Genomic DNA, 72,089 nt, shown 5'->3' with positions numbered 1-72,089 from the left:
TAAGGCACCTCTGATTCAGAGGGGTTGGGTTCAATGCGGAAGACACATTTCAGTTGAAGACATTCAGTTGCAGCTGACTAGGTCTCTCCTTTCACTTATTATTCTGGACATTTTATGAGTGTTAATGTTTACTGTACATTTTTTGTTTATTTATTTTATAATTGTTTTTATTTCAACCTTTATTTCACTAGGCAAGTCAGTTAAGAACAAATTATTATTTACAATGACGACCTACCCCGGCCAAACCCTAACCCCGACGTCGCTGGGCCAATTGTGCACCGCCCTAAGGGACTCCCAATCATGTCCGGTTGTGATACAGCCTGTAATCGAACTAGGGTCTATAGTGACACCTCTAGCACTGAGATGCAGTGTCTTAGACCTCAGGAGCAGGGTCTATAGTGACGCCTCTAGCACCGAGATGCAGTGTCTTAGACCTCAGGAGCAGACCAGATGCTATTTCATTTTTGTTTATTATTTATTTCACTTGCTTTGACAATGTAAACATATGTTTCCCACACCAATAAAACCCTTTGAATTTAATTGAATTGAAATTGAGAGAAAGAGAGAGAGAGAGAGAGAGAGAGAGAGAGAGAGAGAGAGAGAGAGAGAGAGACAGAGAGCGAGACACACACACAGAGAGAGAGAGAGAGGGAGAGAGAGAGAGAGAGAGCGAGAGAGAGAGAAAGAGAGAAAGAGAGAGACAGAGACAGAGAGAAAGAGAGAAAGAGAGAGACAGAGACAGAGAAAGAGAAAGAGAGAGAGAGAGACAGGTCCAGTTCCCAGCCAGGTGTATTACAGCATATTTTAACCTACTAACTGTATCCTACTAATTGCAGTCTACTAACTGTATCCTACTAACTGTAGTCTACTAACTGTATCCTACTAACTGTAGTCTACTAACTGTAGTCTACTAACTGTAGTCTACTAACTGTAGTCTACTAACTGTATCCTACTAACTGTAGTCTACTAACTGTAGTCTACTAACTGTAGTCTACTAACTGTAGTCTACTTAAATGTAAACATACGTTTCCCACACCAATAAAACCCTTTGAATTTAATTTAATTGAAATTGAGAGAAAGAGAGAGAGAGAGAGAGAGAGAGAGAGAGAGAGAGAGAGAGAGAGAGAGAGACAGAGAGCGAGACACACACACAGAGAGAGAGAGAGAGGGAGAGAGAGAGAGAGAGAGCGAGAGAGAAAGAGAGAAAGAGAGAGACAGAGACAGAGAGAAAGAGAGAAAGAGAGAGACAGAGACAGAGAAAGAGAAAGAGAGAGAGAGAGACAGGTCCAGTTCCCAGCCAGGTGTATTACAGCATATTTTAACCTACTAACTGTATCCTACTAATTGCAGTCTACTAACTGTATCCTACTAACTGTAGTCTACTAACTGTATCCTACTAACTGTAGTCTACTAACTGTAGTCTACTAACTGTAGTCTACTAACTGTAGTCTACTAACTGTATCCTACTAACTGTAGTCTACTAACTGTAGTCTACTAACTGTAGTCTACTAACTGTAGTCTACTAACTGTATCCTACTAACTGTAGTCTACTAACTGTAGTCTACTAACTGTAGTCTACTAACTGTAGTCTACTAACTGTATCTTACTAACTGTATCCTACTAACTGTATCCTACTAACTGTAGTCTACTAACTGTAGTCTACTAACTGTAGTCTACTAACTGTATCCTACTAACTGTATCTTATTAAATGTATCCTACTAACTGTAGTCTACTAACTGTATCTTATTAAATGTATCCTACTAACTGTATCCTACTAACTGTATCCTACTAACTGTATCCTACTAACTGTAACCTACTAACTGTAGTCTACTAACTGTAGTCTACTAACTGTAGTCTACTAACTGTATCTTATTAAATGTATCCTACTAACTGTATCCTACTAACTGTATCCTACTAACTGTATCCTACTAACTGTATCCTACTAACTGTAACCTACTAACTGTATCCTACTAACTGTAGTCTACTAACTGTAGTCTACTAACTGTATCCTACTAACTGTATCCTACTAACTGTATCCTACTAACTGTAACCTACTAACTGTATCCTACTAACTGTATCCTACTAACTGTAACCTACTAACTGTATCCTACTAACTGTAGTCTACTAACTGTAGTCTACTAACTGTATCCTACTAACTGTATCCTATTAACTGTAACCTACTAACTGTATCCTACTAACTGTATCCTACTAACTGTATCCTACTAACTGTAACCTACTAACTGTATCCTACTAACTGTAACCTACTAACTGTAACCTACTAACTGTATCCTACTAACTGTAGTCTACTAACTGTAGTCTACTAACTGTATCCTACTAACTGTATCCTACTAACTGTATCCTACTAACTGTAGTCTACTAACTGTAGTCTACTAACTGTATCCTACTAACTGTATCCTACTAACTGTATCCTACTAACTGTAACCTACTAACTGTATCCTACTAACTGTAACCTACTAACTGTAACCTACTAACTGTATCCTACTAACTGTAGTCTACTAACTGTAGCCTACAAACAAATGTGTATTTTACAATGACGGCCTACTGGGGAACAGTGGGTTAACTGGTCTAGGAACAGTGGGTTAACTGGTCTAGGAACAGTAGGTTAACTGGTCTAGGAACAGTGGGTTAACTGGTCTAGGAACAGTAGGTTAACTGGTCTAGGAACAGTGGGTTAACTGGTCTAGGAACAGTAGGTTAACTGGTCTAGGAACAGTGGGTTAACTGCCTTGTTCAGGGGCAGAACAACAGATTTTTACTTTGTCAGCTCAGGGATTCGATCCAGCAACCTTTCAGTTACTGGCACAACGCTCCAACCACTAGGCTACCTGCTCCAACCACTAGGCTACCTGCTCTAACCACTAGACTACCTGCTCTAACCACTAGGCTACCTGCTCTAACCACTAGGCTACCTGCTCTAACCACTAGGCTACCTGCTCTAACCACTAGGCTACCTGCTCTAACCACTAGGCTACCTGCTCTAACCACTAGGCTACCTGCTCTAACCACTAGACTACCTGCTCTAACCACTAGGCTACCTGCTCTAACCACTAGGCTACCTGCTCTAACCACTAGGCTACCTGCTCTAACCACTAGGCTACCTGCTCTAACCACTAGACTACCTGCTCTAACCACTAGGCTACCTGCTCTAACCACTAGGCTACCTGCTCTAACCACTAGGCTACCTGCTCTAACCACTAGGCTACCTGCTCTAACCACTAGGCTACCTGCTCTAACCACTAGGCTACCTGCTCTAACCACTAGGCTACCTGCTCTAACCACTAGGCTACCTGCTCTAACCACTAGGCTACCTGCTCTAACCACTAGGCTACCTGCTCTAACCACTAGGCTACCTGCTCTAACCACTAGACTACCTGCCGCCCCAAAACTAGACAGGATATGCGTCAGCATCTACAGTAATACTCACTCTTAATGATGTACTAACTGTGTGGTTAATGTGGGTTATCAGCTTTGACAGCCTGGTTGAACCTTTATTGACTTACGAGGAATACAAACATCCCTGTATCAAATACCCACTGCAATAACCTGCCCCAGTTTTCTCTAGAATAGAGTAGAATGGAATGGAATAGCATTGTGAAGTGAGCTGAATGTGTTAGTTTCAAAAGCTCTATCTTGTAGGTGAAGCCCCTTCTGTTGGGTGGGAGGGTGGGAGTGGGGTGTTCTGCCCTCCGGTCCAGACTGGCTTCCAGACTGAGTTATAGCTACAGAAACAGATACAGGACAGGACAGGACAGGACAGGACAGGACAGGACAGGACAGGACAGGACAGGAGAGGAGAGGAGAGGAGAGGAGAGGAGAGGAGAGGAGAGGAGAGGAGAGGAGAGGAGAGGAGAGGAGAGTGAGTGAGAGGAGATGAGGAGAGGAGAATGAAAGGAGAGGAGAGGAGGAGAATGATAGGAGAGGAGAGAGGAGAAGAAGAGAATGATAGGAGAGGAGAGGAGAGGAGAGGAGAGGAGAGGAGAGGAGAGGAGAGGAGAGGAGAAATACAGTGTTACACAGTCAGATGAGTGGGACCAGGCTCTGGGGAGCAGAACACAACAGCTACAGATACAGACAGTGATAGAGACTATAGTCAGAGTGGAAAGATGGGCTTGGCTGGGCAGGAGGGAACATGTCACTCACTGACTGACTGACTGACCAGCAGAACCCAGGATAGACATACTACGACAGGGTTATTCAAGTCTGACCCTACGAGGTCCAGATTAATGTTGGTTTTCTGTTCTACCTGATAATTCATTAATAATTAGATAATTCAGTTAAATAAAAGATTACAACCACCTGGTGTCCCAGGTCTCAGTGCCTTAGACCGCTGTACCACCCGGGAGCCCAAAGGTTGGCCAGTACATTGGGCGTATATAACCTGAAGCAGTACTAGTACTGTAGTAGTCTGATTCTTGTTGGATCCCCAGTATCCTATCTGTCTGGTTGGTTGGAGCCATCAGACCAGATGTTGCATCTAAAAAGGACATTTCTGACAGATAAAACCCTCTTCCTAAATGTCTTTCTGGGAGACCATTTCTGACAGATAAAACCCTCTTCCTAAATGTCTTTCTGGGAGACCATTTCTGACAGATAAAACCCTCTTCCTAAATGTCTTTCTGGGAGACCATTTCTGACAGATAAAACCCTCTTCATAAATGTCTTTCTGGGAGACCATTTCTGACAGATAAAACCCTCTTCATAAATGTCTTTCTGGGAGACCATTTCTGACAGATAAAACCCTCTTCCTAAATGTCTTTCTGGGAGACCATTTCTGACAGAAATGTATTCCCATATGATTTATAATATTACATGTTTAATACACTAATAATGGTTTATATTCTGCATTATGAAATGGTGAATCTACCACAATACAATATTAGTAACCCTCTCTATGCTCTCTACAATAAGACTATGAAGTCAACATTTTACTCAACATCTGGCACCAAATCAAATTATTCTGAGTTGTGTTTGTTTGTTTGTTTAATCCTGTTGTACGTCCTGAAGTGTTGAATCAGACAGTTCTCCTGAGGTGGTGGATGACTAGGAGACTACAGACTAGGTCAGAGGATTGATGATGCTCTACATGCCCTAAGACAACCCTCCTACCTCTCACTTCCTACCACAGATCCCCTATGCCCTAACCCCGGGGCCCTAACACAGCTCCAGCCTCGGCTCTGATGCTTGGGGCGCTTTCATCTCTGTCTAGATGCATCCAATCAGAGAAGCATTGACATTTACCTCTGGCACTAACACAACACACATTTGGTTCAATTTGGGGGATTTTCTCTTCCGTGGGTAAAGGTGACTTGAGGGCCGACCAGATTTGAAAGCAGCGAAGAGAGATAAGGCTGACATCTTGAGATGTTTTCCCTCTCAGGTATGTAACAATGAAACAAAATCATAGAACATAATAGAATAGAAAATAATATAACATTAAATAATATAACATAATAGAACAGGAAATAATAGAAAATAATAGAACAGAAAATAATATAATATTTTTTAATTTTTTAAATATTAGAATATAAAATAATAGAATAGAATGTAAAATAAATAAAATAATAGAATATAATTTTTTAATTTTTTATATTAGAATAGAAAATAATAGAATAGAAAATAAAATAAATAAAATAATAGAATAGAATATAAAACAATAGAATAGAATGTAAAATAATATAAAAGAAATAGAATAGAAAATAATAGAATAGAAAATAATAGAATAGAAAATAATAGAATAGAAAATAATAGAATAGAAAATAATAGAATAGAAAATAATAGAATAGAAAATAATAGAATAGAAAATAATAGAATAGAAAATAATAGAATAGAAAATAATAGAATAGCATAGAAAATAATTTAAATAAAATAATATAAATAATATAATACAAAATAATAGAATAGAAATTAATAGAAAATAATAGAATAGAAATGAATAGAAAATAATAGAATAGAACATACACAGTATGGAACCTAACACCCACCACACACGAAGGAGTCGTAGCAGAATGTTTGTGACCTCCATTCCCTTCCCACGACCCCCCACGATGCCCCTGGTGCTCATTCCCATCCTGATCTAAGGGCTGATAGCGGAAGGGGCGCTGGTTAAGAGGTCTCATGTTGCAGGATGAAGGGAGATGTTATTGCAAACCAGCTGGGTTGGCCACTGCTTTGGTGTAGAAGACCAGCAAGTTTCAAGTTTCACGTTATATTAGTCGTATGTAAGGGATACACATGGTATACACCGTCCAACTAAATGATTACTTGCAGGTTCCTTCTGGACAAGGCAACAACAATAAGAAATAATAAAATATAAGAATATGAACATAAAGTAAATGACAGCCCAAGGTCAATAAATAATAATACATAATAATTAAGCAGTAAAGTGGGACAGGGTAGACGGTCATCAGGCCAAACCTGACCAGGACTTCCCTCTACATGCACAGACTGTCATCCCTGCCCTCCCCCCAAAATCATCCAGATCACGGCCTTCCATCCTTCCCCATCTCCATCTCCTCCATCCCCATCTATTCCCTACTCCTTCTCCCTTCCTCCTCTCCTCCTTTCCCCTCTCCTCCCTCTCCTTCTCCTCCCTCCCCTTCTCCTCCTTCTCCCTCTCCTCCTTCCCCATCTATTCCCTACTCCTTCTCCCTTCCTCCTCTCCTCCTTCCTCCTCTCCTCCCTCCCCTTCTCCTCCTTCCCCCTCTCCTCCCTCCCCTTCTCCTCCTACCCCCTCTCCTCCTTCCACATCTATTCCCTCCTCCTTCCACCTCTCCTCCTTCCCCCTCTCCTCTTCTCCTCCTTCCCCCTCTCCTCCTTCCCCATCTATTCCCTCCTCCTTCCCCTTCCTCTTTTCCTCCCTCCCCCTCTCCTCCCTCTCTTCCTTCCCTATCTCCTCCCTCCCTACCTCTTCCCTCCCTCCTCCTCTCTTCCTTCCCCCTCTCCTCCCTCCTTCTCTTCCTTCCCCCTCTCCTCCCTCCTCCTCTCTTCCTTCCCCCTCTCCTCCCTCCCTCTCTTCCTTCCCCCTTTCCTCCCTCCTCCTCTCTTCCTTCCCCCTCTCCTCCCTCCCTCTCTTCCTTCCCCCTCTCCTCCCTCCCTCTCTTCCTTCCCCATTTCCTCCCTCCTCCTCTCCTCCTTCCCCCTTCCTTCTCTCATCCTTCCCCCTCTCCTCCCTCCCTCCCTCTCTTCCTTCCCCATTTCCTCCCTCCTCCTCTCTTCCTTCCCCATCTCTTCCCATCTCTCCTCCTTGCCTCCCTCCTCCGCTTCTCCTTCCCCCTCTCCTCCCACCTCCTCTCCTCCCTCCCTTTCTCCTCCCTCCCACTCTCCTCCTTCCCTCTCTCTTCCTTCCCTCTCTCTTCCTTCCCTCTCTCCTCCCTCCCTCTCCTCCCTCTCTTCCCTTCCCCTCTCCTCCTTCCCTCTCTCTTCCTTCCCTCTGTAATCACTCCTCCTCTCCTCCCTTCCTCTCTCTCTCTCTCCTCCCTCCCTCTCCTCCCTCCCTCTCTCCTCCTCCTCTCTCTCTTCCTTCCCTCTGTAATCCCTCCTCCTCTCCTCTCCTCCCTTCCCCTCTCCTTCCCTCGCTCTTCCTTCCCCCTCTCCTCCCTCCTCCTCTCCTCCTCTCCCTAAAGCCTCAGCAGCAGAAGCAGGGCATATAGCATGTGAGATTTAGCTCTGCCACACCATTAGCTTGGTATTGTTCCTATCACACAGACAGGCCAGAGGAGAAGATTAAAGCTACAACAATAAACGTCTGCAGAACTACCATGCTTAAAACACCACAATCCATCGGTTCCTCTAGCATGAACACACACATTGTTAATTGAATATAAAATGTTTATTTTGAATAATTGGGAATTGGGGGTTGAGGAATACATTGGGGGTTTACCTACTTGATGCGTAGTTTAAGGGGGTCAGTTTAATTACGGATGAAATTTGTTTGTGGGGCCGTTAGCATCTCCCCAAGTCAATCCACATGATAGAATAATTATCTTATCTGTCACTTATACCAAGTGAGCATGTTAATTAAAATGTCATTTAAACGCTGTCAGGATATGACACAGATTACAGACCAGACCCTACTGCTATTGTTAATCTGATATACTGTCATAACTAGAGTCAGATAAACACAATGTGACAGGATGTTGTTAATCTGATATACTGTCATAACTAGGGTCAGATTAACACAATGTGACAGGATGTTGTTAATCTGATATACTGTCATAACTAGGGTCAGATTAACACAATGTGACAGGATGTTGTTAATCTGATATACTGTCATAACTAGGGTCAGATTAACACAATGTGACAGGATATGACACAGATTACAGACCAGACCATACTGCTATTGTTAATCTGATATACTGTCATAACTAGGGTCAGATTAACACAATGTGACAGGATGTTGTTAATCTGATATACTGTCATAACTAGGGTCAGATTAACACAATGTGGCAGGATATGACACAGATTACAGACCAGACCATCCTGCTATTGTTAATCTGATATACTGTCATAACTAGGGTCAGATTAACACAACAGGACAGCATATTGTTAATCTGATATACTGTCACAAATAGGGTCAGATTAACACAATGTGACAGGATATTGTTAATCTGATATACTGTCATAACTAGAGTCAGATAAACACAATGTGACAGGATGTTGTTAATCTGATATACTGTCATAACTAGAGTCAGATAAACACAATGTGACAGGATGTTGTTAATCTGATATACTGTCATAACTAGAGTCAGATAAACACAATGTGACAGGATATTGTTAATCTGATATACTGTCATAACTAGAGTCAGATAAACACAATGTGACAGGATGTTGTTAATCTGATATACTGTCATAACTAGAGTCAGATAAACACAATGTGACAGGATGTTGTTAATCTGATATACTGTCATAACTAGAGTCAGATAAACACAATGTGACAGGATGTTGTTAATCTGATATACTGTCATAACTAGAGTCAGATTAACACAATGTGTCAGCATGCTTGTGGAGCATTTCATGATACAACCGTCAGTTACTGTACTTGTTTTGCATGTCTATACACGGTTTACATTACAATGTCATTGTATTACTAAAGTACTGTAATTCAGGTTCACAACAAATGTTGTTGATCTAATATAGAAAAATGCTGATTTTAAATAACAACACAACAACCTGTAATGAGCTAAATATATCCTGCACACAGTTCATCCTGCCAGAACCCAGAACCCAGAACCCAGAACCCAGAGCCCAGAACCCAGAACCCAGAACCCAGAACCCAGAACCCAGAACCCAGAACTCCCATTCTCTGTGAGGGCTGGCTGTTGTGTGAAGTGAGGATGTGGGTTTTTACGACTGTGACTAAGGTCGGACCCACCACAGTCTCAGACACACGCACGCACGCACGCACGCACGCACACACACGCGAAACTGGGGCCTTTGGCATTAGGAGCAGAATGTGTGTGTGTGGATGATTTGTGAGGCATAGATGAGTGTCACAGTAAAAAATGCCCTCCAGAACAGCCCTTTAAGTTGTTAACAAGAGGAGCCGTGGTCCATGTGTCTGCTGTTAACCATGCAGTCAGACTGTACACCACAGACCTAATGATCTTATGGCTTCCAGCCAATCTGTTCTATGTCCCAGTTATTTACTGCTTAACCCAGATGAGCTCCATGCTGACTTCATGAAGCATGTTGCACAACACCGCGTTTTATTGTACTCTGTCTCTCGGCAGATGCTTGTCACAATTAACATCAAGTCAGACATGGTAGACCTTTAATCACTTTCCTAATGTCTCCTTCACTTTAAAAGTCACCGTGGATCTACTGTACCATGAACGGAGAGAGGAGAGAAAATGAGAAGAATTCTGTGAGCATTAGTGCTGGGAGAGAAGTAACAGGCTCTGGGACTGTTCTCTCTGTCAGATGAGAGGGAGAAGTAACAGACTCTGGGACTGTTCTCTCTGTCAGATGAGAGGGAGAAGTAACAGGCTCTGGGACTGTTCTCTCTGTCAGATGAGAGGGAGAAGTAACATGCTCTGGGACTGTTCTCTCTGTCAGATGAGAGGGAGAAGTAACAGGCTCTGGGACTGTTCTCTCTGTCAGATGAGAGGGAGAAGTAACAGGCTCTGGGACTGTTCTCTCTGTCAGATGAGAGGGAGAAGTAACAGGCTCTGAGACTGTTCTCTCTGTCAGATGAGAGGGAGAAGTAACAGGCTCTGGGACTGTTCTCTCTGTCAGATGAGAGGGAGAAGTAACAGGCTCTGGGACTGTTCTCTCTGTCAGATGAGAGGGAGAAGTAACAGGCTCTGGGACTGTTCTCTCTGTCAGATGAGAGGGAGAAGTAACAGACTGGGATTGTTCTCTCTGTCAGATGAGAGGGAGAAGTAACAGACTCTGGGACTGGGGCTGTTCTCTCTCTTTGCAGCATGCCTTTGCTCCACCATAGTCTGGATGTCTTCCACAGCCCCGACCGGGATGGGATGGCCCAGCACAGAGCAGCAGCCTGGAAACCACCCCCAGATGACGGTACATGGATACAGCATGTCAGCCTCCTCCAATGCAACACAGCCTCCCTCCCTCCAACCCAGCCAGCCTAGCACACTGGGAGGTCGGGGCAGGGGGAAGTGGAGGAAGTGGGGCCTGTGTCTGTCTGCAATGATCCAGGGGGTGGGTTCAACCAGGATCCTGTCCTTTTGATCCTCATAAGTGGTCTCAGAGTTACAGGTCTCCTCTCATAGCTGTAAGTCTCCTCTCAGAACTGTAAGTCTCCTCTCAGAGCTACAGGTCTCCTCTCAGAGCTACATGTCTCCTCTCAGAGCTACAGGTCTCCTCTCAGAGCTACAGGTCTCCTCTCAGAGCTACAGGTCTCCTCTCATAGCTGTAAGTCTCTTCTCAGAGCTGTAAGTCTCCTCTCAGAGCTACAGGTCTCCTCTCAGAGCTGTAAGTCTCCTCTCAGAGCTGTAAGTCTCCTCTCAGAGCTACAGGTGTCCTCTCAGAGCTGTAAGTCTCCTCTCAGAGCTACAGGTGTCCTCTCAGAGCTACAGGTCTCCTCTCAGAGCTGTAAGTCTCCTCTCAGAGCTACAGGTGTCCTCTCAGAGCTACAGGTCTCCTCTCAGAGCTGTAAGTCTCCTCTCCGAGCTACAGGTGTCCTCTCAGAGCTACATGTCTCCTCTCAGAGCTACAGGTCTCCTCTCAGAGCTACATGTCTCCTCTCAGAGCTGTAAGTCTCATCTCAGAGCTAGGGAAAAAAGGGTTATTCGGCTGTCCCCATGGGAGAACCCTTTGAACAACACCTTTTGGTTCCAGGTAGAACCCATTTGGTTCCATGTAGAAAAAAAGGGTTCTACCTGGCTGGAACTGTCACGGTTGTGTGTAGAGACGGACCAAGGCGCAGCTCTGAGTTCCACATCTTTATTTTCTTGTGAAACTTCTTGTGAAACTTACAAAACAAAAAGGAAACAGCAACGAACCTGTAACATAAGAGGTGCTACATGCACTAACTCAAAACAACATCCCACAAAAATGGCTGCCTAAATATGATCCCCAATCAGAGACAACGATACACAGCTGCCTCTGATTGGGAACCATACCAGGCCAACATAGACATAAAACAACCTAGATAACCCACCTTAGTCACACCCTGACCTAACCAACATAGAGAATAAAAGGCTCTCTATGGTCAGGGCGTGACAGGAGCCTAAAAGTGTTCTCCTATGGGGACAGCCGCAGAACCCTTTTTTCTAAGGGTGTAGTAACACTACATACATACATTTGTACCAGGCAACAGCAGCAGCCATAGAGCCATAGAGACATGGAGACATGGAGACATAGAGACATAGAGACATGGAGACATGGAGACATAGAGACATAGAGACATGGAGACATAGAGACATAGAGACATAGAGACATGGAGACATGGAGACATAGAGACATGGAGACATGGAGACATGGAGACATGGAGACATGGAGACACGGAGACACGGAGACACGGAGACACGGAGACACGGAGACACGGAGACATAGAGACATGGAGACATGGAGAAATGGAGACATAGAGCCATGGAGACATGGAGCCATAGAGCCATAGAGCCATAGAGACATGGAGACATGGAGACACGGAGACATGGAGACATAGAGCCATAGAAACATGGAGACATGGAGACATGGAGACATAGAGACATGGAGACATAGAGCCATAGAGCCATGGAGACATGGAGCCATAGAGACATGGAGACATGGAGACATAGCAGAGGGAAGTAGGAGTACTGAGGGTGCTGAAGCACCCCCCAATAAATCAATAATCGACAAAATAATTCTCAGCACTCCCATCCCCAAACTACTTAACTATTCATAGAGTCAGAGATAAAGCTATTACATCTCCCTGGCAGCAGGTAGGGACTGGGCTCTGAGGAAAGGAAATGTCACTTCACTCTATCTCTCCGCTCTCTCTCTCTCACTCTCTCCTTCCTTCCTTCCTCTCTCTCTCACTCTCTCCTTCCTTCCTTCCTCTCTCTCCCTCCACTCTCTCTCACTCTCTCTCCTTCCTCTCTCTCACTCTCTCCTTCCTCTCTCTCGCTCTCTCCCTCCACTCTCTCCTTCCTCTCTCGCTCTCTCTCTCTCCTTCTTTCCTCTCTCTCTCTCCTCTCTCTCACTCTCTCCTTCCTTCCTCTCTCTCGCTCTCTCCCTCTGCTCTCTCCTCTCCCTCTCTCCTTCCTCTCTGTCTACAGGAGTCTGAGCCTCCATAAAACCAATCATGCTGTACAGATGCAGACATCCAGCCTGTCAGCCAGCTATATAACAGCAGCAGTATGGCAGGAATGTCTTTGATGCAGAGCTTTATGAAGAAGGCCTTTGATGATTTCTGCTAACATGTTGAGGACTTTTAAAAGTCAGGAGTTTTAATCAAAACAATGGGTTTTTCTGACACTTTGCACACTGCAATTGCAGGTACATTAATGCCTTTGTTTGATCAGTTTATGCACACTGTATATTTATCATATTTATGGGGCACTGAACTGTTCCCCTAAAAACGCTGTAGGATGGGAAATTAAGATTCCTTGTGATTCTCTGGGACATGAGCTTCTAAATGAGTTTTCTCCATCTCCCTCTCTCCCCCGCTCTCCCTCTCCCTCTCCCCCTCTCTCTCCCCCGCACCCTCTCTCTCTCTCTCTCTCTCTCTCTCTCCTCAATGTGATAACATCTTTATAAACCTCTGCCATTCATCATGAAAATATTCATTTCAGATGCTGTCAGAAATCACCAGTCGCCAGTCCCATGCCATCTGAGTGATGGACTCGCCCATCCTCCCATCACCCCCCCCCCCCCTCCCCCCTAACCCAACCCTCCATTACAAAGTCCTTTTACAGATGTTTTCTCAGTCTGACATAGACCCTCCACATTCATATAGAAATCAGATCTGGCTCCACGACTGAAACTGATGATCTCAATACCAGTTTATTTATGGTTTAAATAATAGAAGCATATTTCTGTGTTTTCAACTTCAGGTCAGAAAGGTTTTCACAAAGATTATTGAGAATATAATTCATGGAGCAGACTACCTTTGTGAAAAGACCTCATAAAGACCGATATAATAAGATATATACAAGCCATCTAGAACCCAGACACTATTTCTAGAATGAACTTATTTCATATCCCAGTTCCACTCTGCTGACCATCTGTTAGAGAAACATAGTGAATCAAGAATGAAGGTAAAACCCCTTGTATTCGTCTAACAACCTACAGTACATACAGTAGTCCTGTCAGTCGGCTGTTCCCCCCCTAAATAACATGGTAGCATGACTAATAAAGAGCTTGGAGAGGTAGTCCACACTGAGTGACTCATCATGAGGTCAATGAGCATGACGTTATAGTTACTGTACACACTGTCTGTATTAACCCTACACTGTCTGTATTAAGGCACGAGGGGGTGTGGTGTATTGGCCAAAGGGCTGTTCTTATGCACGATGCGAATATACCATATACCACAAGCCCCCAAAGTACATCATTGCTATTATAAACTGGTCACCAACATAAGTAGAACAGTAAACAAGTATTTCTGCGTCATACCAGCAGTATATTGTCTGATGTACACACAGCTGAATGGCTGTTTTAGCCAATCAGCATCCAGGACCCAAACTACCAGGTTTATAATACCTCTCATCCTCATCCTTATACAATGGGCTGAATATAGAATTTAAAGGTAATTAATGTCATTTTACAAAGAGGTGTATGTAACACGTGTACTGAATTGTATTGACTACTGGAGGTTGAACAGGTCAATGACTTGTCTCTGTTTCAGATTCTCTGATGAAGTGCTCCCCTCCTTCCTCTGCACTGTAAACATTCAGCGTAGAGGTTCTAATAGTTATTTATGCAATCCCATATCCACTGTGTTGTGTTCTGACCCTATATCCACTGTGTTGTGTTCTGACCCCATATCCACTGTGTTGTGTTCTGACCCTATATCCACTGTGTTGTGTTCTGACCCCATATCCACTGTGTTGTGTTCTCACCCCATATCCACTGTGTTGTGTTCTGACCCCATATCCACTGTGTTGTGTTCTGACCCCATATCCACTGTGTTGTGTTCTGACCCCATATCCACTGTGTTGTGGTCTGACCCCATATCCTCTGTGTTGTGGTCTGACCCCATATCCACTGTGTTGTGTTCTCACCCTATATCCACTGTGTTGTGTTCTGACCCCATATCCACTGTGTTGTGTTCTGACCCTATATCCACTGTGTTGTGTTCTGACCCTATATCCACTGTGTTGTGTTCTGACCCCATATCCACTGTGTTGTGTTCTCACCCCATATCCACTGTGTTGTGGTCTGACCCCATATCCACTGTGTTGTGGTCTGACCCCATATCCACTGTGTTGTGTTCTCACCCTATATCCACTGTGTTGTGTTCTGACCCCATATCCACTGTGTTGTGTTCTGACCCTATATCCACTGTGTTGTGTTCTGACCCTATATCCACTGTGTTGTGTTCTGACCCCATATCCACTGTGTTGTGTTCTGACCCTATATCCACTGTGTTGTGTTCTGACCCTATATCCACTGTGTTGTGTTCTGACCCTATATCCACTGTGTTGTGTTCTGACCCTATATCCACTGTGTTGTGTTCTGACCCTATATCCACTGTGTTGTGTTCTGACCCTATATCCACTGTGTTGTGTTCTGACCCTATATCCACTGTGTTGTGTTCTGACCCTATATCCACTGTGTTGTGTTCTGACCCCATATCCACTGTGTTGTGTTCTGACCCTATATCCACTGTGTTGTGTTCTGACTCTATATCCACTGTGTTGTGTTCTGACCCCATATCCCTGTGTTGTGTTCTGACCCTACATCCACTGTGCTGTGTTCTGACCCCATATCCACTGTGTTGTGTTCTGACCCTATATCCACTGTGTTGTGTTCTGACCCTATATCCACTGTGTTGTGTTCTGACCCTATATCCACTGTGTTGTGTTCTGACCCCATATCCACTGTGTTGTGTTCTGACCCTACATCCACTGTGTTGTGTTCTGACCCCATATCCACTGTGTTGTGTTCTGACCCTACATCCACTGTGTTGTGTTCTGACCCCATATCCACTGTGTTGTGTTCTGACCCTATATCCACTGTGTTGTGGTCTGACCCCATATCCACTGTGTTGTGTTCTGACCCTATATCCACTGTGTTGTGTTCTGACCCCATATCCACTGTGTTGTGTTCTGACCCTATATCCACTGTGTTGTGTTCTGACCCTATATCCACTGTGTTGTGTTCTGACCCTATATCCACTGTGTTGTGTTCTGACCCCATATCCACTGTGTTGTGTTATGACCCTATATCCACTGTGTTGTGTTCTGACCCTATATCCACTGTGTTGTGTTCTGACCCCATATCCACTGTGTTGTGTTCTGACCCCATATCCACTGTGTTGTGTTCTGACCCTATATCCACTGTGTTGTGTTCTGACCCCATATCCACTGTGTTGTGTTCTGACCCTATATCCACTGTGTTGTGTTCTGACCCTATATCCACTGTGTTGTGTTCTGACCCTATATCCACTGTGTTGTGTTCTGACCCCATATCCACTGTGTTGTGTTCTGACCCTATATCCACTGTGTTGTGTTCTGACCCCATATCCACTGTGTTGTGTTCTGACCCCATATCCACTGTGTTGTGTTCTGACCCTATATCCACTGTGTTGTGTTCTGACCCTATATCCACTGTGTTGTGTTCTGACCCTATATCCACTGTGTTGTGTTCTGATCCTATATCCACTGTGTTGTGTTCTGACCCTATATCCACTGTGCTGTGTTCTGACCCTATATCCACTGTGTTGTGTTCTGACCCCATATCCACTGTGTTGTGTTCTGGTCCTTGGTAATGTACCTGTTGTTTTACCATGAGCTCTCCCTATGCTGGAGCTTCTGCTGCCTCTGGCTGTGAATCCCTAGCAGTGGGAGTCACATTCTTGTCTGACCACATTTACAGTGAGGACTGGCCACATTTACAGTGAGGTCTGGCCACATTTACAGTGAGGTCTGGCCACATTTACAGTGAGGTCTGGCCACATTTACAGTGAGATCTGGCCACATTTACAGTGAGATCTGGCCACATTTACAGTGAGATCCGGCCACATTTAGGAGGAGTTAAACACAGACCTTTTTTCCTCCGCTTGGAGTCCCTGCTTGCGTCGCTCTGATGCTCTGACTCCATTTAAATGCATTGCTCTGATTCCAGGTCACATCCATTTGAATCATCACTCTGACTCCGGGTCACATCCATTTGAATCATCACTCTGACTCCGGGTCAGGTCCATTTGAATCATCACTCTGACTCCAGGTCAGGTCCATTTGAATCATCACTCTGACTCCGGGTCAGGTCCATTTGAATCATCACTCTGACTCCGGGTCACATCCATTTGAATCATCACTCTGACTCCGGGTCAGGTCCATTTGAATCATCACTCTGACTCCAGGTCAGGTCCATTTGAATCATCACTCTGACTCCGGGTCAGGTCCATTTGAATCATCACTCTGACTCCGGGTCAAGTCCATTTGAATCATCACTCTGACTCCAGGTCAGGTCCATTTGAATCATCACTCTGACTCCAGGTCAGGTCCATTTGAATCATCACTCTGACTCCAGGTCAGGTCCATTTGAATCATCACTCTGACTCCGGGTCAAGTCCATTTGAATCATCACTCTGACTCCGGGTCAGGTCCATTTGAATCATCACTCTGACTCCAGGTCAGGTCCATTTGAATCATCACTCTGACTCCAGGTCAGGTCCATTTGAATCATCACTCTGACTCCAGGTCAGGTCCATTTGAATCATCACTCTGACTCCGGGTCACAACCATTTGAATCATCACTCTGACTCCAGGTCAGGTCCATTTGAATCATCACTCTGACTCCAGGTCAGGTCCATTTGAATCATCACTCTGACTCCGGGTCACATCCATTTGAATCATCACTCTGACTCCGGGTCACAACCATTTGAATCATCACTCTGACTCCAGGTCAGGTCCATTTGAAGCATTGCTCTGATTCCGAGTCACGTCCATTTGAATCATCACTCTGACTCTGGGTCAGGTCCATTTGAAGCATTGCTCTGACTCCGAGTCACGTCCATTTGAAGCTTCACTCTGATTCCGGGTCAAGTCCATTTGAAGCATTGCTCTGACTCCGAGTCACGTCCATTTGAATCATCACTCTGACTCTGGGTCGGGTCCATTTGAAGCATTGCTCTGACTCCGGGTCACATCCATTTGAAGCTTCACTCTGACTCTGGGTCGGGTCCATTTAAAGCAGCGCTTAAATGGAGATTGCTTTCTTTGCTCTGCAAACAGTGGACTGGAGTCCTGTGTGCTGCATGACCCCTTATACCAGTAGTCATGTTTGTAAGATGCCTCTCAGCACACACTGGACTGTGCAGAAACTGTCTGAAAACCTTTCCAGTTATTATGAGTTGTTTGGGAAGAAATGTAGACAAACAGAATGCATTTTACACTCAATTATGCCTAAATCACCATGACAACATGTATTCAGACCACATCACAGGCATGATTTATAATATGACTATACAGTATTACTGCCACATCGATGAATAAGACAATTTGGAAATTCTGAAACTTAGTACAGATTTTAGTTCATTTACATTTTTGGGGTTAAAATGGCAATTATCTTTAATCAACTGCTCATTTAAAATCAGTCCAGTGCATCGATGTAAGAAAACAGGGTCAAACAAACGTTAATGAATCTTCACCCAGAATAAGTAAATGGATAAAGTGTCTCCATCCATTATTTGCCGCCTCTTGTTTCCCCCCAAACACACTGCTGCTACCCTGGGTAAGGGCCCTAACATACCTCTGGGTAAGGGCCCTAACATACCTCTGGGTAAGGGCCCTAACATACCCCTGGGTAAGGGCCCTAACATACCTCTGGGTAAGGGCCCTAACATACCTCTGGGTAAGGGCCCTAACATACCTCTGGGTAAGGGCCCTAACATACCTCTGGGTAAGGGCCCTAACATACCCCTGGGTAAGGGCCCTAACATACCTCTGGGTAAGGGCCCGAACATACCTCTGGGTAAGGGCCCTAACATACCTCTGGGTAAGGGCCTGAACATACCTCTGGGTAAGGGCCCTAACATACCTCTGGGTAAGGGCCCTAACATACCTCTGGGTAAGGGCCCTAACATACCTCTGGGTAAGGGCCCTAACATACCTCTGGGTAAGGGCCCTAACATACCTCTGGGTAAGGGCCCTAACATACCTCTGGGTAAGGGCCCGAACATACCTCTGGATAAGGGCCCTAACATACCTCTGGGTAAGGGCCCTAACATACCTCTGGGTAAGGGCCCTAACATACCCCTGGGTAAGGGCCCTAACATACCCCTGGGTAAGGGCCCTAACATACCTCTGGGTAAGTGCCCTAACAGGGCTCCACGCCCCCGTAACCCAGGGGCGATCTGGGACCAGAAATTGGCCTTGGCATTTCTAACGCCTATTTTCTCACTTGAGGACCCATTACTAGCCAGATAATGAGAACCCACTGGAATAAAAATGGACCAGCCCAGCTGGCATTTGCCCGAAATGCCAAATGGCCAGTCCTCCCCTGCCGTAACCCCACTTGGTCCCAATTCCTTGCAACATTTACAGCAGGCGAAAGCATCATATTTCAGTCATATTTCTCCCCCTTTCTTTGGATTGATGCTCTGAACAGAGCTTGGTAATGGAGCTATCTGTCAGTTCCACACGATCACACACAGAACGCTTCACACACAGACAGGTCTAAACTATCACTCAGAGGCAGAAGGCTTCCCTGCCTACCACTGTCTGGCCCAGAGGAAGCAATCCATCACCAGCATGCAGCTCCACCACAGACTTTCTAGAGATATTATACAGTCCTCCACCACCACGCCTCTATACAGGGACAGACTGTCTAGAGATATTCTACAGTCCTCCACCACCACACCTCTATACAGGGACAGACTGTCTGGAGATATTCTACAGTCCTCCACCACCACACCTCTATACAGGGACAGACTGTCTGGAGATATTATACAGTCCTCCACCACCACACCTCTATACAGGGACAGACTGTCTGGAGATATTCTACAGTCCTCCACCACCACACCTCTATACAGGGACAGACTGTCTGGAGATATTATACAGTCCTCCACCACCACACCTCTATACAGGGACAGACTGTCTGGAGATATTATACAGTCCTCCACCACCACACCTCTATACAGGGACAGACTGTCTGGAGATATTATACAGTCCTCCACCACCACACCTCTATACAGGGACAGACTGTCTGGAGATATTATACAGTCCTCCACCACCACACCTCTATACAGGGACAGACTGTCTGGAGATATTATACAGTCCTCCACCACCACACCTCTATACAGGGACAGACTGTCTGGAGATATTATACAGTCCTCCACCACCACACCTCTATACAGGGACAGACTGTCTGGAGATATTCTACAGTCCTCCACCACCACACCTCTATACAGGGACAGACTGTCTGGAGATATTATACAGTCCTCCACCACCACACCTCTATACAGGGACAGACTGTCTGGAGATATTCTACAGTCCTCCACCACCACACCTCTATACAGGGACAGACTGTCTGGAGATATTATACAGTCCTCCACCACCACACCTCCATACAGGGACAGACTGTCTAGAGATATTCTACAGTCCTCCACCACCACACCTCCATACAGGGACAGACTGTCTGGAGATATTCTACAGTCCTCCACCACCACACAACATCTCTATCTTATTTGATTGCATTACCAAGCACTTCAAATCCTTGGCATTCATCCACCATATAGAACAGGTGCAGATACTGTAGCATAAATAGTCTGGCTTGGAATGGTCGGAGTGTGTAAGACTGTATCCCAAATGCACCCTATTTACGGACCAGGACCAAAACCAGGACCAGGACCAGGACCAAACCTGGGGAGAGATAAGGACCATACCAGAACCAGGACCAAAACCAGGACCAGAACCAGGACCAAAACCAGGAACTGAACCAGGACCAGAACCAGGACCAAAACTGGGGAGAGATGAGGACCATACCAGAACCAGGACCAGAACCAGGGACAAAACCAGGACCAGAACCCGGACCAGACAAGAATCAAGGACTGAACAAGGACCAGAACCAGAACCAGACCAGGAACAGGACCAAAACTGGGGAGAGACCAGGACCAGACAAGAACCAGGACCAGAACCAGGAACAAAACCAGGGGAATGACAGGACAGGCACCATCATATGCTGCTCAGTTGGCTTTTTGACATGGCCGGCTCATCAAGACTCTACTGCTCTGCATGGGCACCAGACCATGATAACTCACAGCAATGTGCCATGAGACTCTACTGCTCTGCATGGGCACAAGACCATGATAACTCACAGCAATGTGCCATCAAGGCTCTACTGCTCTGCATGGGCACCAGACCATGATAACTCACAGCAATGTGCCATGACACTATGTTACCCACAACTTAGCTTGCATGACTTGATCCTATAGGATGATACATGTACCAAAAGAGAGGTGTACTACTGCCACCTGCAGTGACTAGAAATGTGACGTTATACTAGAGCTGTGGAGGTCATTACATTCTGTCAACCAGTGACTAGAAATGTGACGTTATACTAGAGCTGTGGTGGTCATTACATTCTGTCAACCAGTGACTAGAAATGTGACGTTATACTAGAGCTGTGGTGGTCATTACATTCTGTCAACCAGTGACTAGTAATGTGACGTTATACTAGAGCTGTGGTGGTCATTACATTCTGTCAACCAGTGACTAGAAATGTGACGTTATACTAGAGCTGTGGTGGTCATTAAATTCTGTCAACCAGTGACTAGAAATGTGACGTTATACTATACTATATTATCCATATAATATAGCCTACACCATCACAATAAATCCATGTAATATAGCCTACACCATCACAATAAATCCATGTAATATAGCCTACACCATCACAATAAATCCATATAATATAGCCTACACCATCACAATAAATCCATGTAATATAGCCTACACCATCACAATAAATCCATATAATATAGCCTACACCATCACAATAAATCCATATAATATAGCCTACACCATCACAATAAATCCATGTAATATAGCCTACACCATCACAATAAATCCATATAATATAGCCTACACCATCACAATAAATCCATGTAATATAGCCTACACCATCACAATAAATCCATGTAATATAGCCTACACCATCACAATAAATCCATGTAATATAGCCTACACCATCACAATAAATCCATGTAATATAGCCTACACCATCACAATAAATCCATGTAATATAGCCTACACCATCACAATAAATCCATATAATATAGCCTACACCATCACAATAAATCCATATAATATAGCCTACACCATCACAATAAATCCATATAATATAGCCTACACCATCACAATAAATCCATGTAATATAGCCTACACCATCACAATAAATCCATGTAATATAGCCTACACCATCACAATAAATCCACATAATATAGCCTACACCATCACAATAAATCCATGTAATATAGCCTACACCATCACAATAAATCCATATAATATAGCCTACACCATCACAATAAATCCACATAATATAGCCTACACCATCACAATAAATCCATATAATATAGCCTACACCATCACAATAAATCCATGTAATATAGCCTACACCATCACAATAAATCCATGTAATATAGCCTACACCATCACAATAAATCCATGTAATATAGCCTACACCATCACAATAAATCCACATAATATAGCCTACACCATCACAATAAATCCATATAATATAGCCTACACCATCACAATAAATCCATGTAATATAGCCTACACCATCACAATAAATCCATGTAATATAGCCTACACCATCACAATAAATCCATGTAATATAGCCTACACCATCACAATAAATCCATATAATATAGCCTCCACCATCACAATAAATCCATGTAATATAGCCTACACCATCACAATAAATCCATGTAATATAGCCTACACCATCACAATAAATCCATATAATATAGCCTCCACCATCACAATAAATCCATGTAATATAGCCTACACCATCACAATAAATCCATGTAATATAGCCTACACCATCACAATAAATCCATGTAATATAGCCTACACCATCACAATAAATCCATATAATATAGCCTCCACCATCACAATAAATCCATGTAATATAGCCTACACCATCACAATAAATCCATGTAATATAGCCTACACCATCACAATAAATCCATATAATATAGCCTACACCATCACAATAAATCCATGTAATATAGCCTACACCATCACAATAAATCCATGTAATATAGCCTACACCATCACAATAAATCCATATAATATAGCCTCCACCATCACAATAAATCCATGTAATATAGCCTACACCATCACAATAAATCCATGTAATATAGCCTCCACCATCACAATAAATCCATGTAATATAGCCTACACCATCACAATAAATCCATGTAATATAGCCTACACCATCACAATAAATCCATGTAATATAGCCTACACCATCACAATAAATCCATATAATATAGCCTACACCATCACAATAAATCCATGTAATATAGCCTACACCATCACAATAAATCCATGTAATATAGCCTACACCATCACAATAAATCCATATAATATAGCCTACACCATCACAATAAATCCATGTAATATAGCCTACACCATCACAATAAATCCATGTAATATAGCCTACACCATCACAATAAATCCATATAATATAGCCTACACCATCACAATAAATCCATGTAATATAGCCTACACCATCACAATAAATCCATGTAATATAGCCTACACCATCACAATAAATCCACATAATATAGCCTACACCATCACAATAAATCCATGTAATATAGCCTACACCATCACAATAAATCCATATAATATAGCCTACACCATCACAATAAATCCACATAATATAGCCTACACCATCACAATAAATCCATATAATATAGCCTACACCATCACAATAAATCCATGTAATATAGCCTACACCATCACAATAAATCCATGTAATATAGCCTACACCATCACAATAAATCCATGTAATATAGCCTACACCATCACAATAAATCCACATAATATAGCCTACACCATCACAATAAATCCATATAATATAGCCTACACCATCACAATAAATCCATGTAATATAGCCTACACCATCACAATAAATCCATGTAATATAGCCTACACCATCACAATAAATCCATGTAATATAGCCTACACCATCACAATAAATCCATATAATATAGCCTCCACCATCACAATAAATCCATGTAATATAGCCTACACCATCACAATAAATCCATGTAATATAGCCTACACCATCACAATAAATCCATATAATATAGCCTCCACCATCACAATAAATCCATGTAATATAGCCTACACCATCACAATAAATCCATGTAATATAGCCTACACCATCACAATAAATCCATGTAATATAGCCTACACCATCACAATAAATCCATATAATATAGCCTCCACCATCACAATAAATCCATGTAATATAGCCTACACCATCACAATAAATCCATGTAATATAGCCTACACCATCACAATAAATCCATATAATATAGCCTACACCATCACAATAAATCCATGTAATATAGCCTACACCATCACAATAAATCCATGTAATATAGCCTACACCATCACAATAAATCCATATAATATAGCCTCCACCATCACAATAAATCCATGTAATATAGCCTACACCATCACAATAAATCCATGTAATATAGCCTCCACCATCACAATAAATCCATGTAATATAGCCTACACCATCACAATAAATCCATGTAATATAGCCTACACCATCACAATAAATCCATGTAATATAGCCTACACCATCACAATAAATCCATGTAATATAGCCTACACCATCACAATAAATCCATGTAATATAGCCTACACCATCACAATAAATCCATGTAATATAGCCTACACCATCACAATAAATCCATATAATATAGCCTACACCATCACAATAAATCCATGTAATATAGCCTACACCATCACAATAAATCCATGTAATATAGCCTACACCATCACAATAAATCCATGTAATATAGCCTCCACCATCACAATAAATCCATGTAATATAGCCTACACCATCACAATAAATCCATGTAATATAGCCTACACCATCACAATAAATCCATGTAATATAGCCTACACCATCACAATAAATCCATATAATATAGCCTACACCATCACAATAAATCCATGTAATATAGCCTACACCATCACAATAAATCCATGTAATATAGCCTACACCATCACAATAAATCCATATAATATAGCCTACACCATCACAATAAATCCATGTAATATAGCCTACACCATCACAATAAATCCATGTAATATAGCCTACACCATCACAATAAATCCATGTAATATAGCCTACACCATCACAATAAATCCATGTAATATAGCCTACACCATCACAATAAATCCATGTAATATAGCCTACACCATCACAATAAATCCATGTAATATAGCCTACACCATCACAAAAAATCCATGTAATATAGCCTACACCATCACAATAAATCCATGTAATATAGCCTACACCATCACAATAAATCCATGTAATATAGCCTACACCATCACAATAAATCCATATAATATAGCCTACACCATCACAATAAATCCATGTAATATAGCCTACACCATCACAATAAATCCATGTAATATAGCCTACACCATCACAATAAATCCATATAATATAGCCTACACCATCACAATAAATCCATGTAATATAGCCTACACCATCACAATAAATCCATATAATATAGCCTACACCATCACAATAAATCCATGTAATATAGCCTCCACCATCACAATAAATCCATGTAATATAGCCTACACCATCACAATAAATCCATGTAATATAGCCTACACCATCACAATAAATCCATATAATATAGCCTACACCATCACAATAAATCCATGTAATATAGCCTCCACCATCACAATAAATCCATATAATATAGCCTACACCATCACAATAAATCCATATAATATAGCCTACACCATCACAATAAATCCATATAATATAGCCTACACCATCACAATAAATCCATGTAATATAGCCTACACCATCACAATAAATCCATGTAATATAGCCTACACCATCACAATAAATCCATGTAATATAGCCTACACCATCACAAAAAATCCATATAATATAGCCTACACCATCACAATAAATCCATGTAATATAGCCTACACCATCACAATAAATCCATATAATATAGCCTACACCATCACAATAAATCCATGTAATATAGCCTACACCATCACAATAAATCCATGTAATATAGCCTACACCATCACAATAAATCCATATAATATAGCCTACACCATCACAATAAATCCATATAATATAGCCTACACCATCACAATAAATCCATGTAATATAGCCTACACCATCACAATAAATCCATGTAATATAGCCTACACCATCACAATAAATCCCTATAATATAGCCTACACCATCACAATAAATCCATGTAATATAGCCTACACCATCACAATAAATCCATGTAATATAGCCTACACCATCACAATAAATCCATATAATATAGCCTACACCATCACAATAAATCCATATAATATAGCCTACACCATCACAATAAATCCATATAATATAGCCTACACCATCACAATAAATCCATATAATATAGCCTCCACCATCACAATAAATCCATATAATATAGCCTACACCATCACAATAAATCCATGTAATATAGCCTACACCATCACAATAAATCCATGTAATATAGCCTACACCATCACAATAAATCCATGTAATATAGCCTACACCATCACAATAAATCCATGTAATATAGCCTACACCATCACAATAAATCCATGTAATATAGCCTACACCATCACAATAAATCCATGTAATATAGCCTACACCATCACAATAAATCCTTGTAATATAGCCTACACCATCACAATAAATCCATGATTTATCTTAGACAGGTCTAAAGAAACATGATATTTCAGAAGAACAGAATAGCAGACTCTGAGTTGTCCTTATGTTAGGCCCTGATCTGGCTATGCCATATGGCTGTGGGCTACACTGGTTCCTTTAGCAGACAAAATGCTCTTAGAATTCTGTGGCATTATTTTATAGTATGAAGAATACAATTGAACAAATATGAATGTTTTCGCCAAACAGTTTCTGAGGGAGTGTGCATGCTGTGTTGAGAGGTTAACAAAGACTTTTAATACATTCTTAAGGCTGCATGACACGACTCTAATGAGGATTTGAAAACAGTCACATGAAAGGCTTGAGCTCCACTTGGTTTCTTGCGCAAGCTGTACACACTTCATCAGTCTCTCATTCACAATTTGACAAGCACTTGATAATGCCTTGAATCTCCCGGCGGCTTCCCCCTTGCGTGGTGGGAATGCCCCCCCTAAAAGAAAGAATCCTTGCCTTCTGCGGCCAGTGACCATTGTGCCCCTGAATATAATCATTATAATTCCCTTCACCAGGCTGCGTGCTACAAAGTGTGCTCCCTCAGATGGCTCTCTCAGAGAGATTCTTATGAGCCAATTAGCATCAAGTGATCAGATCCTTCTCACAGGTATCTCAGCTACAAGTGCAGACAGACACATCGGCGACGCAACTGCGTTCATATTGAAGATGCTAGAAGAACTGTCCACATGTACTTTCATCGGCCAACCAGACGAGTAGGCCTAACCAACAGAAAAAACACTAGCTTCTGTCAATCTACTATCCCCCATAGTACAAACGTTATAATTGGTCCACTTGTCCTTTTTGAGGGAGAAATAAAGATTCCAAACATAGTCATGGACCTTGGTGGGAATGCCAAAGATCCCAAATGAACCACACTGTACCAGACACGGTTGTGTAGAGAACATTGCCTACAGATTAAAATTATACAAATACTGACCTGAAATATATCTATTAATCAACAGCAGTAATAATGAGGATTGCTGGGTCAAGCATCTGCTATTTGAATGACTTCAGAGGTATTAGTTATGAGCTTGTCTTCTTAATTAAGGGACGGGTTCAATTGGGAATGTATTAAAATCACCACTAGCAACATGTTTAAAGAACAGCTGCCAAAAACAAATGAAACTGCTGTGTAAGGGAAAAACATTGTACCAAGAACAAAGCTTGGTGTAGAATGACAAAACACGTTACTGTGTTCCTAGACTTTAGCCTGGCTGCCTAGCCTGCCCATTAAATCATCATTGGGTGAACCCCTGTGTGGAAGAAGATGCCATTTGTGTATGAAAGCAAATCATAGTTGATCTTATATGACAGGGGTAGGCAACTAGATTCAGCAGCGGGACCATTTCGGGTCAGAGCGGATGGTCGGAACATAATTGAAATAATTTGCACACTGCTAATTGACTACAACTAAGCCCAGAAAGAGGTTGTACATGAAAATAATAAACATTTTGTCCGCCTTGTGTTGACCCGTTCCATAACGTGCTCTGATACCAGATGACCACAAAATGAAAACAAGCATGAAAGAAATGTCCAAAGGGACAGAGATCTGGCCTGTTGCATGAGAGGAGAACCACACAAAATCACGAGGTTGGGATGGGATATATTGGCCTTGATGACATAGTTAATCATGAGGTTGGGATGGGAGATATTGGCCATGATGACATAGTTAATCATGAGGTTGGGATGGGAGATATTGGCCTTGATGACATAGTTAATCATGAGGTTGGATGGGAGATATTGGCCATGATGACATAGTTAATCATGAGGTTGGGATGGGATATATTGGCCTTGATGACATAGTTAATCATGAGGTTGGGATGGGATATATTGGCCTTGATGACATAGTTAATCATGAGGTTGGGATGGGAGATATTGGCCATGATGACATAGTTAATCATGAGGTTGGGATGGGAGATATTGGCCATGATGACATAGTTAATCATGAGGTTGGGATGGGAGATATTGGCCATGATGACATAGTTAATCATGAGGTTGGGATGGGAGATATTGGCCATGATGACATAGTTAATCATGAGGTTGGGATGGGAGATATTGGCCATGATGACATAGTTAATCATGAGGTTGGGATGGGAGATATTGGCCATGATGACATAGTTAATCATGAGGTTGGGATGGGAGATATTGGCCATGATGACATAGTTAATCATGAGGTTGGGATGGGAGATATTGGCCATGATGACATAGTTAATCATGAGGTTGGGATGGGAGATATTGGCCATGATGACATAGTTAATCATGAGGTTGGGATGGGAGATATTGGCCATGATGACATAGTTAATCATGAGGTTGGGATTGAAGATATTGGCCATGATGACATAGTTAATCATGAGGTTGGGATGGGAGATATTGGCCATGATGACATAGTTAATCATGAGGTTGGGATGGGAGATATTGGCCATGATGACATAGTTAATCATGAGGTTGGGATGGGAGATATTGGCCATGATGACATACTGTAAAGTGCATTCGGAAAGTATTCATACCCCTTGACTTTTTCCACATTTTGCTACATTAAAGGTTTATTATAAAATTTATTTTTTCATCAAAATTGACATTTTCATCATCAATCTACACACAACAACCCACAATGACACTGCAAAAACAGGTTTTTAGAAATGTTCTCACATTTCTATATAAAAAAAAATATATATATTTTATTCACATAAGTATTCAGACCCTTTGCTATGAGACTTGAAATTGAGCTCAGGTTCATCCTGTTTCCACTGATCATCCTTGAGATGTTTTTACAACTTGACTGGAGTCCACCTGTGGTAAATTCAATTGGTTGGACATGATTTGGAAAGTCACACACCTGTCTATATAAGGTCCCACAGTTGGCAGTGCATGTCAGAGCAAAAACCAAGCCTTGAGGTCGAAGGAATTGTCCGTAGAGCTCAGAGACAGGATTGTGTCGAGGCACAGATCTGGGGAAGGGTACCAAAACATTTCTGCAGCATTGAAGGTCCCCAAGAACACAGTGGCCTCCATCTAGAGCTGGTCGCCCGGCCAAATGGAGCAATTGGGGGAGAAAGGCCTTTGGTCAGGAAGGTGACCAAAAAAAATGATGGTCACCCTGAAAGTGCTCCAGAGTTCCTCTGTGGAGATGAGAGAACCTTTCAGAAGGACAAGCATCTCTGTAGAGTGGCCACTCCTCAGTAAAAGGCACATCGCAGCCCGCTTGGAGTTTGCCAAAAGGCACCTAAAGGACTCTCAGACCATGAGAAACAAGATTGAACACTTTGGCCTGAATGCCAAGTGTCATGTCTGGAGGAGACCTGGCACCATTCCTACTGTGAAGCATGGTGGTGGCAGCATCATGCTGTGGGGATGCTTTTCAGCGGCAGGGACTGGGAGACTAGTCAGGATCCAAGGAAAGATGAACGGAGCAAAGTACAGAGAGATCCTTTATGAAAACCTGCTCCAGAAAGCTCAGGATCTCAGACTGGGGCAAAAGTTCACCTTCCAACAGGACAACGACCCAAAGCAAACAGACAAGACAACGCAGGAGTTGCTTCGGGACAAGTCTCTGAATGTGTATGCCAAGCTTGTAGCGTCATACCCAAAAAGGCTATAATCGCTGCCAAAGGTGTTTCAACAAAGTACTGAGTAAAGGGTCTGAATACTTATTTAAATGGGTATTTCTACAAACTAGTTTTTGCTTTGTCATTATGGGGTATTGTGTGTAGATTGACGATAAAAAAAAAAAAAATATGAATACATTTTAGAATAAGGCTGTAACGTAACAAAATATGGAAAAAGTCAAGGGGTCTGAATACTTTCCGAATGCACTGTGCATAGTTATGAGATTGGGACGAAAGATATTAGCCTTGATGACATACAGTACCAGTCAAAAGTTTGGACACACCTACTCATTCAAGGATTTTTACTATTTTCTACATTGTAGAATAATAGTGAATACATCAACACTATGAAAAAACACATATGAAATCATGTAGTAACCAAAAGAAAGTGTAAAACAAATCAACATATATTTTATATTCTTCAAAGCAGCCACCCTTTCCTTGATGACAGCTTGGCACATTCTTGGCATTCTCTCAACCAGCTTCACCTGGAATGCTTGTCCAACAGTCTTGAAGGAGTTCCCACATATGCTGAGCACTTGTTGGCTGCTTTTCCTTCACTCTGCGGTCCCATTCATCCCAAACTAATTAAACTCCATTGAGATCGGGTGATTGTGGAGGCCAGGTCATCTGATGCAGCAATCCATCACTCTCCTTCTTGTTCAAATAGCCCTTACACAGCCTGGAGATGTGTTGGGCTATTGCCTTACTGAAAAATAAAATAAAATGATAGTCCCAATAAGTGAAAACCAGATGGGATGGCGTATCGCTGCAGAATGCTGAGGTAGCCATGCCGGTTAAGTGTGCCATGAATTCTAAATACATCACTGACAGTGTCATCAGCCAAAGCACCCCCACCCGTCACACCTTCACACTTCACAGTGGGAACCACACATGCGGAGATCATCCGTTCACCTTCTCTGCATCTCAGAAAGACACAGCGGTTGGAACCAAAAATCTCACATTTGGACTCATCAGACCAAACGACAGATTTCCAAGGTCTAATGTCCATTGCTCATATTTCTTGGCCCAAGCAAGTCTCTTCTTCTTATTGTTGTCCTTTAGTAGTGGTTTCTTTGCAGCAATTCTTCCATGAAGGCCTGATTCACGCAGTCTCCTCTGAACAGTTGATGTTGAGATGTGTTTCTTACTTGAAGTCTGTGAAGCATTTATTTGGGCTGCAATCTGAGGTGCAGTTACTGTAACTAATGACCTTAACCTCTACAGTAGACTCTCCTGTGGCGGTCTTCATGAGAGCCAGTTTCATCATAGCTCTTGATGGTTTTTGCAGCTGAACTTTCAAAGTTCTTACATTTTCCAGATTGACTGACCTTCATGTCTTAAAGTAATGATGGACTGTCGTTCCTATTTGCTTATTTGAGCTGTTCTTGCCATAATATGGACTTGGTATTGTACCAAATAGGGCTATCTTCTGTATACCACCACTACTTTGTCACAACACAACTGATTGGCTCAAACGCATTACGAAGGACAGAAATTCCACAAATTAACTTTTAACAAGGCACACCTGTTAATTGAAATGCATTCTAGATGACTACCTCATGAAGCTGGTTGAGAGAATGCCAAGAATGTGCAAAGCTGTCGTCAAGGTAATAAACATTTTTAAAAAAAAAAGTTTTATTTCACCTTTATTTAACCAGGTAGACTATTTGAGAACAAGTTCTCATTTACAACAGCGACCTGGCGGGTGGGTACTTTGAAGAAACGCAAATATAAAATATATTTTGATTTGTTTAACACTTTTTTGGTTACTACATTATTCCATATGTGTTATTTCATAGTTTTGATGTCTTCACTATTACTCTACAATGTAGAAAAAAGGCATGTCCAAACTTTTGACTGGTACTGTACTTAGTCAATCATGGTTGGGACAGGAGATATTGGCCTTGATGACACAGTTCATTTGTCCCATGCATGATCTCAGCTGAGGTGGCGGCTTACAGCCCCAAATAAATACACAGGTGGATCGACAGTCAGGACACAGAAATAATTTATTTAATGGAACAAATTGTGTATATTCGGTACAACAGCAACCTCTAGTGTTGACTCATTAACATGTAGTTTCTAGTCTATTATAACTAGTTATGCCCTCATGGCTAGCTTGACACAAAACAGCATCCTTGTTGAGACACAGCAAATAACACAAACTCAATTCTATTTAGTTGTCACAGAAATCTCTTGAAAACATCTCACAGTGCTATCAATATATACCGCGCAAAAAAAGCTCTTCGTGCACTAGCTGCTATTGCAGAACAGTAAAATGATCCACATTCTGACCACCACTACAAGAAGTCCTCTTTATCCGGTTGATCCATTCGATCCTTCACCCACTCAGTAAAGAGATGACTGGAAACAGAGGGACCGATGACCCGGACACCGAGCTCCTTCTGCACGTACAGAACGTCTTCATAAAGGGTGCTCGCCTCGGCACAGATCTGCAGCAGCCTCTGTCTCTCACGCAGGTCCTGCCTTCTGTAGTCTATCGTGTGGATTCTCAGGGTTGACTGCCACACAGCGACCAAATCAGTCAGCTCTGATATGGTCAGTTGGACTTCAGAGAGACCCTTGCTGTCGCGGCGCCCTCTCAGCGATATCAGAGTCAGGTCGGCCACGTCATTGTCACCGAACACAGCTGACACACCGTGGTTCCTAAAACATTGGTCAAACTGGTCTTTAGAAAATCTCTTAATGTAAAGAAATATGTTTGTGTCCACCCACGTGGACTCCTCTTCCATGTCAACATCACCACCTGAGCTGACCTTGGAAGTTCCTGCTGCCACTGGGCTTGACAGAGATTGATCATGGCTTGATGGAGTGATGTACTTCTCTAATGTGTGACTGCTGCTGAGGACCTTGGATTCCCCACTCCCTGATGCCATGGAGCTCAGAGAATCAGAGCTTGATGGAGCGATGTACTTCTCTAATGTGTGACTGCTGCTGAGGACCTTGGATTCCCCACTCCCTGATGCCATGGAGCTCAGAGATTGATCAGAGCTTGACAGAGCGATGTACTTCTCTAATGTGTGACTGCTGCTGAGGACCTTGGATTCCCCACTCCCTGGTGCCATGGAGCTCAGAGATTGATCAGAGCTTGATGGAGTGATGTACTTCTCTAATGTGTGACTGCTGCTGAGGACCTTGGATTCCCCACTCCCTGATGCCATGGAGCTTAGAGATTGATCAGAGCTTGATGGAGCGATGTACTTCTCTAATGTGTGACTGCTGCTGATGACCTTGGATTCCCCACTCCCTGGTGCCATGGAGCTCAGAGATTGATCAGAGCTTGATGGAGCGATGTACTTCTCTAATGTGTGACTGCTGCCGAGGACCTTGGATTCCCCACTCCCTGATGCCATGGAGCTCAGAGAATCAGAGCTTGATGGAGTGATGTACTTCTCTAATGTGTGACTGCTGCTGAGGACCTTGGATTCCCCACTCCCTGATGCCATGGAGCTCAGAGATTGATCAGAGCTTGATGGAGCGATGTACTTCTCTAATGTGTGACTGCTGCTGATGACCTTGGATTCCCCACTCCCTGATGCCATGGAGCTCAGAGATTGATCAGCGCTTGGAGCTGCACTGCAGTGCTTTTCCAAGGATTGATTTATTGTAGAAGCCCCACTCCCTCCTGCCACAGAACTTGACAGAGATTGATCAGCGCTTGATGGAGCTGCCCTGTTCTTCTTCTCCCAGGTGTAACGGCTGACCCGGAAGTCCACCTCAGCACCATCCCCAGATCTGACCCTGGAAGACCTACTCTCTGCTACCACAGAGCTCAGGGAATGATCATGGCTTGATGGAGATGGAGCTCTGTGCTTTTCCCAGGCATGACTGCTGCTGACCTGGGATACGCCATTCCCTGCTGCCACTGAGGTCAGGGAGTAACCAGAGCTCGATGGAGCCCTGTGCTTCTCCCCTGGGTGACTGATGCTGACCTGGGATACCCCATTCCCTGCTGCCACTGAGGTCAGGGAGTAACCAGAGCTCGATGGAGCCCCGTGCTTCTCCCCTGGGTGACTGCTGCTGGCAGTGGCCTGCTGGAGCAGGTCCTCTCTCAGGTCCCTGATGGCAGAGAAGGGTCCCTCCACTGAAGCGTTACCCTCCTGGCTGGGTAGAAGGCAGATCCTCACTGATCTGTGAGCAGACTGCAAGCTTTGGATCACGGTCTCCTGCTGTTCCTCGTCACCGAAGATTGACAGGTCCACTTTAGCGTTCACGTAGAACAACACCTATGACATGATGAATATAGGATCAGTCAGTATGTGTACTGGACTGTGTGCTACTGTTCCTTCCATGCTGGAATAGAAACATTTACTGTATTGATTTACTGTTGATTGATCTGATTGCTTGACTGTACTCACGTCTTGGGTGAATTTGAAGACAGTGATAGGGTAGTCTTGAGGGAACTCCTTGTCACACATTATCTGCTTCTTTCTGATTACCATTTCAGCATCTGTTACAATAACATTTTTTTGTTATGATCTATAGGCATATATGTAACAAAACTACATCCCAGCTAAGAACACTTTTGTTACAGTATTTCTGTTACCTCTGGTGTTTTCAAATGTAACAAAAGCCACCCCCTTGAAGCTGGTCGGGTACTTGATGTTTTCTACATCTCCTCCGTGGCTTCTGGAGCTCTGGAAGTGAATAACCAGTTTGTCTGCCATGCGGCTGCTGGACAGTGTGTCTGGTACACCAGAGACCACGACCGTCCTGTTCTCCTCTGAGAGGTTCATCACCTAGAATGAATGGTATGCAAATAAACCATGGTCATGTGGAGGTTTAGCCTATCTATGACTATGTCCTCTAGGTGTTCATAAATTCACTCTGGAGTGTCTGATTGGCTTCTAGGTGTTCATAAATTCACTCTGGAGTGTCTGATTGGCCTCTGGGTGTTCATAAATTCACTCTGGAGTGTCTGATTGGCCTCTGGGTGTTCATAAATTCACTCTGGAGTGTCTGAGTGGCCTCTGGGCGTTCGTAAATTCAAAGCGTTTCGCTCTATGCGCATTTAGAGCCACACTGGACGCTCTGGTCAGGAGTGGGGTTGATCCGAGCGTTATGACCACACAACGGCAGTCACGCACCCAAGCTAACTGGCTAAAGTTAGCTAGCTTGCTAGCTACGTCCAGACAAGAATTAGGGAACGCCTCACTCTGACCATTTTACTCAATTTAGCAGAGCTGGTTAGGCGGTTGTCATGTTATCTAGAGCATTGGTGACTGTAACTAACTGTGCTGCTGGCAAAACATGTTTTGTTTTGACGTTGACGGACACGGTCATATTTAACCGGTGTTGACCGTTCGTTCTGGCACTCAGATGAGAGTGCTCTGAAATCGGAGTAGATAGCCAGAGTGAATTTACGAACGCACCCTAAATCATGCCATAACTTAGTAGAAAACTGGATCTATCATGCATGAAGTAGAACTTACCCGTTTCAGTTTAAACAACACTAATTTCAACTCAGAGCGAGATGTAGTATATGTCGACTGCCATTGACAATATGAAAACCAAAAGCAAATTACCTTGTTTCCGTTTCGATGTGTGAATCGGAGTAGAATGCCTGATCTAAGGTCAGTTTAGCATTTCTGCTTTATGGATTTCAGGTGGATACGCGGATGCTAGACCTGCGTCTACTCAATAATTATAGACATACTGATGCCGAGTTCAAAACAACTGGGATCTCTAAAAATACCAGGTCAAATCATGAGGTCAGTGATCTTGTTTAAAACTCACTGAAGTCCCAGTTCCCAGTTGTTTTGATCGCTGCATAACAAGATAATTACAGGTCTCTCCGCCCAACGCGCCACCGCCGGCTGTCTAGCTCCCGCCTATCCGTTCTGTGGATTGGTGGATACGTAAACGCCTCCGAGACAACTACGGCTACACACAGTCACCACCTCCGCACCAAGAATGTTTATTCCGTTGCGTTTGTTTAAGCTGTTTATCCCGCTTATACCACAGTTTTCAAAGAAAACAATACTAAGCACATATTTACCGGTAGAAAAAAATAATCGTTTATATTTTCATTTATATAAGCGAATTCATACTTTCTCATATGTTGTTTGCTAGAGACGCGACCCAGTCGTTCGTCCTTATGCTCCGTTGCCATAACGTTACTATCTCTTGTTTGCCAGCCAGCTACGACGAACACAATCACGACCTAGTCTGCAGACAGAATAACAGCAAAGTAACTTGTTAGCTGTTCAACTCATTAAGATACATCCATAACAATGAGCTGATGATGCCCGACTTTGCCTGACATAGTTATAAACGTTTTCCTTCTCGTCAGGACACTCGTGAACACTGACTGTTACGAGGAGATCGCATTGCATATAAAAACACTACGCTAGAAGCTATCAAACCTGCCAATATGTCAACTGAATAAATACATAAATACTTGTTACTGAAAACCGCTGGTCATACTAGAAACATGTGGGACGATTTGACAGAACAGTACAGCGACCAGAGAAGTTCATGTTCATCACTCACCACGTTAGGTCATCAGATGCTCCAAAAAAATGTCTCTTAGCCAGCCAAGTTTTTTTTCTCGTTGAACCTGCGTTTACAATGTATCCAATTTCAGTTTGTGTAGTTGTTGGTTTAGCGTTCTGTAACTTTGTAGCAAGTATGGTCAACATGTGTAAACGCACATCTCCATACAAATTATAGTTTGCTTGATGCGCAAAACAATGAACATACGCCACCTACTGGAGAAAGACAGATTTTCCACCGAGTTGAGCATCTGGGGTAGTGAAAAAGCAATAACAACAAGTCCACCAGTGGGCACTGTCGATCCAATCTTGAAATTCGGTTCATACTATCGGTACAAGAAACAAAAATATATCACATTCTCCTTGTAGGATGACAACCACAATATTGAAGGTAGCGTTTCTCTGGAGCTTTTATATGTTACGTTGGATGATGATATATGGAGAACAAACCATGTTAAATTCAATGTTTATACAAGAACACGATTACTGTAGCTAATATGATAAATTATACAGGTAACTGCCAAAATAATGAAAACACTTAAGTAAATGAGGGATACAAAGTATATTGAAAGCTGGTGCTTCCACACAGGTGTGGTTTAATTAACATCCCATCATGCTAAAGTGTATAAAAAATGCTGGGCAGGTCATTATTTTGGTAACCATGGCTATGCCTCCTTAGGATGACAATGTCCCCATGCACAAGTGGTCACGGAAAGGTTTGATGAGCATGAAAAACGATCTAAACCATATGCCATGGCAGTCTGTCACCAGATAGCGACCAAATTGAACACTTATGGGAGATTCTGGAGAAGTGAATGAAACAGCATTTTCAACCATCAACAAAACACCAAATGTTGGAATAATGGTGTTGCATCCCTCTGACAGAGTTCGACACTTGTATAATCTATGCCGAGGTGCATTGAAACAGTTCTGGCTCATGGTGGGCCAACACCCTATGAAGACACTATGTTGGCAGTTACCTGTATGGTGGTAATGAAGCAAGCAGAAAGAATCTCATATTTTGTCAAACGGCAGGAGCGTTGTTGGAATGACAAAGCACATGGTTTTGGTGTAAACATTTATTGGTTTCAAACAGAAATAAAAACATCTTGCACCAGCAGACTGGACATCTCTCCTGAATCCACCACCAACAACCATCTTAAATAGACACTTGTTTGGGTGTGATGGGGGTTGTGTTGTGAATAATGCACACTTTTCCAGTGACCCTTCTGATAGGATACGAACGGTAAAACGAACTAAACATGAAAGGAATTTGGCCTGGCCACCCTATATAGTGCACTACTTTTGACCAGGGCCCATAGGGAATGCCATTTGACACATAAGCAGGGAATGGGTGGACTGAACAGAGAGGGTTGGAGGAGGTTGGTGAGAAGGACATTCATTTTAGAATAGCTCAAATAGAATAAACCATCAATGAGATGCACCAAGGTTCTTCTCCTCTTTTCCTTAAAAACGATAAACCACTATCAAAACAAACATTTCTCCCTTGTGCCAGTGCAAAGATACCATTTACTGTGTAGAAAAGTGAGAATAATTTAGCTACCATATCAGTGATGATTCATTGTGAAAGAAATCAGTGGGTCAGAGTTTATACAAATGGAATTGGATGGGGTGTCTTGTCTTTAGGGGTGTTGGGGAGAGGGATGGATAGTGGCACCCGAGCCCAGTTAGAAGGCACCATTCTGTTGGGCTATGTTCCAAATGGAACCCTATTCGCTAGATAGTGCACTACTTTAGACCAGGTCCCATAGGGCTCATAAGACCACAGCCCTATGGGACCTAAGTAGTGCACTATATAGGGAAATAGGGTGCCGTTTGGGACACAACCTTGTTCTAGAAGACTCATCTTCTGTTGTAGCAGCACACCAACTGGCTAACGGGAGACTGACTCTACGGGCCGAATCCTAACTTGATATTATACGCCGGCACAACTCAGGCTTTCGTGTAAATCAACGGGACATTTTAAACTGAAATCTGGAGTTATCCGTTGCAGATCTCAAAATCAGAATCCGGCCCAAAGAGACACACTCTTGTCCAATGAGAGACACTTGGTATATTATCCTCTTGTAATGAATGAGTACAACCCTGCTTTGGGTGTTCTGACTGCAGCTTTTAACAAACATAAAACTAAACTAAATAAAACATGCTGCTTCCTTTACCACGTTCTGTCTGCAAATAAAATATGACACTTTTGGAACTTCCTGTTTTTCTGTCTGTGTCTTTGTGTTTCAACATTGGTGTGTTGTCCGATCCTTTTTTACACATTTTCATCTCAAAAAGTAGAGAACGTTCCCAAAGGCATTAACACATTCCCAGAAAGCCTCTACAACTCAAGTGAAGAAGCTGTTAGATAATGCCAACCGAGTGATACTCCATCAGTCTGAGTGTCAGTCAGTCCGGTGGGGAGTGGAGACTAGTGAGTGATGCTTGCAGAAGAGGGGTGTCTGATTGGTTGGCCGATAGCAGCAGTGGAGGTGGTGGTGGGGTGGAGGGGCCATGGCGAGGGCCCGTGACCGGCAGCCCCTCATAGCAGGCCGTGGGAGCCCCTAGAACAACCTCTCAGGGGCCCTAGTAACATATCACCCCACCCTGCTATTGAGAGGTGGTCCTCTCCTGGTTGGCTGGCCACAGCACCCCACCCTGCTTTTGAGAGCAAGTCCTCTCCAGGTTGGCTGGCTACAGCACCCCACCCTGCTATTGAGAGGTGGTCCTCTCCAGGTTGGCTGGCTACAGCACCCCACCCTGCTATTGAGAGGTGGTCCTCTCCAGGTTGGCTGGCTACAGCCCCCCACCCTGCTATTGAGAGGTGGTCCTCTCCTGGTTGGCTGGCTACAGCACCCCACCCTGCTATTGAGAGGTGGTCCTCTCCTGGTTGTGAAACTCATCAGAGTGTCTCTTGCTAGTTCTGAGTTTGAACGTGGTGGTAAGAAGGGGCCCAGGGCCGGCAGGGCCACTGTGTCTGAGCAAGGCATTCTGAGCTGCGTACCTGGAGGGAAACACAGCCAGGATGGTGTAGGTGGACGCCAGGTCGTTATGGTTACTACTGGGGGGTTTGGAACAGGAAGTAGTGTCAGTGTTTGTGTCACCGTTGTTACCGTCCCCCCCAGCCCCACAGTGCTTCAGCAGGGTTTCACCAGACTGGTGTTGGTGCTGTTGGGTCTCAGACAACCACTTGATCATGGCCCCTCCTCTGTACAGTTCCCCCAGGAGAGAGTCTGCCTCCGTACGACTGATGCCCTCTGGTAGCTCCAGCACCTCCAGGACTCCACCGTTCACTGCACAGAGAGAGAATTGATTGATTCAGCAGGTCAGTTATTGACAACATGATCTTTTACCACTTCCTGCATGAAGACCAACGGAAGCTGTTCATCTCTAGTGGCAACAGGGATGACAGTTAGTTTAGCTGTTTTTGGGGAGTAATTGTGGACCAATAAACACTACTAGAGTGATTTCAATACGGATCATTTTTCCTCCTAAAATAAAATCTTGCTGTGTGGAATCCAATCCAGTATGTGAGAGAATAATTATATTCCCCAACACCTAGATACACCAGTTCATTTATTTAGCCAGGTGTGAATTCTGCCTAGTCTATAAATTCTTCTTCTTACATGAACAAATACACTCCTGTATGGTCCTTCAGTGCACAGCAAGTGGTTTATAATGAGCACATTCAGTACCAGTCAAAAGTTTACACACCTCCTCATTCAAGGGTTTTTCTTTATTTTCTACTATTTTCTACATTGTAGAATAATAGTGAAGACATCAAAACTATGAAACACATATAGAATCTTGTAGTTACCAAAGAAAGTGTTAAACAAATCAAAATACATGTTATATTTGAGATTCTTCAAAGTAGCCACCCTTTGCCTTGATGACAGCTTTGCACACTCTTGGCATTCTCTCAACCAGCTTCATGAGCTGGAATGCATTTCAATTAACAGGTGTGCCTTTTTGAAAGTTAATTTGTGGAATTTCTTTCCTTCTTAATGCGTTAGAGCCAATCAGTTTCGTTGTGACATGGTAGGGGTGGTATACAGAAGATAGCCCTATTTGGTAAAATACCAAAGTTCATGTTATGGCAAGAACAGCTCAAATAAGCAAAGAGCAACAACAGTCCATCATTACTTTAAGACATGAAGGTCAGCCAATAAAGAACATACTTGCTTGGTCCAAGAAACATGAGCTATGAACATTATCCAAACTGGAGATTATTGGTTTTTGAGACGTAGAGTAGGTGAACGGATGATCTCCACATGTGTGGTTGCCACCATGAAGAAGGTAGTGTGATGGTGCTTTGCTAGTGACACTGTCTGTGATTGATTTAGAATTCAATGTACACTTAACCATTATGGCTACGACAGCATTCTGCAGCGATACGCCATCCCATCTGGGTTTGTGCTTAGTGGGACTACAATCTGTTTTTCCTACAGGACAATGATCCAACACACCTCCAGGCTGTGTAAAGGGCTATTTGACCAAGAAGGAGAGTGATGAGGCCTCCACAATCACCCAACCTCAACCCAATTGAGATGGTGTGGGATGAGTCGGACCGCAGAGTGAAGGAAAAGCAGCCAACAAGTGCTCAGCATATGTGGGAACTCCTTCTAGACTGTTGGAAAAGCTTTCCTCATGTAGCTGGTTGAGAGAATGCCAAGAGTCTGCAAAGCGGTCATCAAGGCAAAGGGTGGCTACTTAGAAGAATCTAAAATATATATTGATTTGTTTAAACACTTTTTTTGGTTACAACATGATTCCATGTGTTATTTCAGTTGATGTCTTTATTATTCTACAATATAGAAAATAGTAAAAATAAAGAAAAACCCTTGAATGAGTAGGTGTGTCCAACACTTTTGACAGGTACTGTATTTTTTGTATTTTTTTTTAAAAACTAGGTTGTTTATAAATATTATATTAGAAAAATCTTGTTCTAAGACTCAAGTGTGATGATCAACAGGAATCCATTCACAGACCATTATAATTTATACTCCAAAATAAACAAACGGGACTAAACATGGTTACATAATCTAATCGCACATTCAGGGTTTTTCTGGATCAAAACGGGGCTTAGGTGGTGGGTGTGGCTATGGGCTTGGCCAACGGTGCGGTCACCAACTTCCATTTGAGGCTGTCCTATTGGCCTGAGGGACAAAATGTTGTTTAAAAGCTAATTTCCTGCAATTCAACACATTTTGCCAAGGCTTCTGCTATCTGAATGACAAACAAAATGGAAAAACATGGGGGCCTCAAGCCATGACAAAACTCCTGAATGCATCATTTTAAAAAATGATCCTCGTCTAGCTTTTAATTAGGTTATTATTAGTTCTCAAAGACGATATTATTTAAAAATATATAGGTCCATTATATGTTCGAGCACTTAGATATGGTCATTTTCATACTTTCATAGAATGTTTGGGAACTGACATTGAGTTAGGCACTTGTTAAAATTCTAGAACAATATATAGTGGGAAAAGTGGCCGTGCGTTTGGACAATTAATAGACACTGCAGCAAATAAACCCCAATAAGAACATGTATGTCTTGTCCAGAACCAGACTCACAGTCCTCTTACCAATCGGGAACATCACGGTCCTATTGATCAAACAACCATGAACAGGTAGGCTCTCTCCCTCCTTAAGATCAACAACTAAGGTCTCTCCTCGCCCGTCCCTGGGTCATGGTCTCTCCTCTCTATTACCTGGGTCACCTACACTAAGATCTGATGATAAGGACTTCCTAGGTGGTGGTCTCCTCCCTCGCCCCCCATGATGCCGGATTCCCATTGGGCCCTGAGGGAAAAGGAGGCAGACATGTTGACTGGACTGAGATTTTGGCTACTTTTTTCATATTTTAATCTTACATTTTCATATCACAGATTTGGTAAATTTTGTCGTATGAAACAAGCTCCTTTGTTAAGTGTGTGTGTGTGTGTTCTGAGGACTCACTTGGTGGTTGGGGATCATGTGGTGTGTGTGTGTGTGTGTTCTGAGGACTCACTTGGTGGTTGGGGATCATGTGGTGTGTGTGTGTGTGTGTTCTGAGGACTCACGTGGTGGTGGTTGGGGATCATGTGGTGTGTGTGTGTGTTCTGAGGACTCACGTGGTGGTGGTTGGGGATCATGTGGTGTGTGTGTGTGTTCTGAGGACTCACGTGGTGGTGGTTGGGGATCATGTGGTGTGTGTGTGTGTGTGTTCTGAGGACTCACGTGGTGGTGGTTGGGGATCATGTGGTGTGTGCCATGGATCAGCGGAGGCCTGATGGCAGGGTTGTACTGGAGGGGTTGACCCAGCAATGGGTATCTGCCGTCCACTGCCTGCCCTGGGCCGAAGGGTCTGGGGAACTGGGTCATTATGGGGATGGGGGTGAGGCCGGCCGAGCGGAGGTTCTTTATGGAGGTGAGTTGGTGGGTTGGGGCTTGGGGCTGGGCTGGAGGCGTGCTGGGGCCACCCAGCTGGGGACTGTTCTATAGGACAGAGGCAAAAAAGGAGGGACAGGGAGGTGGGGGACAGAGGGGACATAGAAACCCTTATATATATATATATATATAGTCCATCGGAGGGAAAGTGTATCCCTAGTTTGAAGAGACGGGCCTGAGCAAGATGCTCGGAGTCGCTTATCTTGATAACACAATGAGCAGTTTTTGGGGATGCAAGAGGTGTAGATCAGTCATCCTGCCCCCTCTCCCTCATGCTGATCCTGCCCCCTCTCCCCCAGGCTGATCCTGCCCCCTCTCCCCCAGGCTGATCCTGCCCCCTCTCCCCCAGGCTGATCCTGCCCCCTCTCCCCCAGGCTGATCCTGCCCCCTCTCCCCCAGGCTGATCCTGCCCCCTCTCCCCCAGGCTGATCCTGCCCTCTCTCCCCCAGGCTGATCCTGCCCCCTCCCCCCCAGGCTGATCCTGCCCCCTCCCCCCCAGGCTGATCCTGCCCTCTCCCCAACATGCAGAATATTACAAAGACTCCTGACTGGTTATGTCTAATTATCAGCAGCTCAGTAGTTACCTGCGAGTGGTCTAGTTGTTCTGAGTAGTTACCTGTTAGTTGTCTAGTTGTTCTGAGTAGTTACCTGCGAGTGGTCTAGTTGTTCTGAGTAGTTACCTGTTAGTTGTCTAGTTGTTCTGAGTAGTTACCTGTTAGTTACCTAGTTGTTCTAAGTAGTTACCTGCGAGTGGTCTAGTTGTTCTGAGTAGTTACCTGCGAGTGGTCTAGTTGTTCTGAGTAGTTACCTGCGAGTGGTCTAGTTGTTCTGAGTAGTTACCTGCGAGTGGTCTAGTTGTTCTGAGTAGTTACCTGCGAGTGGTCTAGTTGTTCTGAGTAGTTACCTGTTAGTTACCTAGTTGTTCTGAGTAGTTACCTGCGAGTGGTCTAGTTGTTCTGAGTAGTTACCTGTTAGTTACCTAGTTGTTCTGAGTAGTTACCTGCGAGTGGTCTAGTTGTTTTGAGTAGTTACCTGTGAGTTGTTTAGTTGTTCTGAGGACCTCTGGCTGCGTGTGTGATCCAGACTGTAGTATCTGTTGTGTTTCCACTGTGGAGGGGAGTGGGCTCTGGGCTGGTGGTTAGGGGGCAGGGTCAGCTGCATCATCACCATCCCACCACTGTGAGGACCGGGGAGCACACCTACACACAGTTACAACAACAACGTCAAAATCACAGTTTCATTGTCAAAGGAACGTTTCCATCCTCGGATGGACACAAGGCAGGAAAACCATTTCAATGGTTCTAAATCTCATACTTAAGGGTCTTTCAAAACGAACGGTATCTATTTTAGTATGTGTGTGATCCCGGGGGGAATTGAACCCACGACCTTGGTGTTGCTGAGAGGTAATGTTACCTGAGCACTGCTGTCCTGGTAGCTGCTGGGTTCCACACGGAGACGAAGCCCGGGGAAACTGCATCTGCTCTGCCCCAGGAGGAGGTAAGAAACCCATCGATGGACTGTGGAGACACTTGCTTAGTCAATATATTTATGGAGCTCTATGAGGCATCCAATTAAAAAGACATTGATAGCACCAGCAGCCAATTAAAAGACATTGATAGCACCAGCAGCCAATTAAAAGACATTGATAGCACCAGCAGCCAATTAAAAGACATTGATAGCACCAGCAGCCAATTAAAAGACATTGATAGCACCAGCAGCCAATTAAAAGACATTGATAGCACCAGCAGCCAATTAAAAGACATTGATAGCACCAGCAGCCAATTAAAAGACATTGATAGCACCAGCAGCCAATTAAAAGACATTGATAGCACCAGCAGCCAATTAAAAGACATTGATAGCACCAGCAGCCAATTAAAAGACATTGATAGCACCAGCAGCCAATTAAAAGACATTGATAGCACCAGCAGCCAATTAAAAGACATTGATAGCACCAGCAGCCAATTAAAAGACATTGATAGCACCAGCAGCCAATTAAAAGACATTGATAGCACCAGCAGCCAATTAAAAGACATTGATAGCACCAGCAGCCAATTAAAAGACATTGATAGCACCAGCAGCCAATTAAAAGACATTGATAGCACCAGCAGCCAATTAAAAGACATTGATAGCACCAGCAGCCAATTAAAAGACATTGATAGCACCAGCAGCCAATTAAAAGACATTGATAGCACCAGCAGCCAATTAAAAGACATTGATAGCACCAGCAGCCAATTAAAAGACATTGATAGCACCAGCAGCCAATTAAAAGACATTGATAGCACCAGCAGCCAATTAAAAGACATTGATAGCACCAGCAGCCAATTAAAAGACATTGATAGCACCAGCAGCCAATTAAAAGACATTGATAGCACCAGCAGCCAATTAAAAGACATTGATAGCACCAGCAGCCAATTAAAAGACATTGATAGCACCAGCAGCCAATTAAAAGACATTGATAGCACCAGCAGCCAATTAAAAGACATTGATAGCACCAGCAGCCAATTAAAAGACATTGATAGCACCAGCAGCCAATTAAAAGACATTGATAGCACCAGCAGCCAATTAAAAGACATTGACAGCACCAGCAGCCAATTAAAAGACATTGATAGCACCAGCAGCCAATTAAAATACATTGATAGCACCAGCAGCCAATTAAAAGACATTGATAGCACCAGCAGCCAGCCACTTTATATTAGCTCTCAGTCTCCCTTAAAAAGAGCCCCAACACAATGTTTCAGAAAGAGTCTTTTATTACAGGTAGGTTAATGATCTCTGATTAACGGTGACAGTCCATGAGAAAAACAAACATGTCATTCATTTCCTCTTTATGACCTGAATCACTCTGTCATCAGACTGAAGGATGACATTACAGCTGCCTGGTACTGTACCCATAGGGCTCTGGTTAAAAGTAGTGCACTATATAGGGAATAGGGTTTTATTTGGGACACTTAATATTAACACTGACAGTACTGATGCTGTGGGGCAGAATAGAGGAACCAGTACAACAGGGATGGAAGTAACTTTCAGCTCAGTGGAGCTTCTGTTAGTAGGGCAGTCTGGAGGTCACTTTCAGCTCAGTGGAGTTTCTGTTAGTAGGGCAGTCTGGAGGTCACTTTCAGCTCAGTGGAGCTTCTGTTAGTAGGGCAGTCTGGTGGTCACTTTCAGCTCAGTGGAGTTTGTTAGTAGGGCAGTCTGGAGGTCACTTTCAGCTCACTGGAGCTTCTGTTAGTAGGGCAGTCTGGAGGTCACTTTCAGCTCAGTGGAGTTTGTTAGTAGGGCAGTCTGGAGGTCACTTTCAGCTCAGAGGAGCTTCTGTTAGTAGGGCAGTCTGGAGGTCACTTTCAGCTCAGAGGAGCTTCTGTTAGTAGGGCAGTCTGGAGGTCACTTTCAGCTCAGAGGAGCTTCTGTTAGTAGGGCAGTCTGGAGGTCACTTTCAGCTCAGTGGAGTTTGTTAGTAGGGCTGTCTGGAGGTCACTTTCAGCTCAGCAGTGTTTGTTAGTAGGGCAGTCTGGAGGTCACTTTCAGCTCAGCAGTGGTTGTTAGTAGGGCAGTCTGGAGGTCACTTTCAGCTCAGCAGTGTTTGTTAGTAGGGCAGTCTGGAGGTCACTTTCAGCTCAGCAGTGGTTGTTAGTAGGGCAGTCTGGAGGTCACTTTCAGCTCAGTGGAGTTTGTTAGTAGGGCAGTCTGGAGGTCACTTTCAGCTCAGTGGAGTTTGTTAGTAGGGCAGTCTGGAGGTCACTTTCAGCTCAGCAGTGTTTGTTAGTAGGGCAGTCTGGAGGTCACTTTCAGCTCAGCAGTGTTTGTTAGTAGGGCAGTCTGGAGGTCACTTTCAGCTCAGAGGAGTTTGTTAGTAGGGCAGTCTGGAGGTCACTTTCAGCTCAGCAGTGTTTGTTAGTAGGGCAGTCTGGAGGTCACTTTCAGCTCAGTGCAGTCTGTTAGTAGGGCAGTCTGGAGGTCACTTTCAGCTCAGTGGAGTTTGTTAGTAGGGCAGTCTGGAGGTCACTTTCAGCTCAGCAGTGTTTGTTAGTAGGGCAGTCTGGAGGTCACTTTCAGCTCAGAGGAGTTTGTTAGTAGGGCAGTCTGGAGGTCACTTTCAGCTCAGCAGTGGTTGTTAGTAGGGCAGTCTGGAGGTCACTTTCAGCTCAGTGGAGTCTGTTAGTAGGGCAGTCTGGAGGTCACTTTCAGCTCAGTGGAGTTTGTTAGTAGGGCAGTCTGGAGGTCACTTTCAGCTCAGTGGAGCCTGTTAGTAGGGCAGTCTGGAGGTCACTTTCAGCTCAGTGGAGTTTGTTAGTAGGGCAGTCTGGAGGTCACTTTCAGCTCAGCAGTGTTTGTTAGTAGGGCAGTCTGGAGGTCACTTTCAGCTCAGCAGTGTTTGTTAGTAGGGCAGTCTGGAGGTCACTTTCAGCTCAGCAGTGTTTGTTAGTAGGGCAGTCTGGAGGTCACTTTCAGCTCAGTGGAGTTTGTTAGTAGGGCAGTCTGGAGGATGATTTATAAGGCTGATGAACAGGTGCAGTGCAGCCCAGTCTTAATAGTACACCTCAGCTCCCATGAGGACCGGTTTCTACACCAGCAATAACTCCCTTCATCAACCACACTATAGGAGAACTATGGCCCTGGGGGGGGGCTCTATAGAGTCTAGCTACTATAATGGACTGTTGTAAATGGTGTTGGCAGTTTGGTTGGTACATCGGTATCTGTGCCACTTTCATCAACGTTGAACTACTTAGGAATATGAAACAGTACCACATTACAGACCTAACACTTAGACTATTTAATACACAGTCCATCTTCCTACTGTCAACAACAGAACAGCTCAGTTCCTACCTCATGGTGCTGTGTTGATTTGGGGGCATGACACTGTAGTAAACCTGCATGCCTGACATGGCCATGGGAGCTTGGCTTGGATGGCTCTGGATCATCATGGGCTGTTGACATGCCTGCTGATGTGGAGGCATGTTCTGAGACCCCTGGGGCATTGATACCTGCACCACGCACACAGACCATATGGAAGAACAGGATTCAGCAGGAGTATTTCTTTTTTTACATTTACAATTGATACAGACATCTGATGTCGGATCCCTTTCAAATCTCATTTCAATTCAATCCTCAAACTATTTAACATTACAGAGTTCGGTTGATCTAATTGTAAGATTTTCAGTCAGGCAAAGATGTTCACAAGAGCAAGATGTTCACAAGAGCAAGATGTTCACAAGAGCAAGATGTTCACAATATAAGATCAAACCATGCAAAAGAAAAGGACAAATCAAATGTTTTTCTTTATTTAAAAAACAACAGTTTAATAATGTTAAGCCAATAAGAACGTACCTGATAAGACGGCATTGAAGGGTACTGGACCATGAAGGCTGTCATGTGATTTCCCATATTGCTGTGCTGCTGGTTGTTCACCAGGTTCTGATGCTGAGGGCCTTGGGGCGGATTTGGCATCACAGCGTGGTAACCTTCAGTAACATTAGGACGTTACAATTCACTTCTATTGAAATAATCTAGTGAGATGTAGAACATTTCAATTCATTGTTTTTAAACAAAATGGTGCCATTAATCCTTCACAACGACTATGAATGAATGAGCCGAAGTGAAATGAGAAACATATTTAATATGCCTCTGTTGTCTTGGGAGATTATCTCTTTACTTGTCCCTCTAGCAACGCCAAAAGGGCGGTCCCTTTAGCAACGCCAAAAGGGGGGTCTCTCTAGCAACGTCAAAAGGGGGGTCTCTCTAGCAACGTCAAAAGGGCGGTCCCTCTAGCAACGTCAAAAGGGCGGTCCCTCTAGCAACGTCAAAAGGGCGGTCCCTCTAGCAACGTCAAAAGGGCGGTCCCTCTAGCAACGTCAAAAGGGGGGTCTCTCTAGCAACGTCAAAAGGGGGGTCTCTCGCGCAACGTCAAAAGGGGGGTCTCTCGCGCAACGTCAAAAGGGGGTCTCTCTAGCAACGTCAAAAAGGGGGTCTCTCTAGCAACGTCAAAAGGGGGGTCTCTCTAGCAACGTCAAAAGGGGGGTCTCTCTAGCAACGTCAAAAGGGGAGTCTCTCTAGCAACGTCAAAAGGGGGGTCTCTCTAGCAACGTCAAAAGGGAGGTCTCTCTAGCAACGTCAAAAAGGAGGTCTCTCTAGCAACGTCAAAAGGGGGGTCTCTCTAGCAACGTCAAAAGGGAGGTCTCTCTAGCAACGTCAAAAGGGGGGTCTCTCTAGCAACGTCAAAAGGGGGGTCTCTCTAGCAACGTCAAAAGGGGGGTCTCTCTAGCAACGTCAAAAGGGGGGTCTCTCTAGCAACGTCAAAAGGGGGGTCTCTCTAGCAACGTCAAAAGGGGGGTCTCTCTAGCAACGTCAAAAGGGGGGTCTCTCTAGCAACGTCAAAAGGGAGGTCTCTCTAGCAACGTCAAAAGGGGGGTCTCACTAGCAACGTCAAAAGGGGGGTCTCACTAGCAACGTCAAAAGGGGGGTCTCACTAGCAACGTCAAAAGGGGGGTCTCACTAGCAACGTCAAAAGGGGGGTCTCACTAGCAACGTCAAAAGGGGGGTCTCTCTAGCAACGTCAAAAGGGAGGTCTCTCTAGCAACGTCAAAAGGGAGGTCTCTCTAGCAACGTCAAAAGGGGGGTCTCACTAGCAACGTCAAAAGGGGGGTCTCACTAGCAACGTCAAAAGGGCGGTCTCTCTAGCAACGTCAAAAGGGTGGTCTCTCTAGCAAAGTCAAAACGGTGCTGGAAATAGTAGTGCTTGTTCCATAGTGGACAGCTGAATGTCAAGGTTACAGCCTGCTGCTTCTCACAGAGAAATCCAGGGACCGCATTAGTCGTCGTCGTCCTTTTGTAAAAAAGGTGACCGGAACATTCTTTAGCCCCAATGAGGAAAAGTGGAACAAGACGAGACCAATAGACAATGAATGGTTTCATATGTGAAGGAGCGGGACACTCTTTTGACCGCCCTCCTGTCTCTCTCCAGACCTCTGCTCACAAACCAAGCATGAAATGACTCTCCCATTATATCCCCCACACACCATTCCACCTGAGCACACACAGAACGGATTGGATTGCCTTGGGACAGCAGGTGAAATAGGAAGTTGCTAACAGGTGCTTTATGCCTATTGTCAGTGTGCCTTTATGTTGTAATCTGCAGGACTGAACGGTTCCCAAAAGACACATTGTAAAAACACAGATGACGACCCTGAAGGAACACGAAGTCATCATCATTATGGCCGCTGGAGAAGAAGAGTTGAGGGGCTGAATAGAGACCGCTGGAGGAGAGAAGAGAGAGACTGAAGAGAAGTGAGGGGATGAATAGAGACCGCTGGAGGAGAGGAGAGAGAGAGACTGAAGAGAAGTGAGGGGCTGAAAAAGAGACCGGTTCACTGTGAGAATCATAGAACTCTCAGACAGCATCCCGGCCCCGCATTCTGCCACTCCGATTTCCAGGTCTTCATCACCAACACCTCTGTGTTCCAGTCCAGACTCCTGGTCTTCATCACCAACACCTCTGTGTTCCAGTCCAGACTCCTGGTCTTCATCACCAACACCTCTGTGTTCCAGTCCAGACCCCTGGTCTTCATCATCAACACCTCTGTGTTCCAGTCCAGACCCCAGGTCTTCATCACCAACACCTCTGTGTTCCAGTCCAGACCCCAGGTCTTCATCACCAACACTTCTGTGTTCCAGTCCAGACCCCAGGTCTTCATCACCAACACCTCTGTGTTCCAGTCCAGACCCCTGGTCTTCATCACCAACACCTCTGTGTTCCAGTCCAGACCCCTGGTCTTCATCACCAACACCTCTGTGTTCCAGTCCAGACTCCAGGTCTTCATCACCAACACCTCTGTGTTCTAGTCCAGATTTTCCCATCACCAACACCTCTGTGGTCCAGTCCAGATTTTCCCATCACCAACACCTCTGTGATCCAGTCCAGACTCCAGATTTTCCCATCACCAACACCTCTGTGATCCAGTCCAGACTCCAGATTTTCCCATCACCAACACCTCTGTGATCCAGTCCAGACTCCAGATTTTCCCATCACCAACACCTCTGTGATCCAGTCCAGACTCCAGATTTTCCCATCACCAACACCTCTGTGATCCAGTCCAGACTCCAGATTTTCCCATCACCAACACCTCTGTGATCCAGTCCAGACTCCAGACTTTCCCATCACCAACACCTCTGTGGTCCAGTGTGGATGAGTTAAGAGTGTGGTGAGGTTGTAGGTTCAATTCCCACAAGCATCATTTATACTGAAGCCTTCAGCAAAATTGTTTAATTGCAGAAGCAACTTCCTTATGCAAGTGGTTTGTAAACAATCATTATTTTCACTGTGTCTGGATATTCCACTGTTTATGCACTAGTAGACAGTATATAGCCTAATTTGTCCCTCTGCTCAGCCCCAAGAGATGCCTCCTAATTCCCCCGACAGACGATAGAGTAGCATTCCTCCACATTAAAGCCAGTAAATGGCCACAGTGCTGCGTTCAGCAGGAGGCAACCAGTAAAAAGGAGCTGTGTTGAGGCAGGAGGCTGTAGCTAACAACCAGTAAAACAGAGCTGTGTTGAGGCAGGAGGCTGTAGCTAACAACCAGTAAAACAGAGCTGTGTTGAGGCAGGAGGCTGTAGCTAACAACCAGTAAAACAGAGCTGTGTTGAGGCAGGAGGCTGTAGCTAACAACCAGTAAAACAGAGCTGTGTTGAGGCAGGAGGCTGTAGCTAACAACCAGTAAAACAGAGCTGTGTTGAGGCAGGAGGCTGTAGCTAACAACCAGTAAAACAGAGCTGTGTTGAGGCAGGAGGCTGTAGCTAACAACCAGTAAAACAGAGCTGTGTTGAGGCAGGAGGCTGTAGCTAACAACCAGTAAAACAGAGCTGTGTTGAGGCAGGAGGCTGTAGATAACAATTGTGTCCCCCCCAGGGTGCAGAGAAACAGAACACACACTCCGCAAGCAGACTGCAGCTCACTGGGAGACAGCTCAGTTAATCAAGACAAACACAGAGAGAGAGCAGTGTGTGTGTTTACCTGGCTGCTGGGGAAGAGGCTGGGTCTGGGGGCTGGTGTAGTGCACGGGGCTGACAGGGCGATAGTGCTGGTTGCAGTGGGAGTGGGGGTCCTGGGCTGGAGCACAGTAACATGTGTGCATCTACAGGAGAGGAAGGACAACGAGGAAACAAGAGTTTCTCTGGTCACCTTGGATTCTGAACACTTTTCTCAGAGAGGATCTGAGGTCAATCTAGATTGTGATCATCTCTAGATAAGATCACTGATATTACTGAAGGAGACTGAGACCAACAAGTAGGTAGGAAGTAGACGATGCCATGAGATGGTGTGTTGACTGACCATGTGAGTGACTAACTGTTGTACCTGCTGTGGCATGTAGCCCTGCTGCTGCTGCTGCATGACCGGCTGGCTCATAGGGTGTGCAGGGCCAGGGTAGGCCTGGGTTTGCCCCACCACAGGGGGCCCTGGAGGGGCCACCATGTAGCCAGTCTGCTGGTGCTGCAGGGGGGCCTGGAGCACCACAGGGCCCGAGGGGTACATGGCAGGGTGGGGGCCGCCGTTAGTGACGTCGCTGGACGCCTGGCGCACCACACTCATCTGGCTGAACTGGGCAGCCAGCCCTTCTTGCTGTGGGGAGAGAACAATGCTGAAAACAACATGTGTACTGTCTGGACAAGTCCTTTATAATGGTCCAATCCAATCAAATCAACAGACAGGGCCAGAGGCAACGTGCATCAAGACCAGGGACCAAATCATTAGGGTCATATTTATTAGGGCACACCGTAGCAAAACATTTTGAAACATAAAATGAACGTGTCTTATTGGAGCCAAGTTCTAGTCGTCTAACTCCGTTTCAATCAGTTTTCTACCGTTTGATGCTGAACACCACCCAGGGAACCCAAACGGGGTATTTATAGCACCAGAGTAGGCTACCTCAGTCTAGGTCATCTATGACAAGCTGTTCAGTGGCAGGAAATTGGAAGTTTAGCGTATCTACTCATGGATTATTCAACATCTGGTATTGAATTAATGATTACAAACTGTCAGTAAATCAGCCATAGAGGGATGTGTTGGGTGAAAGCAGGTCAGGAAAGGAGGACAACAGAACGCATCCCGATCTAGTCTACCTAACAGAACGCGGCCCGATCTAGTCCACCTAACAGAACGCGGCCCGATCTAGTCCACCTAACAGAACGCGGCCCGATCTAGTCCACCTAACAGAACGCGGCCCGATCTGGTCCACCTAACAGAACGCGGCCCGATCTGGTCCACCTAACAGAACGCGGCCCGATCTGGTCCACCTAACAGAACGCGGCCCGATCTAGTCTCCCTAGCAGAACGCGGCCCGATCTAGTCTCCCTAACAGAACGCGGCCCGATCTAGTCTCCCTAACAGAACGCGGCCCGATCTAGTCTCCCTAACAGAACGCGGCCCGATCTAGTCTCCCTAACAGAACGCGGCCCGATCTAGTCTCCCTAACAGAACGCGGCCCGATCTAGTCTCCCTAACAGAACGCGGCCCGATCTAGTCTCCCTAACAGAACGCGGCCCGATCTAGTCTCCCTAACAGAACGCGGCCCGATCTAGTCTCCCTAACAGAACGCGGCCCGATCTAGTCTCCCTAACAGAACGCGGCCCGATCTAGTCTCCCTAACAGAACGCGGCCCGATCTAGTCTCCCTAACAGAACGCGGCCCGATCTAGTCTCCCTAACAGAACGCGGCCCGATCTAGTCTCCCTAACAGAACGCGGCCCGATCTAGTCTCCCTAACAGAACGCGGCCCGATCTAGTCTCCCTAACAGAACGCGGCCCGATCTAGTCTCCCTAACAGAACGCGGCCCGATCTAGTCTCCCTAACAGAACGCGGCCCGATCTAGTCTCCCTAACAGAACGCGGCCCGATCTAGTCTCCCTAACAGAACGCGGCCCGATCTAGTCTACCTAACAGAACGCGGCCCGATCTAGTCTCCCTAACAGAACGCGGCCCGATCTAGTCTCCCTAACAGAACGCGGCCCGATCTAGTCTACCTAACAGAACGCGGCCCGATCTAGTCTACCTAACAGGGTAATAGGGCTGTTTTATCTAACCTTTATTTTACTAAGCAAGTCAGTTAAGAACAAATTCTTCATTGGGCAACGGGGCCATGTTCAACCTAACTGGGTAACTGGGCCATGTTCAACCTAACTGGGCCATGTTCAACCTAACTGGGCCATGTTCAACCTAACTGGGTAACGGGGCCATGTTCCACCTAACGGGGCCATGTTCAACCTAACTGGGTAACGGGGCCATGTTCCACCTAACGGGGCCATGTTCCACCTAACGGGGCCATGTTCCACCTAACGGGGCCATGTTCCACCTAACCGGGCCATGTTCCACCTAACCGGGCCATGTTCCACCTAACCGGGCCATGTTCCACCTAACCGGGCCATGTTCCACCTAACAGGGTCACAGGGCAAACAGGGTCCTGTTCCACCGAACTGGGTCACAGGGCAAACAGGGTCATGTTCAACAAGCACTCAGTTGCAAGACATTTTGCAACAGAAAACAAAGGTTCTGGGTTCCCATTGGATAAACTGCTGGTTTCAAATGTCTTCTGCCTAATGAACATGACCCAGGACCCTGCTGAACACTTCTTCAATCACAAAGTCTTCCCAGATAAAGATGGCTTCCCATCATACATTACATCAAAGATTCTGTATAGAAATATACACGTCTGGAATTAACACACGACCATGTCTTATAAAAGATCACCTAATTACAGTGACACGGCGCTGAAGAGGGAACTGGACAGAAACAGACAGGTGGGAGAGAGAGAGGATTGATAGGTACCAAAGTGTATTGTTGGTTAGAGGAGAGTGGCAGGAACTGAGGAGGAGGGTAAGAGATGGTTGAGTACTGGATCGGCTGTGGAGCAGAGGGCTGGAGATGCCGAACCGGCTGAAGGAGGAGAAAAGGACAGAACAGAGGGAAAGAGAGGAGAGAGACCTCCATTAAGTTAAGAAGTCAGAGGTGATTGAATAGGAGGAACTAGAGCCGGCTGATTAATATCACAATTAATTGAACCTGATTGATATCTGGATAATTCACTCAGCCCTAGCTCGTAGATGATGAATGTTCTCTGGGAAATTAGGAGGCATGAATTAAAAATGATGGATTCTAATCTACTATATTAATTGAGAACAGGTAGAGTAAAGAAATGACTGCATGCAGGGAGTGAATGGGCTTTCTGGAGAAAGAAGGGATACATGAGCTGTCGACTCATTGACTGACCTGGGAGAGGACGTGATTGGCTGGCTGGTGCGGGGCTGGGGGCGGTAGGGGAGGGGCCAAGGGCTGCTGGCTCCTCCCACCTTGCTGTGAGGTCATCGAGGGGTTGTAGACCACAGCACTGCCGTCAGGGTTCACAAAGGGTTGGCCTGCAGGTGGGGAACAACAAACTTAGATACACTGTAGACCAGGGCTGCCCAACCCTCTTCCTTGAGATCTACCATCCTGTGGGTTTTCAGTCCAACCCTCTTCCTGGAGATCTACCATCCTGTGGGTTTTCAGTCCAACCCTCTTCCTGGAGATCTACCATCCTGTGGGTTTTCAGTCCAACCCTCTTCCTGGAAATCTACCATCCTGTGGGTTTTCAGGCCAAAACCTACAGGACAGTACATCTCCAGGAAGAGGGTTGGACAGCCCTGCAGTATAGGACAGTGTAGGACATTTGAGTATAATTTAGTCAATAGGAGTTATGCTATAGTAACATGTATCCTGAATAATGACTAAACCATGAATATATACACAGTTTTAAAAATTTGACCCAAAACAAAATATGTAGTTTATGGCAATTTCAGCAACAGTCTAAGAGAAGAGCAGACAGACTTATAGACTGAATAAGAAGTTTTGTTTTACAAGAACTATGATCAAAACCAACCAGGAATAAAAACATCACATCAAACCCAAAATAAAGACAGCACACAGAGACGAGCCAATCCAGCCTATATGAACTGAGGGACGAGGAACAACCCTGATCAGAAGATACCAACCTGTGTGTGGGTTGACCAGTATACTGCCAGGCGGTATCCCTGTGGCTTCCGGAGGAAGCAAATAGTAACTAGTAGCATTAGCAGTGGCCTGGGTTGGCGCTGGGCCGGATGCAGGCGCCGGGACGTTCCTGCTGCCCCGATCACAGTGTACAGAAGCTCTACTACTGCTGGGGGCCGTGGCAGCGGAGGACGCAGAGGAGGAGGAGGGTGTAGGTAGCACCGTGCTGGGGCCCCCGACAGGGCCGGCTGCCTGGGTTAGAGCAGCTGGGACAGGGAGAGGCAGGTGGAGTACTTGGGGGCGAGAGATGGAACTCGTAGAAGACCCTACACTATTAGAAGACTCAGAACCTAGAGGAGGGAGGGATGAAAAGATCACTAAACGTCCTACAGAGAGGATCAAGAAAGGCGTCCTATAGGTGTAACCCTCATTGTAAATTAGAATCTGTTCTTAACTGACTTGCCTAGTTAAATAAAAAGTAAAAATAGAGGCAGTGGCTTGTAACACATGCACAGCCAGCCTCTGGGCAGGGGTACAAGGACGACAGCTATTGGTCACTTCTGCGGTAACAGGGGTAGAAGCAGCATAGCCATTGGTCCATTCAAAAGTGGGACACACGGTGAGTGAATTCATTGGCTATAGGTGATATTTGTCCCTCGATAGGGGCTCATGCAAGATGCCCACAAAGTGTAATTTAAGTGGTCCACATAGTATAACCACAAACATGTTATTAGTTTGTCAGTAATGCAACCCACAGACAACTTTTCCTGGTGTAGAACGTCAAAGCTGGTCTTCTGGCACGTACGCAAACCTCTAATATTTGATGTCAAAAGCAAAGCCATCAGGAGCTTTGGTCTCCAGATTGGGCGCTGGACGTATTACTGGAGAGGAGAGAAACACGTCTCTCTGTCTTGCCAACAGTAAAAGCCAATGAATTCAGAATTGTGATGACCATCATTCTTCATGTTTTCTACACAAACTAAAACAACCAGCGCTTAAAGAAATTGGAGAAACTAACAAAATTAGAAAAAAAGCCAAAACCAAAAATGCTAAAAACCAAAAATGCTAAAACCAAAAGATGCGAAATGATGCCAAAGAACCAAAAAGATGACATGCACTGCATGCAGAAGAGATGAGCCACAGGACAGAGCGAACAGGAACACAAAATGGCCTCCCAGTAGCAGCAGAGCTGATGTTGTACTGCACAAAGTGAGCCTTGTCTTCGTAAAAACAACGTTAAAGAAGAAACTATAGCAGAAAAATCTGTCTGTCTGGCGCAGTCAGTGCACTGTGGAAATGGAATCACACGAAACCAAGAGGAAACGCCTCCAGAACAGAGGCAGCAGCAACAACAAAAAGACAAGGAACGAGGAAGAACCAAAACAGCATAAACACAGAAAACAGGGTCTCCATTCCCCCAGTATGCCTGTATTAAACAGGGATGGTGCACACAGACACACAGTGAAGGACCAATTCCAACACATGTCAGTCAGAAACTAGTGTATCACATTGTCTAAGGGTGACTGACCACACTTGGGGTAAATCAGTAGTCGTGGACACAGAACACTTTTTTTTCTCCATTCTTAGGGTTCATTCTGTTATTAAAACAGGTGCTTCACTATGCTGTGGAACAAAGCAGACTGGACACGATACTTCGCACGTGCATTTGACTACGTGTGCATGAGCCAGTGCCCCGCCCCCTCCCCCTATTACTTGCCTGTTTTGGAGAGGCGTCCGGTGCTCTTGCTGCTGGCTGAGCTGTCTCCTCTGATGAGGACAGAGATGCTGCTGAAGCTGCTGGCCTTGGTCATGGTCGGCCTCAGGTTACGGTTGGAGCTGTCTGAATCAGTGCTGCTCCACGGCCGGGCATCACAGTTCTTGGGGTCATTCTCAGAGCTGCTCTGTCTACTGCTGGCTGACCGCCCGTCCCCTAGTCTGAGGAAACAAGGAATGGGTGGATATGTGTGTGTGTGTGTGTGTGTGTGTGTGTGTGTGTGTGTGTGTGTGTGTGTGAGTGGGTGAGTGAGTGTGAGAGAGAGAGATCTGTGACAGAAAAGAAGTACCTGAAGAGTTGCCGCCTCTGTTGAGTGCTGATACAAGCCTCTTCATCAGGGCTCCTGCATGGGGAGATGACCATGCAACATTATCAAAGGGTATCAAATCCACGTTGGACCAGCCAGACAAGCCGTCCACGTTGGACCAGCCAGTCAAACCGTCCACGTTGGACCAGCCAGACAAACCGTCCACGTTGGACCAGCCAGACAAACCGTCCACGTTGGACCAGCCAGTCAAACCGTCCACGTTGGACCAGCCAGACAAGCCGTCCACGTTGGACCAGCCAGTCAAACCGTCCACGTTGGACCAGCCAGTCAAACCGGCCACGTTGGACCAGCCAGTCAAACCGTCCACGTTGGACCAGCCAGTCAAACCGTCCACGTTGGACCAGCCAGTCAAACCGGCCACGTTGGACCAGCCAGTCAAACTGGCCACGTTGGACCAGCCAGACCAACCAGACAAACCAGCCAGTCAAACTGGCCACGTTGGACCAGCCAGACCAACCAGACAAACCAGCCGGACCAGACAAACCAGCCAGACAAACCGTCCACGTTGGACCAACCAGACACACCGTCCACGTTGGACCAACCAGACACACCGTCCACGTTGGACCAACCAGACACACCGTCCACGTTGGACCAACCAGACACACCGTCCACGTTGGACCAACCAGACACACCGTCCACGTTGGACCAGCCAGACACACCGTCCACGTTGGACCAGCCAGACACACCGTCCACGTTGGACCAGCCAGACAAACCGTCCACGTTGGACCAACCAGACACGCCGTCCACGTTGGACCAACCAGACACACCGTCCACGTTGGACCAACCAGACACACCATCCACGTTGGACCAACCAGACACACCGTCCACGTTGGACCAACCAGACACACCGTCCACGTTGGACCAACCAGACACACCGTCCACGTTGGACCAACCAGACACACCGTCCACGTTGGACCAACCAGACACACCGTCCACGTTGGACCAACCAGACACACCGTCCACGTTGGACCAACCAGACACACCGTCCACGTTGGACCAACCAGACACACCGTCCACGTTGGACCAACCAGACACACCGTCCACGTTGGACCAACCAGACACACCGTCCACGTTGGACCAACCAGACAAACCGTCCACGTTGGACCAACCAGACAAACCGTCCACGTTGGACCAACCAGACAAACCGTCCACGTTGGACCAGCCAGACAAACCAACCAGACAAACCGTCCACGTTGGACCAGCCAGACAAACCAGCCAGACAAACCGTCCACGTTGGACCAGCCAGTCAAACCGTCCACGTTGAACCAGCCAGTCAAACCGTCCACGTTGGACCAGCCAGTCAAACCGTCCACGTTGGACCAGCCAGTCAAACCGGCCACGTTGGACCAGCCAGACAAGCCGTCCACGTTGGACCAGCCAGACAAACCGTCCACGTTGGACCAGCCAGACAAACCAGCCACGTTGGACCAGCCAGTCAAACCGTCCACGTTGGACCAGCCAGACAAACCAGCCACGTTGGACCAGCCAGTCAAACCAGCCACGTTGAACCAGCCAGACAAACCAGCCACGTTGAACCAACCAGACAAACCAGCCACGTTGAACCAACCAGACAAATGTTGTAAGTGTCAAATTAGACTGATATGTGAATGATATTTACCTTCCATCTAGATGGAAATGATCTCCCTGTGGAACAAAAAAAATAAATCTATTTGAATGTCTTACTTACATGTCATTTGCAGTCCATAAAGCCTATCCATATTTTACTTCATAATAAACACAAATGCATCATTAATCTAAATTGATTAGCCAAAATCTCACATCTGGTGCAAATATCCTGTCCCTGGCTCTCTGATAGTCTTCCTCCCTCTCCTCGATAGATTTGCTTCTCCTGTCGTCTTTCAGGCGCATTCGTATCTGCAAGCACATGCACAACTTAGCCTAGCCAGCAGCTTCCGCACAGCTTAGCCTAGCCAGCAGCTTCCGCACAGCTTAGCCTAGCCAGCAGCTTCCGCACAGCTTAGCCTAGCCAGCAGCTTCCGCACAGCTTAGCCTAGCCAGCAGCTTCCGCACAGCTTAGCCTAGCCAGCAGCTTCCGCACAGCTTAGCCTAGCCAGCAGCTTCCGCACAGCTTAGCCTAGCCAGCAGCTTCCACACAGCTTAGCCTAGCCAGCAGCTTCCGCACAGCTTAGCCTAGCCAGCAGCTTCCGCACAGCTTAGCCTAGCCAGCAGCTTCCGCACAGCTTAGCCTAGCCAGCAGCTTCCGCACAGCTTAGCCTAGCCAGCAGCTTCCGCACAGCTTAGCCTAGCCAGCAGCTTCCGCACAGCTTAGCCTAGCCAGCAGCTTCCGCACAGCTTAGCCTAGCCAGCAGCTTCCGCACAGCTTAGCCTAGCCAGAAGCACCAGATTGTCAACCTCTCAAAGACATATCGCTGAGGATGCATCCCAAATGGAACACTATTCCCTATATACTTTACTTCTGTTGACCAGGGCCCATAGGGCACTATATAGAGAATAGGGTGTCATTTGGGACACAACGTGACATTTGATTGGAACACAGAAACGGCCTACCATGCCGTCTTCCCGGTCGAAGCTGGCGTTGTCTCTTTTGAGAATGTAGCGTTTTTGGAAATCATCCGTTTTGTCGTCTTTTATGTGTTCTGAGAATTTTTGATCTGGTCTGTGGAAGACAATTTACATTGCTGGAAGTTTAGAGAAGTGGGGGGGGAAACCTACACCAAATACATACTTTCTACTTTCAAAGCAATTTTATGTATTTAAGCTTCATAGAATGTAATAAAATGTATTATTGTGATTTAGTAATAATGTATTTTAAAATGTTTTAAAACTGACTGGTATCAATTGAAAAACATACATTCTTGTATTGCTAGTTTTGTTGATGATGACAGACTTCCCAGTGGGGTCAACATTGTGATCCATGCCAAAGTAGGCAGCCACTCGATGTAGCAGCATTCTATGGTACGAAGTCATGGGAGGGAATTTCCTCTTCTGGCTTCTAGGAAACACAAGAGCTGAATGAGCTTCACTGAAAGGCTAAAATAATACAACTATAGAATTGAATTTTAATAAAATTGCATTAACTATAAATTTATAAAAATACATTAAATCAATCAATAAATGTATTTATTAAATATCTTACTCATTATTACTGATAAAATCCAGAATGTCCTGCTCCAACTTCAACAGCATCATTCTGTCTCTGGGGTTGTTCTTTAGAGTGTTGACCAGGAACTCATGCAGGTCTATTCCAGTAGAGTCTGTGTAGTCCTGGCTGGAATCTAGACACAAGAGGACCAGGTAGTGTGTAGATTGATGAGGGGAAAAAAACAATTTAATTCATTTTAGAATAAGGTTGTAACAAAAGTGGGAAAAAGTCCAAGGGGTCTGAATACTTTACGAATGCACTAATTGGGCTTACGTTTACAATGGTCATATATAATATATTCATATTCAACGGGTGTTGTGCATTAGTAAATAAAAAAAATGGGTTATTGTGCGCTCTGGCACACTCCAACGTGAGTGCTCTGAAACCGGGAGTAGACAGCCAGAGTGAATTTACGAACGCACCCATAGTCTCCTAGGATTCTATATTAGATTTCTCAGAGAGCTCCATGTTCCGGAATCAGTTGATTAGTTCTCTAGACTAAAGCTCACAACATGTCTCCAAGGTCCTGTATTGTAACACACAACCGTGTCTGTCTGAAGGCAGCGATGGCCATTATATTTTCTCTCGCTATTTTCAACACAAAGATAATCAACCTCTCCGCCAACTCTCCCACACACCTCTTGACAGCATTTTCCTGGACATCTTCTCTGGTTTCTCCACCTTCTCTTTCTCCTCCTTGGCAGACAGCTCCTCCTTATCAAAGGACTGGGATATCTGGATGTGAATTTGAAGAGTAAGAAATAAAAGCTTCAGTGGTAGCTACTAGCAATATCCCCATGATTAAGTCTGTATCCTATACGGCAGCCTATTCCCTATGGGCCCTGGTCAAAAGTAGTGCACTACATACAGTGAGGGAGAAAAAGTATTCGATCCCCTGCTGATTTTGTATGTTTGCCTACCGACAAAGCAATTATCAGTCTATAATTTTAATGGTAGGTTTATTTGACCAGTGAGCGACAGAATAACAACAAAACAATCCAGAAAAACACATGTCAAAAATGTTATAAAATGATTTGCATTTTAATGAAGGAAATTAGTATTTGACCCCTCTGCAAAACATGACTTAGTACTTGGTGGCAAAACCCTTGTTGGCAATCACAGAGGTCAGACATTTCTTGTAGTTGGCCACCAGCTTTGCACACATCTCAGGAGGGATTTTGTCCCATTCCTCTTTGCAGATCTTCTCCAAGTCATTAAGGTTTCGAGGCTGACGTTTGGCAACTCGAAACTTCAGCTCCCTCCACAGATTTTCTATGGGATTACGGTCTGGAGACTGGCTACGCCACTCCAGGACCTTAATGTGCTTCTTCTTGAGCCACTCCTTTGTTGCCTTGGCCGTGTGTTTTGGGTCATTGTCATGCTGGAATACCCATCCACGACTCATTTTCAATGCCCTGGCTGAGTGAAGGAGGTTCTCACCCAAGATTTGACGGTACATGGCCCCGTCCATCGTCCCTTTGATGCGGTGAAGTTGTCCTGTCCCCTTAGCAGAAAAACACCTCCAAAGCATAATGTTTCCACCTCCATGTTTGACGGTGGGGATGGTGTTCTTGGGGTCACAGGCAGCATTCCTCCTCCAAACACGGCGAGTTGAGTTGATGCCAAAGAGCTCCATTTTGGTCTCATCTGACCACAACACTTTCACCCAGTTGTCCTCTGAATCATTCAGATGTTCATTGGCAAACTTCAGACGGGCCTGTATATGTGCTTTCTTGAGCAGGGGGACCTTGCAGGCGCTGCAGGATTTCAGTCCTTCACGGCATAGTGTGTTACCAATGGTTTTCTTGGCGACCATGATCCCAGCTGTCTTGAGATCATTGACAAGATCCTCCTGTGTAGTTCTGGGCTGATTCCTCATCGGTCTCATGATCATTGCAACTGCACAAGGTGAGATCTTGCATGGAGCCCCAGGCCGAGGGAGAATGACAGTTCTTTTGTGTTTATTCCATTTGCGAATAATCGCACCAACTGTTGTCACCTTCTCACCAAGCTGCTTGGCGATGATCTTGTGGCCCATTCCAGCCTTGTGTAGGTCTACAATCTTGTCCCTGACATCCTTGGAGAGCTCTTTGGTCTTGGCCATGGTGGAGAGTTTGGAATCTGATTGATTGATTGCTTCTGTGGACAGGTGTCTTTTATACAGGTAAGAAACTGAGATTAGGTGCACTCCCTAAGAGTGTGCTCCTAATCTCAGCTCTTTACCTGTATAAAAGACACCTGGGAGCCAGAAATCTTCCTGAAATCTTTCTGATCAAATACTTATTTCCCTCATTAAAATGCAAATCAATTTAAAACAATTTTGACATGCGTTTTTCTGGATTTTTATGTTGTTATTCTGTCTCTCACTGTTCAAATAAACCTACCATTAAAATTAGACTGATCATTTTTTGATCAGTGGGCAAACGTACAAAATCAGCAGGGGATCAAATACTCCCCCCTCACAGCATCTAATTATCCTCACAATCGCACACTTGGTTTGAAGTTAATGAAAACATATTTAAGGGTTTTACATGTTTAGTTTGTGAAACCAAGTACATGCCGACCGACCTCATTTAAAAAAAACATCCGATTTACTACGAGAGCACCGTTTTCATTTCAAATAACAGCTCAGCTAAAACCCTGTGCTGCACAGAGTGATAAACCTTCCTCCTCTACGTACGATAATCACCTCGGCAATTACATCACACCGATTAACATTGTTTTATTTCATCTTTAAACACCTGAAAATCATACATCATTTTGACATTACAATGATGTGACTAAACAAACACTAACAGTACATGGACCTACAGAGGAGTGAATACTGAGAGTCCAATATAGATCTGCTTTATGTTGGGGGAAGAGAACACATCCAATAGAAAGCCTGTCTCATCTTCCACACCTTCACATCCATCCAATAGAAAGCCTGTCTCACCTTCCACACCTTCACATCAATCATTGCCTTTATTGTACCACATGAAATAACTCCCTTTGGAAGACTTGTTGTAAGACAAGCATAGAAATACAATAACTAGAATGGGGGGGGGGGGGAAGCCCCTCATATCACAGCCATTTGACACTCGCTTGAATGATTATATTTTATAATGGTGGCAGGTAGCCTAGTGGTTAAGAGCGTTGGGCCAGTAATCGAAAGGTCGCTGGTTCGAATCCCCGAGCTGACTAGGTGAAAAACAATGTGTTGATGTGCCCTTGCCCTAACCCCCTAATTGTGCCTGTAAGTCGCTCTGGATAAGAGTCTGCTAAACTACTAAAATATGAATTGTTAAATGTGTAAGGCTTAGCGAGCATGGAGAATTTATCAACCACTTGACAGTACTCACTTGAATGAAAAATGTACATTCCTATCATTCCAGTTGTGTGTGTTTCAAGGCCTTCTCAGCATCCCAGCCTCGACCTTGGTTTAACCCCACTACTCATCTTAATCTCTGCTGCGCTTCATTCCCTGCTCTGATTCACTATTCAACACTAGTACAAAAAGGCAGAGAGGAGCTAAAAGCTAAACAGCACACTGAAACTCCGCCTGCGACCTAAATGATACCCTATTCCCTTTATAGGGCACTACTTTTGACCAGGGCCCATAGGGAATAGGGTGCCATTTGGAACACAGATTCAGAGTGCTGGCTGCAAGAAGCTTAAATTAAATACCACTTCAGGATAGAGGCAACTAGGTAAAGAAGTTAGGAGCCAGTGGTTTCTGGAAGGTAGATGTAATGTTTACATTAGTGATATAATGGTAGCCTAGCGGTTAGAGCGTTGGGCCAGTAACCAAAAGGTTGGTAGTTCAAACCCCCGAGCTGAAAAGGTGCCCCTGAACAAGGCAGTTAACCCGCTGTTCCTAGGCCGTCATTGTAAAATAAGAATTTGTTCTCAACTGACTTGCCTAGTTAAACAAAAAGGTAAGAAAAATAAGATATCGTCTGCCTCTCAGGGAGGCTTTGCTGTAGTTATTCAGCACAACTGGTTAACAAAATAACTAATATTACTACAGGAACGCAACAAAGAAAGAGATGTGAGGAAGGGAGCGTCAGTGGAGAGATGGCGAATGAGAGAGCGGAAGACAGAAAGAGGGGAAGAAGAGAAAGATAGATAAGAGTGAAGAGTGAAAGAGGACTGAATAGAACTCAGAGGGAGGGGGTTAAATCTCACTAGTTCAAGGAAGTCTATCCATTTAAACACCCAGTCAGGGTTTCCTAGTAACCGGTTTCACAGCAAGGACAATGCATCTTTACAGAGAAGTAGAATCATTTTGTTTTCTCGTCTACACCAAGGAAACATTTCCACTCAAGGAGAAATAATTGGCATAAAAAATTGGAACTTAACATAGAAAGACAACCCCCCCCCAAAATAACCTATATCACTTCAAACACCATTAGCCAAGGACATGTTTGAGTGGTGCTGACAGACAAAGGAATGGGTTGGAGGAAGCCTGACATCATAGTGACAACCTTACTATTCAACTATATCAATCCACAGGACTCCATGTTCTGACACGTGAAAATACAATCTTCTCTAAGATGGATGTGAGTAATACAGGACACGCGCGCACACACACACACACCGCAGGTACACACACACACACACACACACACAACGGCTGGTGGTGGAGAACACCCTCGTGGTTTTGATGAAGTTAGTGCTGACTGGATGAAACGCGAGGCCCTCTAGCTTCTGGCTTGTGTGTGTGTCCAGTGAGAAGGCAGAGTGACGTTTGTGAAATGAGCCACAGCTAATGGGGTAGAAGGAGTCGTCTGGTGGTTTACCCAGAGGTGTGTGTGTGTGTCTAAAGGTTTACTCAGAGGTGTGTGTGTGTCTAAAGGTTTACCCAGAGAGGTGTGTGTGTGTGTGTGTGTGTCTAAAGGTTTACCCAGAGAGGTGTGTGTGTGTGTCTAAAGGTTTACCCAGAGGTGTGTGTGTGTGTGTGTGTCTAAAGGTTTACCCTGAGGTGTGTGTGTGTGTGTGTCTGTGTCTAAAGGTTTACCCAGAGAGGTGTGTGTGTGTGTCTAAAGGTTTACCCAGAGGTGTGTGTGTGTGTCTAAAGGTTTACCCAGAGGTGTGTGTGTGTGTGTGTCTAAAGGTTTACCCAGAGAGGTGTGTGTGTGTGTGTGTGTGTCTAAAGGTTTACCTGAGGATCTGGTGTCAGCTGGTGTGCAGTTAGAAAGGGAGGAGAGGACTCTTCACAGACAGCCAGGCTCCGTACTAACTTTACCTTGGCCCTGGACTGAGGGAGAGTACAGTATGTTGACAACGGTTAAAATATATTCCTTTAGATGACGTGCGTTGATCATTTCAAAACGCGAACCGACCAAGTAAAAATACAAACCAGGACGTAAAGGCCAGCAAGCACCAAGCAATCACGACCAACAGACCATGTTCAGACCTCAAAATGACTTGGGTGAATCCAATCCAATCCATGCATGTAACTAACGTGATGGTTAGCAAGCACCAAGCAATCACGACCAACAGACCATGTTCAGACCTCAAAATGAGTTGGGTGAATCCAATCCAATCCATGCATGTAACTAACGTGATGGTTAGCAAGCACCAAGCAATCACGACCAACAGACCATGTTCAGACCTCAAAATGAGTTGGGTGAATCCAATCCAATCCATGCATGTAACTAACGTGATGGTTAGCAAGCACCAAGCAATCACGACCAACAGACCATGTTCAGACCTCAAAATGAGTTGGGTGAATCCAATCCAATCCATGCATGTAACTAACGTGATGGTTAGCAAGCACCAAGCAATCACGACCAACAGACCATGTTCAGACCTCAAAATGAGTTGGGTGAATCCAATCCAATCCATGCATGTAACTAATGTGATGGTTAGCAAGCACCAAGCAATCACGACCAACAGACCATGTTCAGACCTCAAAATGACTTGGGTGAATCCAATCCAATCCATGCATGTAACTAATGTGATGGTTAGCAAGCACCAAGCAATCACGACCAACAGACCATGTTCAGACCTCAAAATGACTTGGGTGAATCAAATCCAATCCAATCCATGCATGCAACTAACGTGATGGTTAGCAAACACGTAAATAAGTCAGTTTAAACATCTGAACGTCATGCAAATGAAGATAAATAATACTAACGCAGCACCACAAGTCGGGATGTTTTTAAAGGGATGACTTAAATCACGTGTCAGACTCATTCCACGGGATGTTTTTAAAGGGATGACTTAAATCACGTGTCAGACTCATTCCACGGGATGTTTTTAAAGGGATGACATAAATCACGTGTCAGACTCATTCCACGGGATGTTTTTAAAGGGATGACTTAAATCACGTGTCAGACTCATTCCACGGGATGTTTTTAAAGGGATGACTTAAATCACGTGTCAGACTCATTCCACCGGATGTTTTTAAAGGGATGACATAAATCACGTGTCAGACTCATTCCACGGGATGTTTTTAAAGGGATGACATAAATCACGTGTCAGACTCATTCCACGGGATGTTTTTAAAGGGATGACTTAAATCACGTGTCAGACTCATTCCACGGAGGGCAGAGTGTCTGCAGGTCCCTTGTACTCGATTGATAAATGAAGGTTACTAATTAGTAAAGAACTGCACTCACCTGGTTGTCTAGGTCTTAACTGAAAGGACAAACCCCAAACCCTCTGACACTAGGGCCTCCACGGAATGAGTATGAACCCCCCTGTTCACTACATCACAAGAACCAAGTCAACAGCAGGCAAATATATAATAAGACATATGGGATAAATCCGTCTTCTCAGCAGAAACACCTGAGATAAAATGATAATGTATGTGGTGGTTGCCAGGCAGACTGTACCTTAGAGCCCCTCACCGACTGGCCAGCTGATACAGGAGACGGCTGCTGTCCCAAACGGTCCACAAAAAGGAGGAGTTTAGCTAACAAGACTACAAGGTTAAAGAATATTGTGGTCCAGAACAACAGGAAGGCTGAATACATACGTACATACATGTTGGATGTCAACGTGCATCCTACTAAAGAGCTCGGCCAATCAATATAGGCATGTGACAAAACACGAGGAGCAGCCCTTTTTGGGCCAAGATGAATTCTCACCCTCGTGATTCAAACACCTTCCTGTCTGAGAAATTAGACCCAGAGTCTGACTACTATGTACATTAAAATGTATTTTCTCTCAGCTCATTTTCACATCCCTCTCTCTCTGACCCAGTTTCACATCCCTCTCTCTCTGACCCAGTTTCACATCCCTCTCTCTCAGACCCAGTTTCACATCCCTCTCTCTCAGACCCAGTTTCACATCCCTCTCTCTCAGACCCAGTTTCACATCCCTCTCTCTCAGACCCAGTTTCACATCCCTCTCTCTCAGACCCAGTTTCACATCCCTCTCTCTCAGACCCAGTTTCACATCCCTCTCTCTCAGACCCAGTTTCACATCCCTCTCTCTCAGACCCAGTTTCACATCCCTCTCTCTCAGACCCAGTTTCACATCCCTCTCTCTCAGACCCAGTTTCACATCTCTATCTCTCAGACCCAGTTTCACATCTCTATCTCTCAGACCCAGTTTCACATCTCTATCTCTATCTCTCAGACCCAGTTTCACATCTCTATCTCTCAGACCCAGTTTCACATCTCTATCTCTCAGACCCAGTTTCACATCTCTATCTCTATCTCTCAGACCCAGTTTCACATCTCTATCTCTCAGACCCAGTTTCACATCTCTATCTCTCAGACCCAGTTTCACATCTCTATCTCTATCTCTCAGACCCAGTTTCCTGTCATGTAGACTAGAGCAAAGAGAAGTGTTCTGAGTTTGAAGAGGAGCAGGAAGCAGCGGGGGACGACATCTCAATGCCTCTGCTCTTCGTGTGTGTGTGTGTGTGTGTTCGAGAGCGTGTGTACAGGGAGAGGTCCTAGAGAGTCAGAGACGAAAGCTGAGTCTGATTTAGACAGAACGGCTGGCAGGCTCCATGCTCCACTCGGGCTGCTGCTGAGACACCGTCTGTACACACACACACACACACTCCCCCTCTTCTCCTGGCCCCGTCCTCTAAAACCAACCAGAGGACAGTTCCTTTTCCCGCTGCGCTGGAGGGTCAGATAACATTAATGAAATAAAAGATGGAAATGGACCATTTCCAGGCATGTGTATGACCCTTAGAGACAGTGAGTGGCGTGTGTGTGTGAGACAGTAGGTGTGAACGCACCAGTAGATCAGATAATTGAACAGGGCAGAAAGGAAAGGGACAAAGAGAGAGGAGAGAGAAGGAAACGCTGACGTCTGCACTACAAGGTACCTGGCCTGAGAAAGAGAACGTGGCAGAGGCAGATGGTGGCAAAGTCACAGAGGAGAGACACACAGAGAAGTGCACCCCCCCTCCCTCTCTCCCCCCATCCGGCACCCATTCAGTCTCTCTCTCTCAGGGTGACACACAGGAAGTTTGTAGATAAGCCAGGATTTGAGATCCAGATTATCTGTCTTCTTCAGTCTGGCTGGGGCGCCAGCCACCGACCACTTTCACTTCTCCTGCTTCCCATTTATACTGCTGCCTGTCAACATTACCTCCAACCCAGAGACAATACTCTCTCTGCTGCCTGTCAACATTACCTCCAACCCAGAGACAATACTCTCTCTGCTGCCTGTCAACATTACCTCCAACCCAGAGACAATGCCCTCTCTGCTGCCTGTCAACATTACCTCCAACCCAGAGACGATACTCTCTGCTGCCTGTCAACATTACCTCCAACCCAGAGACAATGCCCTCTCTGCTGCCTGTCAACATTACCTCCAACCCAGAGACAAAACCCTCTGCTGCCTGTCAACATTACCTCCAACCCAGAGACAATGCTCTCTGCCTGTCAACATTACCTCCAACCCAGAGACAATGCCCTCTCTGCTGCCTGTCAACATTACCTCCAACCCAGAGACAATACTCTCTGCCTGTCAACATTACCTCCAACCCAGAGACAATGCCCTCTCTGATGCCTGTCAACATTACCTCCAACCCAGAGACAATGCCCTCTCTGCTGCCTGTCAACATTACCTCCAACCCAGAGACAAAACCCTCTGCTGCCTGTCAACATTACCTCCAACCCAGAGACAATGCTCTCTGCCTGTCAACATTACCTCCAACCCAGAGACAATACTCTCTGCCTGTCAACATTACCTCCAACCCAGAGACAACACTCTCTCTGCTGCCTGTCAACATTACCTCCAACCCAGAGACAATACTCTCTCTGCTGCCTGTCAACATTACCTCCAACCCAGAGACAATACCCTCTGCTGCCTGTCAACATTACCTCCAACCCAGAGACAATACTCTCTCTGCTGCCTGTCAACATTACCTCCAACCCAGAGACAATACCCTCTGCTGCCTGTCAACATTACCTCCAACCCAGAGACAAAGAAATATTTTGCTGCACTGCATCAGCACATCTTCTTCCACCAACTTGTTTTAGCTGTTACATTAGAGTGTTTTAATGACTGATCCTGAGCTCAATCACATTACCATAGTTAAATTATATTACCATATTTACATTGTTGGTAAAACATGTTCAAATTGTGTCTGTGATAGAATGGAAAAGTGATCTTCTCATTGGTCCACACTAAAAGGCTATATAATGGAAAAGTGATCTTCTAATTGGTCCACACTAAAAGGCTCTGTTTATGTTTACACCGGGGTGTTTACCTGTGACGTTTCCCTCTTGTTGTCACAGCAGCTTCCGTCTTGGTGACCGGTGGCATTGTGTTCCGGCACCAGGCTCCCAGCCGGTTTGGGTTTGTCCTTCACACCGTTCCGTCTGCTGTCTGCTCCTAATGTTGTGGTGCCGGTCCAGTCTGCTGCCTCCAGCTCCACTCCAGCCTCACAAACCTTCATGGTGTCAGTCCTACTGATGTCCTTTACAGTAACAGGATCAGACATCCTCATCAGACGCACAGCTTACAGAGAGTCTCTATACAACACTGCTGTTACTGGGGTCCTGGAGATGGAGAAAGAGAGACGATGGAGAGACACTGGGATTTTACTAATCAAAATGCTAATCATTTTCCATTAGAGCTACATCAAAATACATCTTACACCTACAGTCAGAGAAGAGAGAGAGAAAAACATGGGCATTGAAATATCAAGCATTTACAGAGAGAAAACATGGGCATTGAAATATCATGCATTTACAGAGAATAGAGAGAGAGAAAACATGGGCATTGAAATATCATGCATTTACAGAGAACAGAGAGAAAATATGGGCTAAAGAGACATATTGTAAAAGTCTATTAGTTAGAACATCTGAAATCTAATGACTACTGTAATGGGGCTAATGCAGGGACAGTGACAGGGCAGTGGTTTTTGGTCATAATGTGGCCTAATTATGCAGCAAGTGTCTCTTGCAGTAGCAGTAGCATAGAGAAGAGGGATGGGAGGGTTAGGGAAGGAGATATCATAGAGGAGACATCCTAGAGAGAAGAGGGAAGGAGACATCATAGAGAGGAGAAATCCTAGAGGAGAAGAGGGAAGGAGACATCAGAGAGAAGAGGGAAGGAGACATCATTGAGAGGAGAAGAGGGAAGGAGACATCATAGAGAGAAGAGGGTTAGGGAAAGAGACATCTGGTTTATGAGAGCTGTGATTAATGATTTTAATTAGAGGTTGAGAGGCCCCATCTGATTCAGTCTCTGACATTAACACTGTGGCTCTGTGCCTCTGTCT

The 72,089-nt window shown here is 44.9% G+C and overlaps 2 protein-coding genes across 7 annotated transcripts; both read right to left on the bottom strand.

Annotated features, from left to right (window-relative positions):
* Positions 1-32,208: 32,208 nt before the first annotated feature.
* Positions 32,209-35,737, bottom strand: LOC118965230 (mucin-5AC-like). The gene is made up of 4 exons (XM_036982328.1): positions 35,672-35,737; positions 34,786-34,978; positions 34,598-34,689; positions 32,209-34,465 (listed from the first exon to the last, which is right to left on the bottom strand). Exons 2-4 carry the CDS (start codon positions 34,973-34,975, stop codon positions 32,519-32,521), a joined length of 2,229 nt encoding a protein of 742 aa, XP_036838223.1. The 5' UTR covers positions 34,976-34,978; positions 35,672-35,737; the 3' UTR covers positions 32,209-32,518.
* Positions 35,738-37,797: 2,060 nt separating this feature from the next.
* On the bottom strand, positions 37,798-68,555 carry LOC110496979 (R3H domain-containing protein 1). 6 transcript variants are annotated; one of them, XM_036982320.1, is made up of 22 exons: positions 68,227-68,551; positions 66,549-66,644; positions 62,044-62,140; positions 61,400-61,538; positions 61,115-61,255; positions 60,811-60,919; positions 60,061-60,156; positions 59,900-59,925; positions 58,243-58,296; positions 57,897-58,114; positions 56,182-56,529; positions 55,421-55,566; positions 54,980-55,087; positions 52,515-52,778; positions 52,173-52,293; positions 48,491-48,624; positions 47,990-48,147; positions 44,579-44,682; positions 44,198-44,364; positions 42,956-43,213; positions 42,448-42,538; positions 37,798-40,029 (listed from the first exon to the last, which is right to left on the bottom strand). In XM_036982320.1, exons 1-22 carry the CDS (start codon positions 68,377-68,379, stop codon positions 39,602-39,604), a joined length of 3,456 nt encoding a protein of 1,151 aa, XP_036838215.1. In that variant the 5' UTR covers positions 68,380-68,551; the 3' UTR covers positions 37,798-39,601. The 6 variants fall into 6 exon arrangements, with proteins under 6 accessions (XP_036838215.1, XP_036838216.1, XP_036838217.1 ...); XM_036982321.1 differs by having other exon boundaries at positions 61,115-61,252; XM_036982324.1 differs by having other exon boundaries at positions 39,891-40,029; positions 42,461-42,538; positions 68,227-68,555.
* Positions 68,556-72,089: the final 3,534 nt, after the last annotated feature.

This window comes from Oncorhynchus mykiss, chromosome 7, assembly GCF_013265735.2.
Source record: "Oncorhynchus mykiss isolate Arlee chromosome 7, USDA_OmykA_1.1, whole genome shotgun sequence".
Classification (NCBI taxonomy): domain Eukaryota; kingdom Metazoa; phylum Chordata; class Actinopteri; order Salmoniformes; family Salmonidae; genus Oncorhynchus; species Oncorhynchus mykiss.
The sequence above is the reverse complement of the archived record's forward strand: the minus strand, read 5'-3'. Positions and strand labels throughout refer to the sequence as shown.

What these genes read in the sequence shown, in the direction of transcription:
- LOC110496979 (XM_036982320.1), bottom strand. Translation starts at nt 68,379, where the DNA reads ATGTATGTACGTATGTATTCAGCCTTCCTGTTGTTCTGGACCACAATA. An exon ending in AGGGCTACATGCCACAGCAG is followed by an intron (nt 52,294 to 52,514) that starts GTACAACAGTTA and finishes CCTCTCCTGTAG; the next exon opens with ATGCACACATGTTACTGTGC. An exon ending in ACCAGGACAGCAGTGCTCAG is followed by an intron (nt 44,365 to 44,578) that starts GTAACATTACCT and finishes AACTGTGTGTAG; the next exon opens with GTGTGCTCCCCGGTCCTCAC.
- LOC118965230 (XM_036982328.1), bottom strand. Translation starts at nt 34,975, where the DNA reads ATGAACCTCTCAGAGGAGAACAGGACGGTCGTGGTCTCTGGTGTACCA. An exon ending in TACATTTGAAAACACCAGAG is followed by an intron (nt 34,690 to 34,785) that starts GTAACAGAAATA and finishes TTATTGTAACAG; the next exon opens with ATGCTGAAATGGTAATCAGA. An exon ending in TCTTCAAATTCACCCAAGAC is followed by an intron (nt 34,466 to 34,597) that starts GTGAGTACAGTC and finishes ATCATGTCATAG; the next exon opens with GTGTTGTTCTACGTGAACGC.